The sequence below is a fragment of the Loxodonta africana genome, chromosome 6 (assembly GCF_030014295.1).
Source record: "Loxodonta africana isolate mLoxAfr1 chromosome 6, mLoxAfr1.hap2, whole genome shotgun sequence".
NCBI lineage: Eukaryota > Metazoa > Chordata > Mammalia > Proboscidea > Elephantidae > Loxodonta > Loxodonta africana.
In genome coordinates, this window is record NC_087347.1 from 28,105,338 (window position 1) to 28,176,981 (window position 71,644).

General features: G+C 43.2%; 2 protein-coding genes across 2 annotated transcripts in view; both read right to left on the reverse strand.

Annotated features, from left to right (window-relative positions):
* Positions 1-18,643: 18,643 nt before the first annotated feature.
* LOC100665573 (C-X-C chemokine receptor type 2) lies at positions 18,644-29,591 on the reverse strand. Its single transcript, XM_003406069.3, has 2 exons — positions 29,496-29,591; positions 18,644-27,583 (listed from the first exon to the last, which is right to left on the reverse strand). Exon 2 carries the CDS (start codon positions 27,556-27,558, stop codon positions 26,482-26,484), a length of 1,077 nt encoding a protein of 358 aa, XP_003406117.1. The 5' UTR covers positions 27,559-27,583; positions 29,496-29,591; the 3' UTR covers positions 18,644-26,481.
* A 17,300-nt stretch (positions 29,592-46,891) lies between these two features.
* Positions 46,892-71,644, reverse strand: part of RUFY4 (RUN and FYVE domain containing 4) — a 25,303-nt gene continuing 550 nt past the window's right edge. Inside the window, exons 2-10 of the mRNA XM_023541628.2 lie at positions 70,492-70,617; positions 69,844-69,950; positions 69,382-69,525; positions 68,724-68,793; positions 66,934-67,581; positions 66,141-66,247; positions 59,040-59,186; positions 48,321-48,431; positions 46,892-47,738 (exon numbers count right to left, since the gene is read on the reverse strand). Of these exons, the coding sequence (XP_023397396.1) occupies positions 47,636-47,738; positions 48,321-48,431; positions 59,040-59,186; positions 66,141-66,247; positions 66,934-67,581; positions 68,724-68,793; positions 69,382-69,525; positions 69,844-69,950; positions 70,492-70,617 (1,563 nt within the window). The 3' untranslated portion in view covers positions 46,892-47,635. The remainder of the gene's footprint in view (positions 47,739-48,320; positions 48,432-59,039; positions 59,187-66,140; positions 66,248-66,933; positions 67,582-68,723; positions 68,794-69,381; positions 69,526-69,843; positions 69,951-70,491; positions 70,618-71,644) is intronic.

Sequence of the window (71,644 nt, forward strand, 5' to 3'; positions counted from 1 at the left end):
TTTCCACCAATATTTTTAGTGCAGCTTGGACGTCTTCCTTCAGTACCATCAGTTCCTGATCATATGCTACCTCCTGAAATGGTCGAATGTTGACCAATTCTTTTTGGTATAGTGACTCTGTATTCCTTCCATTTTCCTTCATCATTCAAAAAATTGAACAACGCATAGAATCTTTAAATTCTTTCTTCAGTTCTTTCAGCTTGAGAAATGCCAGGTGTGTTTTCTTTTGGTTTTCTAACTTCAGATCTTTGCACGTTTCATTATAATACTTTGTCTTCTCAGGCCATCCTTTGAAATTTTCTGTTCAGCTCTTTTACTTCATCATTCTTCCTTTTGCTTTAGCTACTCGACACTCAAGAGCAAGTTTCAGAGTCTCTTCTGACATCCATTTTGGTCTTTTCTTTCCTTCCTGTCTTCTTTCTTCATGTATGATGTCCTTGATGTCATCCCACAACTTGTCTGGTCTTTGGTCATTAGCGTTCAATGCATCAAGTCTATTCTTGAGATGGTCTCTAAATTCAGGTGGGATATTCTCAAGGTGGTACTTTGGCTCTTGTGGATTTGTTCTAATTTTCTTCAGCTTCGGATTGAACTTGCATATGAGCAATTGATGGTCTATTCTGCAGTCGGCCCTGGCCTTGTTCTAACTTATGATACTAAGTTTTTCCATCGTCTCTTTCCACAGATGTAGTCAATCTGATTCTTGTGTATTCCATCTGGTGAGGTCCAGGTGTATAGTTGTCGTCGATGTTGTTAAAAAAAGGTATTTGCAACGAAGAAGTCATTGGTCTTGCAAAATTCTATAATGCTATCTCTGGAGTTGCTGCTATCACCAAGGCCATGCTCTCCAACTACTGATCCTTTTTCTATGTTTCCAACTTTCACATTCCAATCACCAGTAGTTATCTTGATGGTATGTTTGATCAATTTCAGACTGCAGAAGTTGGTAAAAATCTTCAATTCCTTAATCTTTGGCATTAGTGGCTAATGTGTAAACTTGAATAATAGTCGTATTAACTGGTCTTTGTAGAGATACAGTTGTTATCCTACCACTGACAGTATCGTACTTAAGGATAGAGCTTGAAATGTTTGACTATGAATGTGCTGCCATTCCTCTTCAATTTGTCATCCCGATTCAAAATGGCCAATACTAGTATATTTCAGATTACTAATACCCAGGATATCATTCTTCAAGCATTCCATTTCATTTTTGACAACTACAAATTTTCCTTAATTCGTACTTGATACATTCCACGTTCCGATTACTAATGGATGTTTGTGGCTGTTTCTTCTCATTATGAGTCATGCCACTTCAGTAAATGAAAATCCCAAAAGCTTTACTCCGTCCATGTCGTTAAGGTGACAGCTTTTCCCCAACAGTATTTTGAATGCCTTCTGACCTGAGGGGTTCATTTTCCAGCACTTTATCAGACAATGTTCTAGTGCTGTCCATAAGGTTTTAACTGGCTAATTTTTTTTTTTTTTTGGAAGTAGGTCTCCAAGTCCTTTTTCCTAGTCTGTCTTGGTCTGGAAGCTGTGCTGAAACCTGTCCACCATGGGTGGCATAGCTTTCAGCATCACAGCAACACAGAAGCCTCCATAGTGTGACAAACTAACAGACATGTGGTAGGTTAGTAGTTGAGTGTAAGCCGTTTGTGCCACCCAGGAACCTTGGAGGAAGTAGAAAATAAGAGAAGATGTGTAGCCTCACTAGTAGCCTGGGAAATGGGAATCAACAGTAAAATAACTTGGAAGTGTTTAAAGCACGGGAGGGATATGGTCAGAATTCTTTTCAAATGAGTGCGACATTGATCAGATATTTTAATGTTGTTAGTTGTTGTTGTTAGGTGCCGTCGAGTCGGTTCCGACTCATAGCGACCCTATGCACAACAGGACGAAACACTGCCCTGTCCTGCACCATCCTTACAATTGTTGTTATGCTTGAGCACATTGTTGCAGCCACTGTGTCAATCCACCTCGTTGAGGGTCTTCCTCTTTTCCGCTGACCGTGTACTCTGCCAAGCATGATGTCCTTCTGCAGGGACTGATCCCTCCTGACAACATGCCCAGAGTATGTAAGACGTAGTCTTGCCACCCTTGCCTCTAAGGAGCATTCTGGCTGTACTTCTTCCAAGACAGATTTGTTTGTTCTTTTGGCAGTCCATGGTATATTCAATATTCTTCACCAACGCCACAATTCAAAGGCGTCAACTTTTCTTTGGTCTTTCTTATTCATTGTCCAGCTTTCACATGCATATGATGTGACTGAAAATACCATGGCCTGGGTCAGTCGCACCTTAGTCTTCAGGGTGACGTCTTTGCTCTTCAACACTTTGAAGAGGTCCTTTGCAGCAGGTTTGCCCAATGCAATGCGTGTTTTGATTTCTTGACTGCTGCTTCCATGGGTGTTGATTGTGGATCCAAGTAAAATGAAATCCTTGACAACTTCAATCTTTTCTCCGTTTATCATGATGTTGCTCATTGGTCCAGTTGTGAGGATTTTTTCCATACTGAAGGCTGTGGTCTTTGATCTTCATTAGTAAGTGCTTCAAGTCCTCTTCACTTTCAGCAAGCAAGGTTGTGTCATCTGCATAATGCACGTTGTTAACGAGTCTTCCTCCAATCCTGATGCCCCGTTCTTCTTCATATAGTCCAGCTTCTCAGATTATTTGTTCAGCATACAGATTAAATAGGTATGGTGAAAGAATACAACCCTGGTGCACTCCTTTCCTGACTTTAAACCAATCCGTATCCCCTTGTTCTGTCTGAACAACTGCTTCTTGATCTATATAAAGGTTCCTCATGAGCACAATTAAGTATTCTGGAATTCCCATTCCTCGCAGTGTTATCCATAGTTTGTTATGATCCACACAGTCGAATGCCTTTGCATAGTCAATAAAACACAGGTAAACATCCTTCTGGTATTCTCGGCTTTCAGCCAGGATCCATCTGACATCACCAGTGATATCCCTGGTTCCATGTCCTCTTCTGAAACCGGCCTGAATTTCTGGCAGTTCCCTGTCGATACACTGCTGAATGATCTTCAGCAAAATTTTGCTTGCGTGTGATATTAATGATATTGTTCTGTAATTTCCACGTTCAGTTGGATCACCTTTCTTGGGAATAGGCATAAATATGGATCTCTTCCAGTCAATTGGCCAGGAAGCTGTCTTCCATATTTCTTGGCATAGACAAGTGAGCACCTCCAGCGCTGCATCTGTTTGTTTAAACATCTCAGTTGATATTCCATCAATTCCTGGAGCCTTGTTTTTCGCCAGGCCTTCAGAGCAGCTTGGACTTCTTTCAGTACCATCGGTTCCTGATCATATACCACCTCTTGAAATGGTTGAACATTGACTAATTCTTTTTGGTATAATGACTCTGTGTATTCCTTCCATCTTCTTTTGATGCTTCCTGTGTCGTTTAATATTTTCTCCATGGAATCCTTCACTATTGCAACTCGAGGCTTGAATTTTTTCTTCAGTTCTTTCAGCCTGAGAAACGCCAAGCGTGTTCTTCCCTTTTGGTTTTCCATCTCCAGCTGTTTGCACGTGTCATTATAATACTTTACTTTGTCTTCTCGAGAGGCCCTTTGAAATCTGTTCAGTTCTTTTACTTCATCAATTCTTCCTTTTGCTTTAGCTCCTCCACGCTCAAGAGCAAGTTTCAGAGTCTCCACTGACATCCATCTTGTTTTTTTTTTTTTCTTTCCTGTCTTTTCAGTGACCTCTTGCTTTCTTCACAGATGATGTCCTTGGTATCATTCCACAACTCGTCTAGTCTTTGGTCACTAGTGTTCAATGCGTCAAATCTATTCTTGATATGGTCTCTGAATTCAGGTGGGATTACTCAAGGTCATATTTTGGCTCTCGTGGACTTGCCCTGATTTTCTTCAGTTTCAGCTTGAACTTGCATATGAGCAATTGATGGTCTGTTCCACGGTCAGCCCCTGGCCTTGTTCCGACTGAAGATATTGAGCGTTTCCATCGCCTCTTTCCACAGATGTAGTCAATTTGATTTCTGTGTGTTCCATCTGGCGAGGTCCATGTGTGTAGTCGCTGTTTATGTTGGTGAAAGAAGGTATTTGCAATGAAGAAGTCATTGGTCTTGCAAAATTCTATCATTCGATCTCCGGCATTGTTTCTATCACCAAGGCCATATTTTCCAACTACTGGTCCTTCTTCTTTGTTTCCAAGTTTCGCGTTCCAATCACCAGTAATTATCAATGCATCTTGATTGCAGGTTTGATCAATTTCAGACTGCAGCAGCTGATAAAAATCTTCTATTTCTTCATCTTTGGCCCTAGTGGTTGGTGCGTAAATTTGAATAATAGTTGTATTAACTGGTCTTCCTTGTAGGTGTATGGATATTATCCTATCACTGACAGCATTGTACTTCACGATAGATCTTGAAATGTTCTTTTTGACGAGGAATGCAACACCATTCCTCTTCGAGTTGTCATTCCCAGCATAGTAGACTATATGATTGTCTGATTCAAAATGACCAATACCAGTCCATTTCAGGTCACTAATGCCTAGGATATTGATGTTTATGCATTCCATTTCATTTTTGACGATTTCCAATTTTCCTAGATTCATACTTCATACATTCCAGGTTCTGATTATTAATAGATATTTGCAGCTGTTTCTTCTCATTTTGAGTCATGCCACATCAGCAAATGAAGGTCCCAAAAGCTTTACTCCATCCATGTCATTAAGGTTGACTCTACTTTGAGGAGGCAGCTCTTCCCCAGACATCTTTTGAGTGCCTTCCAACCTGGGGGGCTCATCTTCCAGCACTATATCAGACAATGTTCCGCTGCTATTCATAAGGTTTTCACTGGCTAGTGCTTTTCAGAAGTAGACTGCTGGGTCTTTTTTCCTAGTCTCTCTTAGTCTGGAAGCTCAGCTGAAACCTGTCCTCCATGGGTGACCCTGCTGGTATCTGAATATCGGTGGCATAGCTTCCAGCATCACAGCAACACACAAGCCCCCACATTATGACAAACTGACAGACCGATATTTTAATGCAGCATGTAATTCTCTGGGTATGGCTAAAAACACGAATGGTTTGGATTTCAGGTTTTTTAAAATGCCAATATTTTGTTACTTTTCTCAGTTTCTTAGAGAAGAATTCTCCAGTTTCTACTCTGGGAGTTCTAAGCCTGGGCACCAGTGTTCTTAGAGCCAAGGAGAAGAGAGCTACTCGCTGTAGCCATTATAGGGTTTGACAGCACAAACCAGAGTCCCTGGGCAATGGGAACAGTTAACACGTTCAGCAGCTAACTGGAAGGTTGTTAGTTCGATCCACCAAGAGGCCCCGTTGAAGGAAGCCCTGGTGATCTAGTTCTGAAAAATCAGACATTGGAAACCCTAGGGAGCACTTTTCTACTCTGACACACTTGTGTTTGCCATGAGTCGAAAATGACTTGATAACTTTTTTTTTTAATAGCACAAACCGGTATGTCTCTTGCCTCCTCCCATAGTCACTTAGCTTTTAGTCAGGGATGGACAAACTGTGACCCATGGGCCAAACCCAGTTTACCATCTACATTTGCAAATAAAGTTGTATTGAAATATAGCCATGTTCATTGGGCTACTTATTGTCTATGCCTGTTTTCATGCAGAGTTGAGTAGTTGCAACAGAGATGTATGACCTGCAGAGTCTAAAATACTTACTCTTTGGCTCTTTACACAAAAAGTTTGTTGACCCCTTTCTAATGAGTCAGTTATCACTTAAATATCTATGCTGTGACTTCCATTAAAAAAAAATCTCTCATCTTCTGTTACTTTCTCTCACACTTTGTTTTTCTATCTCATGAAATTATTCTTTAAAAAAAATCCACTTAGGGTTCTTTTTAGTGAAATTTTTAGATGGAACAGGGGTAAACATGTTGTACAATCCTCCGTTTTTGACGTGAAGGCCTCTTGGATATTTTAAACACACTTATTTTAGAGTGATGTTCAGATTGCACTATTATTTTTAGTTCCTCAGGTGTGAATTCTCTCATTTATTATGTCAGATGTTTCTTGTAGTGGATGTTAGTGCTTCGTAATATTTGACTGTGAGCTCATCTTTTGAAGAGCTTTTTTTTTTTTTTTTAATGGGAGTTTCGTATGTGCCTTGGATCAAAAGGGAGTCTGCACATGGGCAGTGTCATAATTGTATTTACTGGCACCCTAGTGGGTTGCATGGTTCAGATCATTTTGTTGTTGTTATTTATTGATCTTGGATTTTTACACTATTCTAAAGGGCAGGTTTGGTCCTCATAGTTTGTTGCTCAGGCTTGGAATTCTGAACTGTCATTTAGTAGCCCTCTTTCTTCCATGGCCTAGAGCAAGCAGTTCATTTTGGGGTCCTGTCTCAGACCCAATAGGTGTTTTTTCTATCCCCATTCAAAGGTAGGCCAGCTCTCTCCTGTTTCCTGGCTTCTTTAAGAGAATCCAGTTGTAGCTCCTTGTTGTGTGTGGGGTCTACAACTCACCTTGATGTTACCACTCTATCTTTAAGTTGTATGACCAGTTCTAGTGCAGTCCCTGGGTGGTGCACATAGTTAATATATTCAGCTGCTAACGAAAAGACCAGAGGTTCAAATCCATCCAGAGGTACCTTAGATGAAAAGCCTGGGATCTACTTCCAAAAAAAAATTAGTTGTTGAAAACCCTATGGAACACAATTCTACTCTGATGCACATGGGGTCGCCGTGAGTTGGGGGTGGTGTCTTCTTGACAGCAACTGGTTTACCAGTTCTAGTATTTTTCTGAGTTCCTGCAGCTTCAACTTCTACTCCCTGACATGTCTACACATCTCTAAGTTCCCTCTGACCCTTAGAGATTTCTCTTTTTTTGCTTTTGATCTTGGATATTAAAAAAAAAAAAAAGTGTATATATATATATAACCAGTTCAGTCCACCATTATGACTGGAAGTAGCACGTAAAATGAAAAACAAAGTTTCCTTCCCAGTCTTTATTTCCTTGCCTTAGAGATAACCATTGTTAACATTTGCTACCAGCAAATTTTAAATGTCAATCTGGAGAATACATTGACCAGATTTCTAGTTAACTCACAGAGTGTACCTGTATGTTGTGTGCATGTGTGTGTGTGTATGTATTGGAGCTGAGTGCCCCCACATTATCCAAGAATTATCACCTTCTTCTTTTAGTCAAGTTCAGATCTGGAGGATGGAAGAAGTAAGATATAGAAGGCAGTGGGGAGGGGCCTCTGAAGAAATCTAGTCACTTTCTACATGCGAAAGAAATCGTATTGCCCAACAGAAGACTGAGGCCACATCCGTACCTCTTTTGGTTCGTATACTGTAAACAAGGCTGTCTTCCGGAAGGAGCTGGCTTTGCTCCAACTTCGAAAGTGTCAAAGGTGTCAGAAAGACTAAGCAAGTATAGGGCCAAGGACTATACAGGCTCCCCGTTTTGCCAACTTCCTTAAGCGTTTCTTTTAGCTGGGATCTTGGCCATACTCAGCATGTACTGCCCCTTGACACTGGCCAAGGTATTTTAGAAAACATGTTAAATAGGTAAGAATCAAATAACAAGTTAATTGATTATGTATCAAATGCCTGCTCTGCACCCAGCTTTGTGCTAGACCCTTAAATAAGAGCATGTACAATAGGAATGAATCTTAGTGGACAAAGGAAATTGTGAATGAAGGATATATGAGGAGTTCATGAAACTTCTTTTTTTCCCTTTTTACTTATTTTATTGTGCTTTAGGTTAAAGTTTACAGTTCAAGTTAATTTCTCATACAAAAATTTATACACATATTGTTATGTGACACTAGTTGCAATCCCTATAATGTAACAGCTTACAAAACTTCTTGTAGGATCAGGGTGACTGGAATAAATAGAACTACCTGGGGGTCTTAGTGTACCACAAGCTGAACCTAAAGATTGGAAAAATGGTCCTAATTAAATCAATTGAAAAAAGAAAGACTTAGTAGCTGTGTGGCTTTGAATATTCACTTAAACTTTCTTAACCTTAGTGTCCTCTTCCATGAAAAGAGGTTTGATTAGGTAACCTCCCTTCCAGTTCTAAAAAGAGGAGAGGCTCCAAATCTAAGAGTCTGCTGAGAAGTAAAAATAGGACCATAGCTCTGAGAGAGCTTGCTATGAAACTTCTATTTTTCCTAAGGCTGTGGTTATTAATAATTAACCCCAAACCAAGCCAAACCCATTGCTGTCGAGTCGATTTTGACTCAGAGCTATACTTCATAAAAGCCCAGTTCTTATTATGTGCTTTCCAGGCAACTGCTGACCAAGTCTGACTTGAGGAGCTCCTGGGAGGCCTTTCTCCCTCCCCGCTTCCTCCCCGGCACCTTCCTCCCTAGTGAGTCAGCAATTCATTCTTTTGTGGGTAGGCAGGCCCCTGGGAAAAAGGGCAAATGCCCTCTGGTTGGAGGACAACTTTTCTTTAAGTCATTAAGCTGGAAAGCTTAATGTTCGCTTTTTTTATCTTGGTAAAATATATATAACAAAGAATTTGGCATTTCAACCATTTTTATGTGTACAGTTTGGTGACAATAGTAACATTCCATGCATTGCACAATCATCACCACTATTTGTTTCCATTTTTTTTCATCACCCTTAACAGAAACTCAGTACTCGTTAAGCAATAATGCCACATCCTTCCTTCCCTTCCATTCACTCTTGGTAACTTTGGTTTCTCTACATTTATCTATTCTAGATATTTCATGTAAGTGGGATCATACAATATCTGTCCTTCCGACTTATTTCACTCAGCATATTTTCCAAGTTCATCCATGTTGTAACGTGTACCAGGACTTCAAGTGAAAACCAAACCCATTGCCTTCGAGTCTATTCTTACTCACAGCAAACCTATAGGGCAGAGTTGAACTGCCCCATAGGGTTTCCAAGGCTGTAAATCTTTACAGAAGCAGAATGCTACATCTTTCTCCTGTGGCCTGCTGAGTTTGAGCCACCAACCTTCTGGTTAGCAGCCGAGTGCTTTAAAGGACACTTGGTGGTGTAGTGGTTAAGTGCTTGGCTGCTAACCTCAAGGTTGTTGGTTTGAATCCACTAGCCGCTCTGCAGGAGAAAGATGTGGCAGTCTGCTTCCATAAAGATTTCAGCCTTGGCCAAATTTACTGATTTGACAGAAACTGGAGAAACCCCTAGAGTATGGCCCCTGGCCACCCTTTTAGCTCAGCAATGAAGTCACTTCTGAGGTTCATCCTTCATCCAAAGATTAGACAGACCCGTAAAACAAAATGAGACTAAAAGGGCACACCAGCCCAGGGGCAAGGACTAGAAGGCAGGAGGAGACAGGAAAGCTGGTAATAGGGAACCCAAGGTCAAGAAGGGGGATGTCGACACGTCATGGAGTTGTTAACCAATGTCATAAAACAATATGTGCACAGTTTAAAGAAAAGCTAGTTTGTTCTGTCAACTTTCATCTAAACTTCAATAAAAAAATTGTGTTAAAACATAAAGAACAACAACAACAAAAAGAGATCACAGCCTTGGGAACCTTATTGGCAGGGAAGTAACGAGGGTAACAAGTGTCCAGGGGCAATCTCTAAATTGCGCACCCCCCAAATTCAAAATGAATGAATGCCTTCCCCACCATTGTGTGGGTGCTACAGTCAAGTGCCTTTCATATTTGTGGCGCCTTGGAATGTCATTTTGTGCCTTGTCTGGTACCCCCTTGAACTTGCACCTGGGGGCAAATGTCCCTCTGCCCCACCCCTTGCTATGCCTTTGCCTATGGGGGCAGTTGTACTGTGTCCTGTAGGGTAACTATGAGTCAGAATCTACTCTATGGCATTTTTTTTATCACAACTTCATATCCTTTTATTGCTGAATAATGTTCCACTATAGGCATATACCACATTTTGTTTATTCATTCATCCTTTGATGGACACTTGGGTTACTGCCACCTTTTGGCTATTGTGAATAATGCTGCAATGAACATTGGTGTACAAGCATCTGTTTGAGTCCCTGCTTTCAATTCCTTTGAGTATACATCTGGGGGTGGAATTGCTGGGTCATATGGTAATCCTATGTTTAATTTTTTGAGGAGCCACCAAACTGTTTTCCACAGCTTCTGCACCATTTGATAATTCTACCAGCAATAGATGAGGGTTCTAATTTCTCCACATCCTTGCCAACACTTGTTATCTTCCGTTTTTTCTGACACAACAGGTTTGGGTTTTTTTTTTTTTTGGTTAGCCACCCTGGTGGGTATGAAGTGGTATCTCACTGTGGTTTTAATTTGCATTTCTGTAATGACTAATGAAGATTTGACTGAATCTTTCATGATGACTAATTGAAGACTTTTACCAACTTCTGCAGTCTAAAAAGGACTGAACATGCAATCAAGACGCATCGATAATTACTGGTGATTAGAATGTAAAAGCTGGAAACAAAAAAGAAGGATCGGTAGCTGGAAAATATGGCTTTGGTGATAGAAATAACGCCAGAGATCGCATGATAGAATTTTACAAGACCAATGACTTCTTCATTGCAAATACCTTTTTTCAATAACATAAATGATGACTGTACATGTGGACCTTGCCAGACGGAATACACAGGAATCAAATCGACTACATCTATGGAAAGAGACGATGGAAAAGCTGGATATCATCGGTCAGAACAAGGCCAGGGACTGACTGCATAACAGACCATCAATTGCTCATATGCAAGTTCAATCTGAAGCTGAAGAAAATTAGAAAAAGTCCACGAGAACCAAAGTACGACCTTGAGTATATCCCACCTGAACTTAGAGACCATCTCAAGAACAGATTGACACATTGAGCACTAATAACTGAAGACCAGATGAGTTGTGGAATGACATCAAGGACATCCTATATGAAGACAGCATGTGGTCATTAAAAAAGACAGGAAATAAAGAAAAGACCAAAATGGATGTCAGAAGAGACTCTGAAACTTGCTCTTGAAAGTAGAGTGGCTAAAGCAAAAGGAAGAAATGATGAATTAAAGAGCTGAACAGAAGATTTCAAAGGGTGACACAAGACGACAAAGTAAAGTATTACAATGACATGCGCAAAGCCAAGGACATAGAAAATCAAAAGGGAAGAACATGCCCAGCATTTCTCAAGCCGAAAGAGCTGAAGAAAAAATTCAAGCCTCAAGTTGCAATATTGAATTGTTCTACGGGGAAAGTATTAAACAACGCAGGAAGCATCAAAAGAAGATTGAAGGAATACAGAGTCACTATATCAAAAAGAACTGGTTGACATTCAACCATTTCAGGAGGCAGCATATGATCAGGAACTGATGGTACTGGAGGAAGAAGTCCAAGGTAAACTGAAGGCATTGTTGAAAAACAAGGCTCCAGGAATTGATGGAATACCAATTGAGATGCTTCGACAAACAGATGCAGTACTGGAAATGCTCACTTGTTTACGCCAAGAAATTTGGAAGACAGCTACCTGGCCATCTGACTGGAAGACATCCGTATTTATGCCTATTCTCCAGAAAGGTGATTCAACAGGATGAGGAAACTATTGAACAATATCATTAATTTCACACGCAGGTAAAATTTTCTGAAGATCATTCAAAAGGTGTTGCAGCAGTACATTGGCAAGGAACTGCCAGAAATTCAAGCTGGATTCAGAAGAGGACATGGGACAAGGGATATCATTACTGATGTCAGATGAATCCTGGATGAAAGCAGAGAATACCAGAAAGATGTTTACCTGTGTTTTGACTATGCAAAGGCATTCAACTGTGTGGATTGTAACAAATTATGGATAACATTGTGAAGAATGAGAGTTCCAGAACACTTAATTGTGCTCATGAGGAACCTTTATATAGATCAAGAGGCAGTTGTTCAGACAGAACAAGGGGATACGGATTGGTTTAAAGTCAGGAAAGGAGTGCATCAGGGTTGTATTCTTTCACCATACCTATTCAATCTGTATGCTGAATAAATAATCCGAGAAGCTGGACTATATGAAGAAGAACGGGGCATCAGGATTGGAGGAAGACTCGTTAACAACCTGTGTTATGCAGATGACACAACCTTGCTTGCTGAAAGTGAAGAGGACTTGAAGCACTTACTAATGAAGATCAAAGACCACAGCCTTCAGTATGGATTACACCTCAACATAAAGAAAACAAAATTCCTCACAACTGGACCAAAGAGCAACATCATGATAAACGGAGAAAAGATTGAGGTTGTCAAGGATTTCATTTTACTTGGATCCACAATCAACAGCCATGGAAGCAGCAGTCAAGGAATCAAAACATGCATTGCATGGGGCAAATCTGCTGCAAAAGACTCCTTTAAGGTGTTAAAAGGAGGAGATGTCACCTTGAAGGCTAAGGTGCGCCTGACCCAAGCCATGGTGTTTTTAATCGCCTTATATGCATGCGAAAGCTGCACAATGAATTAGGAAGACCGAAGAAGAGTTGACATCTTTAAATTATGGTGCTGGTGAAGAATATTGAATATACCATGGACCACCAAAAGAACAAACAAATCTGTCTTGGAAGAAGTACAAACAGAATACTCCTGAGCCAAGGTGGAAAATGCAGAACAGTATTTCAAATTCTCCTGGACTTCAGATTTCCTGGAGCCATGGAGGCTGGATGAACCCCTGAAATTATCGTGCTGAGATAATCTTTAAACCTTAAACCAAAAAGACCTAAGGTCTTCTTAAAACCAAGCAATGGTTTAGCTTAACTAGTAAAGCATGTCTGGTTTAAGCATTGTGCTCTTTAAGATCTACCTATATGGGATCAAACTGACAACAGCAACTGGAAAGATTAGATAAGAAACTGAGGGGGCAGTGAGTTTATGCTAATGAAGGAGCAACAACTCAGAAAAAGAGGATGAAAATGGTTGCACAACTTGAAGAACGTAATCAATGTCACCGAATTGTACATGTAGAAATTGTTGAATTGGTATATTTCGGCTGTGTATCTTCTCAACAACAACAAAAATAAAATAAATTATAAAAAATTAAAAATATTTGTGCATCAAAGGACTATATCAAAGGACTAATTTTTAAAAAATTAAAAATATTTGTGCAACAAAGTGAAGAGACAACCTATAGAATGGGAGAAAATATTTGGAAACCATACACCTGATAAGGATTTGATGTCCAGAATATATAAAGAACTCCCACAACTCTACAACAAAAAGACACACTAGTCAATTTAAAAAGGGCAAAGTGCTTGAATAGACATTTCGCCAAAGAAGATGTACAAATGGCCAGTAAGTGCATGAAAACTGCTCAGTGACATTAGTCATTAAAAACAATAAAAACTAAACCCATTGTCAGTGAATTGATTCTACTCACTGTGACGACATGTGTTTCAGAGTAGAACCATGCCCCATAGAGTTTTCAATGGCTATGATCTTTCAGATGTAGATTACCAGGCTTTTCTTCCAGGGCTCCTCTGGGTGGATTCCAACTACCAATCTTTCAGTTAGTAGCTGAGTGCTTAACTGTTTACACACCCAGGCTCCTTTTAAGAAAAAGGTCATGGATAAAATCTTTTATGAGTCCTACCATCAATCCCTTACATCCTCACCAACACTTGTTATTTCTATTTTGTTTTTATCTTAGCTATCCTACTGGGAAAAAAAGAAGAAAAAAACTGGGACTGGAAACCCTGGTGGCATAGTGGTTAAGTGCTATGGCTGCTAACCAAAAAGTTGGCAGTTTGAATCTACCAGCTGCTCCTTGGAAACTCTACGTGGCAGTTCTACTCTGTCCTATAGGGTCGCTATGAGTTAGAATAGACTCGACGGCAACAGTTTTGGTTTGGTTTTTGGTATCCTACTGGGAGTGAAATTGTATCTCATTGTGGTTTTGATTTACACCTCTCTGATGGCTAATGATGTTGAGCATCTTTTCATGTGTTTGGTGGTCATTTGAATGTCCTCTTTGGTAAAATGTCTGTTCAAGTCTTTTGCCCATTTATAATTGGGTTGTCTTTTTGTTGTTAAGTTGTTGAAGTTTTATATATATTTTGGTTATTGGATTCTTATCGAATATATTGTTTCTGTAGATAGTCTCCCAGTCAGTTGTTGTTATTTGCTGTTGAGTCGGTTCTGACTCATAGCGACCCTATGTTTAAGAGAACGAAACACTCCCCAGTCTTGCACCATCCTCAGTTGTTGCTATGTTTGAGCCCATTGTTGCAGCCACTTTATCAATTCTTCTCATTGAAGATCTTCCTCTTCTTTGATGACCCTCTACCTTACCAAGCATGATGTCCTTCTTCAAGGAGTTGTCCCCCCTGATAACATGTCCAAAGTATGTGAGAAGGTCTCACCATCTTTGCTTTTAAGGAGCATTCTGGCTGTACTTCTTCCCAATTGGTATCTTGTTTTTCACTTTTTTGGTAATGTCTTTTGAGGAACAAAAGTTTTTAGTTTTTATGTGGTTCCATTTATTTATTTTGTGTTTTGCTGTTTGTGCTTTTATATTATATTATACTATACTATGCTATGCTATGCTATACTATACTAATGCTAATGCTGTACTGTGCTATGCTATGCTATACTATATTATATATTAAAAGCTAGGCCCAACAGCATTGCCCCTGCTTTTTCTTCTAAGAATTTTATAGTTTTAGTTAGTGTTAGTTGATTTCTTGTTTATCTCCCCATTAACCATGAGATCCTTGAGGTAGACACTGAACCTGTTTACTCCTCTTTCTCTAGAGTCAGGTCTACAATGAGGATCAATTCAAATTTTAAATGAATGAATGGACCAGCCCATGAGCCTCCGCCCACCACATGTAGGTGTTTTTCTGGGCAGTATTTAGGCATATGACAGGAAAGGAAACAAATAGTATAGCTGACTAATTTGATGGCAGCATCTTCTCACTGTCCGTGAGTATCGGCCCTCAGGAGCCTTCATAATTTAGGACTCATTTTCTGCAAGTTTACAGGGGTATTTGCAATTTCCTAGATGAAAACTGCCAAATTTGACGTATTAGCTGGTGTCTAAGTACACACGTGGCAAAAGACAGAACAGATCAGGCTTTAGAACAGATTTTAAAAGTGTTACCATCTTTGTATGACAGGCAAGTTGATGGTGGCTATGTACACTTATTAAAAATCAAAGGTGTCACTTTGATGACTAAGGTGCTCCTGACCCAAGTCATGGTCTTTTTAATCACCTCATAGCATGTGAAAGCTGGACAATGAAAAAGGAAGATGAAGAATTGATGCACTTGAGTTATGTTGACAAAGATAGTGATTATACTGTGGATTACCAGAAAAACGAACAAATAAGTCTCAGAAGAAATTCAACCAGAATGCTTCTTAAAAGCAAGATGGCAGACTTCAGCTTGTTTACTTTGGACATGTCATCAGGAAAGACCAAATGCTAGAAAGAGCCATCATGGTTGGTAAAATAGAGGGTCAGCAAAAATGAGGGAAACTCTTATTGAGATGGACAGACATGATAGCCAAAACAATGGACCCAAATGTACCAAAGATCATGAAGATGGCACAGGACTGGGCAACGTTTTGTTCTGTTATACGTAAGGTTGCTATGAGTGGGAGCCAGCTCAACAGAACCTAACAACAACATGTACATTTTATATTAACATTATAGCTAGGAACTCATTTCAACTTTATGTGTAAATTGCTATGCATAAAGTTTAGCCCAAATTACAATGTCCATGAGGTTGAAACAAAATAAAAAATCTCAATAAATATGAATAGTTAATGTTTATTGTGGAGAGCTGGTGGCTAAACAGTTAAGTGCTCTGCTGCTAACCGAAAAGTTGGTGGTTCGAACCCACCCAGCAACTCCGCGGGAGAAAAACCTGGTGATCTGCTTCCGTAAAAGATTATAGCCAAGAAAACCCTTTGGGGAAGTTCTACTCCCGTTACATGGGGTTGCTATAAGTTGAAATCGACTTGACGGCACCCAGCAACTACAAACAATGATATTTATTGAGAGCTTACCATTTCTAGGCAGTAGGCTAAGTGTTCTATGTGTATTAACTAACACGCTTAATCCTAAAGTTACCCAATGAGGTGGATTCTATAACTAGCCCGTTTAACTGAGGAAACTGAAGTACAAGAGTTTAACTAGGGTTAGGATGTGCATGTAGGGTTGACCTATACCTTTAACTGCTCTGCTAAACCACCTCAAGGTATAATCTGGTACCATTCTTTCAATGTTTATCTGCTAATGGCTACTGTTTGAATTATGCTTTTTCAGCTAGGCTTTATTAGATTTGTTCTTTTAACATATCCTTTCTGTTTATGTTTTTGGGTAAAAAAAAATATCTCTCTGTGTAGATGTAGGGGACCTTTGCATTAAAGGCTCTCATAAGAAGCTCTCATCATGCTGAAGTTTCTCACTAACCCAGCTCCACCTGCTCCAAGTATTTACCTGCCTCATGTGATACAAGGGAATAGATGAAGGAGTAGCTTTAGGACTGCCCTGTAGGCCGTATTCTTGGGTTTCTTTGCCCTTGGATCTTCATCTATGGGAAGAAAAAGGTCATGGGTAAAATCTTTTATGAGTCCTACCATCAATCCCAGAAGAATTAGGTTCCCCAGCAACTTGACAGGAGGCTTCCTGGTATAGTGAAGAGAGTAATGAATTAGGGACCTGGAGACCCAGGCCCAGGGCTGCTTCTGCCACTTGTAGTACAAGACCTTCGGCAAGTGTCCAACCACTCTGGGCCTCAAGTTGTTCACCTGTCAAAAGGGGAGTCAGTGCCGAAGTGGATCTTCAAATACCTTCCAGGCAGGCATTCTAGATTTAGCTAAAGCAGCTCAGGGCCATCACTCACAAATGGGCAGATTTTACACTGCGCACCCCTAGGGCATACCAGTCACGTAGAGTTCAGTGTGACTAACACACTTATTGTGTGTATATATTCTAAGCTGAATTAGCAGAATCTTCCCATAAGCAGAGGACTTTAGTGCAAGCCTGACCCAAGTCCCTGGGGGTACTATAGCATTAAGACCCCCGAGTCTTGCAGAAGCTGCCTATGAGCCAGGCTTATGCATTTTTGGCACCTGTGTTAGGCACTTGGGCAAGTGTGAAACTGGGCAGGGATCAGCAGAGGTATCCAAAGTGCCATAGCCAGCAGTGCAGTCTAGCAGAGTGAATCGCTTAGCTTAGTGCTGGACAGCAAAGTAAATGTTGTTGTTGTGTTGTTATGTCCGTTGTGTACTGTTGAGTCGACTCCAACTCACAGAGACCCTATATGACAAAATACAACTGTATCATAGGGTTTCCTAGGTTGTAATCTTTACAGAAGCAGATTACCAGGTCTTTTCTTCCGTGGAGCAGCTATTGGGTTCGAACAGCCGACTTTTCCATTAGCAACAGAGCACTTAGCCATTATGCCGCAAGAGCTCCTCCTGGAAATGCTAGTTGATATTATTGCTGTAGTGGCATAGAGAAAAACAAACACAAACAAACAAAAGAAAACATGGGACAGACTACCTTGTGAGAATCAAAATTTGGCCCTGCCTCTGGGTTGACTTGGCTCAGAGCTAGCTTTGATGGGAAGCTGGCTCTGTTCATGGCTAGGGGAACATGTCTGATGTCAGACTTTGCAACGTTCTGTTGGGTAATCAGTGGTCCATGTGTCTTCTCCGGGAAGGTGCCTCCTGCGTGTTTCCGAAGCTGTTAGGGGAGGGGCCTTGAGTTGGGGCAGTGATTCTGTTTCTCCCAACTTCCTCTCCCCACCCCCACATCTCCTTCACCTCAGGCAGATGCAATGATCAGGAGGAGGCCCCAGTGTAAGGCCACCTTACTTTTAGACCAGGGCTACAGGCCAGCAGGAGTTGGGGGTCTTGGAGACTGGAAGGAAACATGGGGAGAGAGAGGAAGTTGGATACATACCTGTAAGGGAAAGACTCACCCTCACACACAATTCTAATTCCAAGAGAGTATTTCTCATCTCTAGTTTGGACAGTTCTACCAGCATTGCTTCCAGCTTCTGGGTCAGTGGGCTTTAAACCTGAGCCTTGATCAGAGTCATCTGGTGCTCCAGCTTCTTACAACCCAACCTTAGCCACTCAGATTCAGTAAGACTGGGACCCTCTCGCTTACCCTAACCTTAAGCTGGGGTGGTGAATTGTGTATCTTCCCTTTGTCCCTCCAGATTCACTTTCTGCCTTTTTCTACTGACCTCTGGGTCCTGGGATACTGACCCATATGGACTGTCTCAGAGAACTCCCTTCCCCTCTGATTTCTGAGTTCAGCCAGTGGGGACTCTGGTAGGAGATTGGGTTGAGCTCAGACAATGGGAACCCTGGTAGGAGATTGGTGGGCAGGAGGAGCTTAAAGCTAGGGCACTTAACTCTGTAGCTCTGTCCTGTTGGTTGCGGGTGGCGGGGGTGGGGGGGTGGGGGTGGTTGGTTACTCTCAGGAAGCCATTATCGTACAGCTTTCTTTCTGGGCTCCTTTAATGGCTCCCTCACTTTGCCCATTAGACCTCAGGATAGTAACAGCTCCCTGCCGTTACTGGCCTTAGGGTACGGCACCATTTCTCATTACTTGCCCTAAACCCTTTCCACACTTTTGTTAAAGTTCTTTTATTAAACTCTCGTTGAATTTAATAAAACCCTTCTTGCCCAGCTTCAACATGCCATCTGGTTTCTGCCAGTACCCTGATAGATTCAAGGGTTGTCTATAAATCTACATTTTAAGCAAGGAGCCCATTTTAAACAAGGAGCCCTTTAAGAACTGTTGGTGTACGGCCTTCCATGCTGCCTTAGTTCTTTTTGGTCTAATGTTGACAGGTCCCCTTACTGCTTAATTCATTTGAAACTAAGGTGCCTCTTTCAAAAAGCAACTTTACCAGGAAATAAAGGGAGAGGGGAGAAAGGAAACTGTTCAGTGGGAGGATATAAAGGCATAGAAATGGGCCTGTCCACAGATCCTAGCCTCCTCGTCTGTAAAGAAGCCTACAATCAGGCTTGTAGGCTCCTTCGATTTTGGAAAAATTCTGCCCCAACTAAAAAAATTGAAACAATGTAAAATTGTACAAATTTGTTATGAATATTACTCCACCATCTAATTTCTCTCATCATGATAATACCTATTAGCATCTTGGTAGATATCTTCCAAGACATTTTTCTAAACATTTACAAAGCTGCGAATATTACAATGTATTTCACACAAATGGGCAAAACATTTGCAACACATGTTGTTCTACTTTCTTTTATCATTCAACATTATTTCTTGAAGATCTTCCCATGTCCATTTGTATAGGTGTAATTTTTTTTAAAGACTGTTTAACAGCTTTATCAAGGTACAATTTACCTACCATGAAATTCACCTGTTTTAAGTATACAGTCCAATGATTTTTAGTAAATATACTGAGTTGTGCAGCCACCACCACAATCCAGATTTAGAATATTTGCATCATCCCTAAAAGAACCTTTGTTCCCATTCACAGCCCCAGAGAACCACCCATCTGGTTCCAGTCTCTATATAGTTCCATTTTCTGGACATTTCATATACACATAGAATCATACAATATGTGGTCATCTATGTCTGGCTTCTTCTACTTAGCATAATGTTTTTTGCCTCTTTTTTTTTTAACTGCTGCATCCAATGTGTTCCATGGTATGACTATACCATCATAATTTGTCTAACCGGTTCCGCATTCATGAATATTTAATTTGTCTCTAAGCTTTGACTTTTACCGATAATGCTGCAATGAATATCCTGTATATATTTGTTCACCTATATGGGAATTTCTGTAAGATAGATTTATAGCAGTGTAATTCCTGGATCAGAGGATGTGTGCATTACAGTAGATATGACCAACTTGTCTTCTCTGAAGGTTGTACCCATTTAATCTCCTACCAGTGTTGTTGCTGGTCCAGAGGAAGTCTGTAGAAGTCTGTTACGGGGGTGACCATAATCTTTCTCCTTCTATACTCCGTTGCCATCAAGTCGATTCTGACTCAAAGCAACCCTACAAGACAGAGCAGAATTGCCCCATAGGGCAGTTTCCTAGGCTGTAACCTTTATGGGAGCAGACTGCCATGTCTTTTCTCCTGTGGAGTGGCTGGTGGGTTTGAACCACTGACCTTTTGCTTAGCAGCCAGATGCTTAACCATTGTACCACCAGAGCTCCTTCCCCTACCAGTAGTGGATGATAATATCTTCTTCTAATGCGATGAATTCTGACTCCCAAACTATAGGATGAGAAAGCCTTCCTTCACTTGACTCCCTGCAATGCCTGCTCCAAATGACCAGAGTTGTCCCTTCATTCTTCTGACAAGTTTTCTCTTGGTTGATTGATTGATCAGTTATAATGATTAAAAGCATTTTTATTGTGAAATATAGCAATATCCTTCAGGTTATAGAAAGATTATATAAATGGCTTAACGAATAATAATACAACAAATCCCAGGTATATGTCATCTAGGTTAAGAAAGACAGTGTTCCTAAGTGCTCATCAAGAGATGAGTGGATAAACAAATTATGGTATATACACACAGTGGGATACTATACAATGATGAATCTATGAAACATCTCACAACATGGATGAATATGGAGGGTATTATGCTGAGCGAAATAAGTCAATCACAAAAGGACAAATATTGTATCAGACCAATATTATAAAATCTCAAGAAAAGGTTTACACACAGAAAACAAAACAAAACAAAAACAATATTTGGCAGTTACCAGGGGTGAGGAGGAGAAATCACTAATTAGATAGTGGACAAATGTTAACTTTGGTGAAGGGGAAGACAATACACAATATAGGGGAAGTCAGCAGAACTTGACCATGGCAAAGTCATAGAAGCTTCCTACACACATCCAAACACCTTGAGTGACTGAGTTACTGGGGCGGAGTGCTGGGGACCATGGTTTCAGGGGACATCTAGGCCAATTGGCATAACACAGTTCATAAAGAAAATGTTCTACATACTACTTTGGTGAGTAGCATCTGGGGTCTTCAAAGCTTATGATCAGTCATCTCAGATACATTTATTGGTCCCATCTTATCTGGAGCAAAGCGGAATGAAGAAAACCAAAGACACAAGGGAAATATCAGTCCAAAGGACTGATTGACTAAATGAACCTTAACTTCCACCAGCCTGAGCCCAGGAGAAGTAGATGGTGCCTGGCTACCACCACCAACCACTCTGACAGAGATCACGATAAAAGGTTCTGGACAGACCAGGAGAAAAATGTAGAACAAAATTCAAATGCAGAAAAAAGACCAGATTTACTGGTCTGACAGAGACTGGAGGAACCCCCGAGACTATGGCCCCTGGATATTCTGCTAACTCAGAACTGAAGCTACTCCCAAAGCCCATCTTTCAGCCAAAGATTAGACAGGCCTATAAAACAAACAATAACACAAATGAGGACGTGCTTCTTAGTTCAATCAAGTATATGAGACCAAAAGGGCAACACCTGCCCAAAAGCAAAGACAAGAAGGCAGGAAGGGACAGGAAACCTGGACGAATGGACACAGGGAACCTGGAGTGTAAAGGGGAAGGGGGAGAGTACTAACACGTTGTGGGGATTGCAACCAATATCACAAAACACTTTGTGTATAAATTTTTGAATGAGAAACTAATTTGCACCGTAAACTTTCACCTAAAGCACAATAAAATTAAAAATTAAAAGGAAAGAAAGAAAGGGAGCATTGTCAGTACTCTCAAAAGTCCTAATGTTCCTCCTTGATTGGAACCCCTTTCCTTTCCTTACTCTTGAATAAATGTTACCCAAACTTTTGTGGTAATCATTCCTTTGCTTTTCTTTAGAGTTTGCCCCATGTATGGAGGATTTGTATTGAGTCAACTTAGTTACGCTGGAATTATGTTTCCCAAAATTCCTGTCCTTGCCTAGTCCCAGGTTAGTGTGGGCCAGAAGAGACCTGGTGTGTGAGGTTGGAAGGTGGAGGTGAAGCAGCAGCCACATTCCTCCAACGCCCTGGAAGGTCTGCTGTCACATGCTGTCACTTATCTGTTGGCTCACCTGGTTGAGGTGGACAGCAGGTGGGGCTACAGCCACCCTAGCTCCTGAGCCAGGTGTGGCTTTTCCTTCATAATGCAGGGTGCCAGTTTCTCTTGCGGGCCATCCACACATTCAGCCTGGAGGCTTGGAGGCAGGTTTTAGTCCATTCTCATGGGTTCCAGCTTGTCCTTGCTCTTTTCCACTTCAAGTCCTTCTTTCCTTCCTGGCTGCTTATCCTCCAACCTCAGGTTCCAGCATCAGAAGCAAAGAGAATGGCCTGACAAAGACTATTTAATTTTGTTATCATTGGCATAAACAGTATGCCAGCCACTTTTTATACCTCTGGATCTCGGAGGTAAGGTGTTATTCCAGTTCTAATGCACTTAGCATCGATGTGGGTACCTTTTGAAATGTGTGAAGCTCAGCAGTGCCCCAAGCCTCAGCTGGTCCCCACCTCTCTCAGGATATTTGAGACACCAACACCACCAGCTCCAGGGCCAGATGAGTCTGGGCATTGATGAAGCAGACTGGTTGTACCTGTGTGACTGGGATGCTCTGAGAAGCACATATATATTTCCTCATTTACCTGTCAGGTCCCTGAAATGTCGCCATTTGAAGCAAAATATCTGGTAAAAAAATGAACTGAACTTGGAATTTTTTTTACAGCTCTACTGCTATACAGCCATGAAATTTTGGCCAAGTTGCTTTGCTCAGGACTCAGTTTCTCCACTAGTATATTAAAAGGATTGGTCCAGGGTTCTCTAGGTCCCTTCCAACTTTGCTATTGCATAGCAGCATTGTTCTCCACCCTGGATCTGCATGAGATGACTTTGAGAGTGACATATAAATCAGGAGTATCTTAATATCACCCAAGGGAGGCTGGAGGCTGTCTTGATTTAATGAACAAAGGGAACCCATCCTGCAGAGACTGGAGAGGGATTGTGGTGGTGAGAGAAGTCGTAAGCTGGGGGGAGACAGATAAAAACAGATAATAAAACAGAGAAAAAGAAGTAAATAAAGGAACACAGGAGTCCCTGGGTGGTGTACACGGTTAACATGTTTGGCTGCTAACCAAAAAGTTGATGGTCCGAGTCTACCTAGGGGCACCTCGGAAGACAGTCCTGGTGAGTTACTTTTGAATAATCAGCCCTTGAAACCCCTAGGGAGCAAAGCTGTACTCTGATACACATGGGGTCGCCGTAAGTCAGAATCAACAGCAGCTGGTTTTAGAGGAACACATCTTGGGAAGCAAGAGGGACCAGCTCAGAATGAGCAGACAAGTCTAGGCAGAAAGCAGCTAGACCCTGAGACTGGGGGACTTAGGCTGGGACACAGCAGAGACAAGAAAGAAATCCATGACTGACTCAAAGGCTGGCCCTAGATTTGAGTGGTTAAGAGCTCGGCTGCTAACTAAAAGGTCAGCAGTTCGAATCCACCAGCCACTCCTTGGAAACCCAATGGGGCAGTTCTACTCTGCCCTATAGGGTCAGTATGAGTCAGAATTGACTCGGTGGCGGTGGGTTTTGGTTTTTGGTGATGGTTTGGTTGGTAAATTATTTGTGCTTAGACTGTCCTTATGAGAGACAGCAAGCCAGAGACAGAGACAAATATTAACTGAGGTCACGTAAGTGAAATTCACTCTCTGCTTCATTTCTTCAGGGCTTATTGCATTCTCTTATTTTCCTTGGAGAACGCTGCTTCCTCCAGCCCTGGGTAGAAGAGGAAAGAACAGAGTCCTGGAACCAAGTGAAACTTAATTTGGCATCCTCCTTCAAAGAGTCATCTCAGGGAGCTGTCTGGCCTGTCTGCCTTGCCCAGGCAGAACATGCCTGGTCCCTCTGGCAACTCGGGTGTTTGGTAAATACATGTTCCCCTGCATTTTCCTCATGCTGAATCAGAAGCTGTTGGGAAGGCTCAGCCAGAGCAGTTGAATCATGCCTGATCCTGAGCTTAGCACAGTGCCTGGCACAGAGCAGGGGGCTATTGTCACTGAATTAATCCTGTTTGCTGAATGCAAAAGGAAAAGCTCTTTCCTGAGTTATGAGTGGTAGCTACCTGCCTTCTGGAGCCTTCTAGCTCAGAAGTTTGTCTTTACTCCCTGGAGAGGCCTCTTTTCATAGCCATGGCTGGGAAAATGGTTATCTCCTTGGTTTAATGGTTAGATAGTTTTAAAATGAAGAGGATTGAGACTTGGTAAATGTTTGGTAACTGTGAAGTTCCATTCACTTCAGTATCTTTCCTTAGGCTGGTCAGAGCTAGAGCCCCTCCTGACAAAGACTCCTTCGAGACAAGCCTCATGAGTGAGCCAGGGCAAGGCCTTCTGTGGTGGTCACTGCTATGTCCCAAACCCTGGGAATAATAAGCACTCAATAAATATTGACTCAAATTCTTTGTTTTCTCTGGGTGACATAAATCCTGTCCCCATTCTGTACTACCGCTGTCTTGTCAAACCCGGAATGATGGATGTGTTTGTATTTAGGGGAAAGAGAGGAGATACTGAAGGGAGACTCTAAGTAGGAGTTGCTGGTTGAACTTAGGAAAGCTCTCTGCCTTCCTGCTACCCAATCCCGCTGATTTGGTGAACTCGCTCAACCTTCTGCACCTTCTAAGATACTCCTGACTACTATTTGACCCAAGAACATGAGAAACGCTAGATAATCCCAGAACACATTTCCTTCCATGTGTTCACCAACAAGAGGCTTGGGCTGGAGATGAGGGGAGTGGTAAGGCTAGCCCTGCCTCCATTCCAATTCGTCTCTCTACGTACCCAATAAATAGCAAAGGGATTCACTTATTGTGAAGACCCTCATTTGGGACCTCTGCTCACCCTTGCCCAACCTCTCTGTAGCATTTTGGATGCTTTCGATTGCAAATAACAAAATACCCAACTAAAAGTGGTTTATATATGTATTAGTTTCCCAGGGATGCTGTAACAAAATATCACAAACTAGTATAACAACAGAAATTTATTGTCTCACAGTTCCAAAAGCTGGCAGTCCAAGATCAGGGTATCAGCTGTGTTGATTCCTTCTGAGACTTTGAGGGAGAATCTGTTCCATGCTTCTCTCTTAGCTTCTGGTAGCTCCAGGCTTTCCTTAGCTCCCAGCTGTAGCATCATGTGACATCCTTCCCTCTGTCTCTCTGTCTCTGTGTATCTTTTCCTCTTTTATAAGGACACCAATCATATAAGATTAGGACCCACCTTACTCCAGTATGACCTCATGTTAACAAAACTGGTAAAACCTTCAAAGGCCCTGTTTCCAAACAGGCTCACATTCACAGATACAAGGGTTAGGATTTCAACATATCTTTTGGGGGAACACAATTCAATCTATAACAGTACAAAAAAAAGACATTTAACTATCTCATTTAACAAGAAGTTGGAAGTAGGTGGTGCCAGGATTGGCTTAGTGATTCAAACTTGCCTTTTTGAATCCAAGTTCTTTTTATCCTTTGGTTCCACCCATCTAATGAGTTGGGCCTTTTGTCTCATTGTCACAAAGTAGCAGCCACGGGATCACACATCATATCCTAGAGCCACATTCAAAGACTGGGAGCAGGGATGTGGCCAAGGCAGTAAAAAAGCTCTCCTTAATCCAGGAAGATTCTAGGAGCCCCCTGACCCTAGCAGACTTCCCCTTAAGCAGTGGTGTACTGGAGCCAACTTGAGCCTGCTCATGAGATCAGATTATTACATTTTCAGCAATTTTGTGAGCTGGTTGATAAACACAGCCACCCTTGAAATCAGTCATGGTTGGAGTATTTACGTTATGGAAAGTGGCAAACGCTATAAATCAGGCTTGTTTTCCCTGGAGAGCAGTTTACCAGCACACTATTGCCCTTAAGTATTATCAGTCAGAGCTGGACTATATGGCCACTTTTTTTTTTTTTTTAATAAGGGAGCCATAGAAGTGATTGTCACTTTCAGCTTCTCTCAAAGGGAGGTAGGTTTTGCCAGCAAGGAAGAAAGGGGAGGAAAATGGTGGTTGGGGAAGCAACTAATGGTGTTTGCCGCTAATGGTTTCCAATGGTGGGAATTTCCTGCAATCACTTAAAAGAATGTCTTTAAAATATCTCAGAAAACAGAGTGCTATAGGCCCAGTGGTAGGATGGACCAAGTTCTAGCAATTGGCATAGTTTAGGGCATATTTCAAACAGATAGGACATCAAGCTTGGTAAAGTAGAGGGTCAGCGAAAAAGAGGAAGATCCTCAATGAGATGGATTGACACAGTGGCTGCAACAATGGCCTCAAGCGTAACAACGATTGTGGGGATGGCGCAGGACAGGGCAGTGTTTTGTTCTGTTGTATGTGGCTTTGCTATGATTCAGAACCAACTCAACGGCACCTAAAAACAACCGGCCATAGGGTGGGACACCACGAGCAGGTTTTCTGAACCCTACAGTGGAGGCCTGCTATGGATGCAGCCTCAGTTCCTTCCTGTGACCACCACTGGGGGCTGCCTTGACACAGAGACAGTGAACAGTCATTATATATGAGGCTTAGAATGGGATGATGAAAGGAAGAGAGGAAACCCGAGGGGCTAGAAGAGAGGCAGGAGGTCTTAGAGGGTAGTAGAAGTGTTCGCTGAAGAAGAGCCAACAAATGAAGGCCTGCCATCCTTGGCTAAGAAGTCCTTGCTGATCAGGCCATGGGTGGCCAGAATCCTGAGCAGTCCATGTCGAAACTTTTGGCCAATGAAAGCATAGATGAGGGGGTTGAGGCAGCTGTGGAGGAAGCCCAGTATCTCGGTGACATCCAGAGCCCAGCCAATGTCATTGCGGCGCTCACAGGTCTCCTTGATTACCCCAATCCTCATGAGGGTGTCTGTGACCAGAACCAGGTTGTAGGGCAGCCAGCAGAGCAGGAAGACAAGCACGACAGCAAAGATGATCCTCATGGCCTTGTGCTTCTGCCCCGTGTGGGCCTCAAACAGTGTGCGCAGGGTGAATCCATAGCAGAACACCATGACCAGCAGTGGCAGGATGAAGCCAAAGGTCTGGGGCAGAATCCGGAGCACGAGCCTCCAGTTTGCTGTATTGTTACCAATGTCCTCGTAGCAGACTGGGCTGGAATAGGGTGGGTAGATAGCCTTGCGGAAGAGGACAATGGGCAGGGCCAGAATCAGGGACAGTCCCCAGATGCCCAGGCATATGAACTTGACCAAATGGCGCTTCTGGATCAGTGTGCGTGTGGCATGGACAATGGCCAGGTAGCGATCCACGCTGATGCAGGCCAGCAGTAGGATACCACTGTAGAAGTTGACTTCCTTCAAGAGTGAGACCACCTTGCATAGGGTTGTGCCAAAAATCCAGCCGTTTTTCTTGGAGGCAGCCCAGATGGGCAGTGACAGGGCGAAGAGCAGGTCAGCCATGGCCAGGTTCAGCAGGTAGACATCCGTGACAGAGCAGCTGACCCGGTTGTATAAGATGACCAGCATCACCAGGGTGTTTCCCAGCAGGCTCAGCAGGAACACCAGGGCATAGATGGTGATCACAACATTCTTGTTGATTTCAAGGGATTCTGGCCGGCATGGGGCAGAATCTGATAGAATAGAGGGTATTCCAGTACTGTAACTGTAATTACTATCATCTCCAAAGAAATCTTCAAGGCTTAAATTATCGAAGTTAAATTCTTCCATTTTTGAGATAAACTTTAACCCTGGCCTGTAGAAGAGAGATGAAGGTTACTATACAATAAAGTCCCCTACAGGTTCTAGCCCTTTCCCTGCCCAAGAACCTGGGCTAATTTGCACTGGCTTGCACAGACGTAACTTTCACTTCATATGTGTGAATAGCAAGGGCTCTGAAGAATGAGACACATTTAGTGATAAACAGGACGTTTCACCAAAAGGAGCGTGCCTCTTTAAAACCAGAGGTTCTTAGGATTTTTCATGATATCACCATCGCCCAAAACATTGTTGAACCTCTCCTTTGGATAATCCCTACAGAGCAAGTTGTCCTGGGGCCCTTAGTGGTGCACATCTTTGGGTGCTGAGGCTGGATTTAATGTTTAGAAACATAAAATACCACTCAGCTCTCAATATCAAGGGTTATGGGGGTAATCTTTTGGGTTGTACCCCTAGGAAAAGATCAAGGTTTAACTGCGAGATGAACCTTTTGTCCTACTTTCTGAAAGTCATTTTACAAGATGTGCTCTGGAATACGGTTGGAGCGATGGCAGAATAGAGTTTCAGAATGCTTGAGCTAGAAGAAATGTCCATCAGTTAATACGGCCCGGAGCTTCTTTGTCAGGAAGGAGGCCTGTTCTGGGAGCGTTTGTGTACTTTAAAAAAATATAAGGAGGTGGCTGATTCTTCAGGTAGGTGAAAATGTAACCGGTTATCTTGGGAGCTTGGGGCACCCATATTCTGCCACATAGGGGCAAGCAGAAAAAGCCAGTGTGCCCCTAGAATAAGGCAGGGAGGCAACAGGAAGCAAAGATGACAGGTGGAAACAGTGTCTTTGTTCTTGGTGGCTTTCCAGTCCCGGTGGTGTTCCTACCTGTCCTGCCTGTGTGTGTCTTGATTCATCCCTGATCTCCCTCAATCATTACAAATAGTTCTTATTAGCCCCAATTGGCTGGTGAGAATACCGAGGCACAGGGAGGCTCAGCAACCAGCCTGCAGTCACCAAACCAATAAGTGGAGGAGCCAGGATTCAGACTAGGTGTCAATGGGTCCACATGGCATATCATTTTCAGTATTCAGCCCTACGTCTTAAAAAAAAATCACACCTTACGTAGATTATTAAGTCAACCTGTATATAGTTCACTCACATTATTTTAGGCCTTGTGCATTACTTTCTTTGGCTATTCCTTAGACCCAAAATTAAAGAGTCAGACCTTGCAGGAATGATAAACCAAACAGTCTCGAGCGATCTGATTTCTACTGACCACTCCATCATGTTCTCGGTGACCAAGCAAGAGCTTCCCTGATTAAACAAAACTGCCAGCCTCTTAGTGACACACAGTTGTTTAGATGAATTCTAATTTACTACATAAAAATACTATTGAACAGTGTACGTGAACTCTCTGTACTTTCTGTACAATTATTCTGTGAACCTAAAACTGCTCTAAAAATTAAAGTCTATCGAAAAACAAAACCATAGAACAGGGACATAGACAAAATCACAAATATTTAAGGCAATCTTTTTAACATGAAGAAAATATTCAGCCAGCCATTTCAACACAATCCCAGTATTCTCTACAAATATAATTCACAAAGATTTGCATTTAATATAAGGGAGGGGAAATTAGCAGTGCCTGACCCATCCTCAGATCCCCTAGCCAAAGCAGGGAGAGCTGGCTGAACCTGGGAAGGCTACAGGGTCAAGGGAAGGGGGTGGGCAGCAGTTGTCTAAGTTGTTGTTGGAGTAGGGTATAGGAAGAGGGGCAGACATTCTCCCTTTGGGGATAAGAAGACCTAAGGAGTGAGAATGAAGAGACTGAGGGGTGTGGATGGGGGGCCCACCAGGTGGGGTGATAGGTGCCTGGGATAAATACAGGCTGGGTGTCAAAGGAAACAGAAAACAGAGACAACCTGGGGCGTTAGGAGGTGGTGGGTTTTCCAAGACTTACCAAGATGCTGAGCTTTTCACCTGTATGACACCTCCAGGAGGGCAGATGTGGTCAATGAAAGGGTGGCGGTGCTGTGAAAACAGAGGAGAGGAAGTGAAGTGTTGAATTAGATTGCTCAACCGAGGGGTGGAGTTCTTGAGCGTGCAGTGTGGCTTTTGATAACTTTGAATAATTAGTTCCCAGGTCAATTCTTTAATAGATAGTGACTTTATGGACTCATAGAGTTCATATTGGGAGGGAACTGTGGGGTTTTCTAGCCAGTCCTCCCATTTCACTGATGAAGAAATTGAAGCCCAGGCAAAGGAAATGGTTGGCCCAGGACTACACAGATTTCTCTCATTTTTGTCTTGATCTTTGCAGCAGTTGTTCAGCTGACCTATCTGACACTTCCCACGCCAGCTGCCTTAGGCTTTGCAGTACCATTTTCTTTAAAAGCTGTCTTGACACAGTCTTGAGGCCCTGACTGGAAGCCAGTCCATTCCCCTTCCCGAGCAGCTAATGATGTCCATTCTCCAACCACTCCTCTTACCAGGTTCTCATACTCCTGGACCACTACACACCTGTTCTAATTGCCCCGGGGTCAGGTACCCAGCAACTAGGAACAGCCTGTATGCCCACTGAGCCTGCAGAATTATTCAAAATGTCCAGTCCCCAGGAAGCCTGGACAACCTAGCTAACCCCATCCTGCTGGCCATCATCGCTTAAGTCCTTTCCTACAACTCCAACTTGTAACCTTGTCCTCAGAGGCAACCCCTTGTGTGGCCCTGCCTCATGGCATGCTGTGCCTCCCCATCTCTGGGAACAGTGAGTATAATAAACCTCGTTACTTTCCGTGGCCTCTCTGACTTCTCTCTCCCACATTGCATGTGACTTACCATCCCACAAATCTGTTAGAGTGGGTTTCGCAGGTGCTTACCAGTCAGCAGCGCTATTGCTTTTTAACATCTTTCACATCTCAAGTTGGGGGACAACTTATTAAGGGAATGGAGATAGAACTTAGGCCTCTGGTGAGTCTGGTAGCTTTCCTGCCTGGACATATTGCCACTTGTCTTCCATATGCTCTTGAAGATTCCTCAGAGCCTCACAGACTCCTTCTCTATGTCACATCCCTGAGCGGGGGCCCGTTCCTGCCTCTCCTTGCCTTTCACCTCATTTCCCAAACATCTTCTTTGGCCAGGTCATTATTAAAACCCACTGCCGTCGAATCGATTCCGACTCATAGCGACCCTATAGGACAGAGTGGAACTGCCCCATAGAGTTTCCAAGGAGCGCCTGGCAGTTTCGAACTGCTGACGTTTTGGTTAGCACCCGTAGCACTTAAGGTCCCTTACTAGGGCGTTGCTATTCTTTCTTGGTTTACACACTGGGATTGGGTCTGAGGACCAGAACTGTGTAGTGGCCACCAGCCTTAGAGCAAAGAGCATCTAGTTAGAAAGGAAGTCCTCAGCCAAAGTCAAAATCCAACTCAAGTCCAAACACATTGTTGAAAACAGCGTTGGGTGATTCTAAGAATATATTTAATCACATTTGCTATTGATCATAAGTGAAAAGGAGCCCTGGTAGTGCAGTGGTTAAGCGCTCAGTTAGGCTGCTAACTGAAAGGTTGGAGGTTTGAGTCCACTAGCCGCTCTGTGGGAGAAAGATGTGGCAGTCTGCTTCCGTAAAGATTACAGCCTTGGAAACCCTATGAGGCAGTTCTACTCTGTCCTATAGGGTGGCTATGAGTTGGAATTGACTCCATAGCAACCAGTTTTGATTAACGAAAGGTAGAGCAGGTACATTACAGGTAGCGCACTAATTCACACTAATTCATTGCCCTGTCCCAGGCCCCTATCCCAGCTAACAAAGCCTCAGTCGCCTCCATTGTTCCTTACACTGTCCTCTTGCTTAACATACCCCAGGGCCCAGAAAGTCCTCAAAGCCTGTGGCAAACTCGCTTAAGATCCTACCCCAAGGAAAGAACCTTTGAGTCTAACTGTTTAGCAAAGGTTCTTCAGTGTTTGTCACCTCTCTCTTTCCCATGCTGGAGAAGAAAGCAACGACAGCTGGCTAGGTGATGGTCAAACCAGACAGAGGCTCATAACACATGAGAAGCAGTTGAGAGGAGTGGTTAAGAACTTTGCTAGCTGAGCAACTTTGGGCACGTTACTTTTCCTTTCTGAGTCTTAGCTTACTCATCAGTAAGATGGGGCCCATAACCTAACGCACTGGGTTGGGGTGAGGATAAAATTAGTGTTTAGCACACACATAAAGCACAGTGTTAACTTTTATTGTTGTGGTTACTATTATTCAAATAATTTATCAACTAATAACATGATGTTTCTCCCACTGCTTCTCCAATCGGACAAAAGTAGTTTGGCTGCATCTGTTTCCTTCTGTTCTTTTCCCTCTTTTCAAAGCTGACTTTGCTGTAGATCTTAATTTGATGTACTTTTACTTGGGTAACAATAGTCATATTAACTGTAGTGCTGAGTGCCTAAGTTCTAGCTTCTGGACAAGGTGCTTTCCAGAATTTGTATTATTTAATCTTCATGACAACCCTGTGAAATTGGCACTTTCTGGAAGTGGAAACTAAGATTCAGGAAAGTTAAGCAACTTACCTAGAGTGACAAAGCTGAACTGAGGTTTAACCTTTTTTTTTTCTGACCTCAAATCCTGTTTTCTGCCCACTGTAACAAGGGGGATGGGTCCCAGCCTCAGGTTCCTAAGCCCAGTTAGGTACAGTTCTGTTCCAGACAACCAAATACAAAGAGTATAGAAAGGGGAGCCCAGATTTAACACTTCTCAACCGGTCTATGTTATGGAGTGAATTGTGTCCCCCCAGAATGTGTTGTAAATCCTAACCTCTATGCCTGTGGTGGAGCCCTGGTGGCGCAGTGGTTAAGAGTTTGGCTGCTAACTAAAAAAGTCAGCAGTTCAAATCTACCAGCCACTCCTTGAAAACCCTGTGGGGCAGTTCTACTCATAGGGTCACTATAAGTCACAATTGGCTCAACAGGAATGGGTTTTATGCCTGTGGTTATAATCCCATTTGGGAATAGGTTTTCCTTTTTATGTTAATGAGGCAGGTTTAGCATAGGGTATGTCTTAAGTGTTAATTTCTTTTGGGGTATTAAGAGAGACTGGGGACTAGAGATGTCAAGCCACATGAAGACTGCCCAGGAGCAGAAGGTCAGAAGAGACAAGGACCTTCCTCCAGAGCCAACAGAGAGAGAAAGCCTTCCCCTAGGGCTGGCACTCAGAATTTGGACCTATAGCCTTCTAAACAGTGAGAAAATAAACGTCTGTTTGTTAAAGCCACTCACTTCTGGTATTCCTGTTATAGCAGTACTAGGTAATTAAGTCTACTTCTTGATTTTCTTTAAGTTGATTTCATTTCCACTGAACCCTCCACATGCATGCGGTTGGTGGGGTGATTAAGAAACTGGCTTCCAAACCTAGTTCTGCTATTAATGGTCAAGGTGAGCGTGAACGAGTTATTTCTCTCTGGGCCCTGGTATGATCCTCTGTGAAAAGATTGTTCAAGGTCTGTGCTCTCCAGTATGGTGGCCACTAACTGTATGTGGGAAACCCTGTTGGCGTAGTGGTTAAGAGTCACTTCTGCTAACCAAAACGTCAGCAGTTCAAATCTACCAGACGCTCCTTGGAAACCCAGTGGGACAATTCTACTCAGTCCTACAGGGTGGCTATGAGTAAGAACCTACTCGACGGCAACAGGTTTGGTTTGGTTTGAGCCGTATATGGCTATTCAAATTTAAATTATTCAAAATAAAATAAGAATTCAGTTCCTCAGTCATCCTAGCTATATTTCAGTGCTCAATAGCTACGTGTGTCTAGTGGCTACCATATTGGACAGTGCAGATAAAGAACATTTCAGTTATTGCAGAAGGTTCTGTGGGACAGCACTGTCTGGGCAAAGACTTAATTATCTTCAGCTGAAAGTTTCTGCAATTCATCACCCCAGCAACTAGGAGACTCAGAAAAAGAGGGGCTGAAATTTCCCAAGTACCTTCTATCAGAAATATGTCCCCAGCAATCCTAAGACTGAACAGGTCACCTACCTCCTGTTGCTGCTGTATCTGCTGTTGTTTTTGCAGTGGCCACTGACACCTCTGATGTGACTCACGGTGTGGAAGCTGTTAAGGCTGTTGGGCAGGAAAGAAAGTTTAGCACACTTTATGGGGAAACTTCTGATGCTGGGCTGCAGAGGGGAAACCCAAGAGGCCCACAAGGGAAGGTGTTCCCACAGAGGAGGTGTGCCCTGGGACTCTGTCTCCAGGCGAAGGTCCCATCTGCTCATTCAGGGATGAGTGCTTGAGATTTTCACGCCTTTCTGTCTAATGGCTACTGGAGGAGCCTGCTAGTCTGAAGGTGGAGGTTTGTCTAGTCTACCTTCTGTCTCTCAGCCTTTTGAACCTGCACCTCCTTCTTTACGAGGAAGGTGTAGGCAACCCCAGTCTCTTGCCAACAGACTTGCCTGAATGGGCATGCTGTTTCTTCCTTCTTTCCAGGGTCACTGTGAGAAGTGTTCCTCCTTTTGTTTCTGGGGAACACTGACATCTGGCTGTGGAACCTGCCTCTCACTTCCTTGAGAATTCTGCTTCCTACCTTCTCTGTCCCTCAACTGCTCTTCCCTTTCAGCCTCTGAACTGGCTTATGTCTTTCTCACCCTCCCTCTGTCCTAGGACCCCTTTAGCTATCACTGTACTGTGTCTTTCTCTTCACAGGCACAACTTGGAAAACTGGAAGAGGTGGGTGAGCGGGTAATAGGAGAAGAAAATGATCGAATGCATATTTTAGAAAGATCACTCTGCGGCCAGTTGGTCTCTACTTGTCCGGAGGGCAGATTGAAGGGGAAAGATTTGAGGCAGACACTCTTTACCAGTACTGGTTGCTGTTGAGCTGACTCCAACTCATGGCGACCCCAGGTGTGTCAAAGTAGAACTGCATTCTATAGAGTTTTCTTTTTTTTTTTCCATATAGTTTTCAAAGGCTGATTTTTCAGAAGTGGATTGTGTAGATCATCAGGCCTTTCTTCGGAGGGGCCTCTGGGTGGACTTGAACCTCCAACCTTTGGTTAGCAGTCAAGTGCATTAACTGTTTACAGCACCCAGGGACTCCAGAAACTATTTGTTTTTCTTGTTAGGTGCTGTTGAGTTGATCTTCGACTCGTAGCAACCCAAAGTAACAGAGTAGAACCACCCTATAGGATTTCCTAGGCTGTACACTTTACAGGGGCAGATCTCCAAGTCTCTTCTCCTCTGGAGCTGCTAGTGGGTTCAAACCACCAAAATTTTGGTTAGCAGCCAAACAATCATTGCCACCAGGGCTCCTTCCAGAAACTATTTAGGAGAATAATGTAATAATAATAGCTAACAGTGCTGTGTTAGTCATCTAGTGCTGCTGTAACAGAAGTATCACAAGTGGATGGCTTTAACAAAGAGAAGATTATTCTGTCATAGTCCACTAGGCTAGAAGTTGAAATTCAAGCGCCAGCTTCAGGGGAAGGCTTTTTGTCTCTGTCGGTTCTGGAGGGAGGTCCTTGTCATCAGTCTTCCCTTGGTCTGGGAGCATCTCAGTGCAGGAACCTCAGGTCCAAAGGACGCTCTGCTCCTGGCACTGCTTTCTTGGTGGTATGAGGCTCCCATGTCTCTCTGCTCACCTCTCTCTTTCATATCTCAAAAAAGACTGGCTTAAGACACTACCTAATCTTGTAGACCTCATCAATGTAACTGCCGCTAATCCATCTTATTACATCATAGTGATAGGATTTACAACATATAGGGAAATCACATCAGAAGATAAAGTGGTAGACAATCATAAAATCATACAAGGAAATTATGACCTAGTCAAGTGGACAGATATCTTTGGGGGACACAATTCAATCCATGACACATGCCAACATCATTTTAATTGTTTTATAAGTATAAACTCATTAAACCACATAACAGTCCTATGCAGTAGATCTTATTATCCCCATTTTACAGATGATAAAACTGGGACCCAGTGAGATTTAGTCACTTGCCCAAAGTCCATAGCTGTTAACTGACATAGCTGGGACCCTAACTCAGACAGCCTAGCTCCAGAATCCACCACTATTGCATGACTATTGCATTAGTGTAGGGGACAGAAAAAAAAGAGAGTAGCTGCTGAGCCTGCTTATATACAACCAGACACCTCATGGGATTTGTTTCCTTGGTTTGGAGATTTAGGATCATGGTTTCATGGGACATCCCAGTTAACTGGTCTAATAGCATGTTTAGTGCTTCTGTTCCACCTCCTAGTTCATTGCATAGTTCCTGGGGTCTTAAAAGCTTGCAAGTGGCCATCTATGACACAACAATTGGTTTCTATTTTCTGGAGCAACAGAGGAAGAAGGTGAGTCAGGAATAGGAGGAAATGGAATGCGTGGCTAATTGCCTCCATGAATAACTATCTTCTCTGCCATGAGACCAGAACTGGGTGGTGCCCGGCTATCCTTACTGAACATTTTGATCAAAAATTTTATAGAAGAATCCTAATCAAAAAAAGAAAAATGCAGAACATAATTTCAAATTCTCGTGGACTCCAGGTTTTCTTACACTATTGCCCTAAGAAAATCTTAAAACCTTAAACCAAAAATATTCCCTGAAGTCTTCTTAAAACCAAACAATAGTTTAGCTTAACTAATAAAAAAGGTCTGCCTTGAGCGTTATGCTCTTTTAAGAGTTATCTATATGGGATCAAATTGACAACAGCAACCTGGAAGATTAGACAGAAACCTTAGGGGACAGTGGGTTTATGTTACTAGGAGAGGAACAACTCAGAAAAGGAGGGTGAGAATGGCTGCACAACTCAAAGAATGTGATCAGTGTCACTGAATTGTACAGGTAGAAACTGTTGACTTGGTATGTGTTTTGCTGTGTATATTCTCAACCACAACAACAACAACAAGATAAACAAAATAAATTTTATTGTGGTAAAATATATAACAAAATTTACTATCTTAACCATTTTAAGTGTCCAATTCACAATGTTGCGCAGCCATCGCCACTATCTATTCCCAAAACTTTTTCATCACCTCAAACAGAAACTCCGTATCTCTCAAGCAATAGCTCCTCATTCTTTCTTCCTCCCAGCCCCGGTAACCACCAGTCTACTTTCTGACTCTATGAATATGCCTGTTCTAGATACTTTATATGAGTAGAATCATACGATATTTGTCATTTTGTGTCTAGCTTATTTCATTTAGCACGTTTTCAAGGTTCATTCATGTTGTAGCAAGTATTAGAACTCATTCTTTTGTTATGACTAAATAATATTCCATTGCATGGTTACACCACATTCTGTTTATCCATTCTTCTGTTGATGTTTGGGTTGTTTCTACTTTTTAGTTATTGTGAATGATGCTTCAACAAACATTGGTGTAACAAGTATCTGTTTGAGCCCCTGCTTTCAATTCTTTTGGGTATCGTATATACCTAGGAGTAGAATGGCTGGGTCATATAATAATTCTATGCTTAACTTTTTTGAGGATCTGCCACGCTGTTTTCCACTGTGGCTGAACCCTTTTACACTCTCACCGGCAATGCCCAGGGGTTCCAATTTCTCCACATCCTCATTAACACTTGCTATTAAGCAACACCATGATAAACAGAGGAAATATCGAAGTTGTCAAAGATTTCATTTTACTTGGATCCAAATCAATGCCCATGGAAGCACCAGTCAAGAAATCAAACAATGTATTGCATTGGGCAAATCTGCTGCAAAAGACCTCTCTTTAAAGTGTTAAGAAGCAAAGATGTCACTTTGAGGACTAAGGCCTGGCCTAAGGCATGGAATTTTCAATTGCTTCATATGCATGCAAAAGCTGGACAACGAATAAGGAAGACCGAAGAATTGATGCCTTCGAATTATGGTGTTGGCGAAGAATATTGAATATATCATGGACTGCCAAAAGAACAAACAAGTCTGTCTTGAAAGAAATATAGCTAGAGTGTATTGGAAGCAAGGACGGTGAGACTTTGTCTCACATACTTTGGACATGTTATCAGGAGGGAACAGTCCCTGGAGAAGGACACCATGCTTGGTAAAGTAGAGGGTCAGCAAAAATGAAGAAGGCCCTCAATGAGATGGATTGACACAGTGGCTGCAACAATGAGCTCAAGCATAACAATGATTGTGAGGATGGCACAAGAGTGGGCAGTGTTTCTTTCTTTTGTATATAGGGCTGCTATGATTCAGAACCGACTCGACGGCACCTAACAATAACATATCTTATTGGAGAAATGTCTGTTCAAATCCTTTGTCCATTTTTAAGTTGGGTTGTTTTTTTGTTGCTGTTGATTCGTAAGAGTTCTGTATATATTTTTGACATTAAACCCTTATCAGATAGGATTTGCAAATATTTTCTCCCATTCTGTAGATTATCTTTTCATTTACTTGTTAATGTCTTTGGATGCATAAAATTTTTTCATCTTGATGAATTCAAATTTTCTTTTGTTGCTTGTGCTTTTCATATTGTATCTAAGAATCTATGACGTGAAGGACATAGGACTTGAAGATTTACTCCTATGTTTTCTTCTAAGAGTTTTATGGCGTTAGCTTTTATATTTAGATTGTTAATCTCTTTTGAGCTAATTTTTGTATATGGTGAGAGGTGTTGTTGTTGTTAGGTGCCATCGAGTCAGTTCCGACTCATAGTGACCCTATGTACAACAGAACGAAACACTGCCAGTCCTGCGCCATCCTCACAATCGTTGTTATGCTTGAGCCCATTGTTGCAGCCATTGTGTCAATCCATCTTGTTGAGGGTCTTTCGCTTTTCCGAAGACCCTGTAGTTTACCAAGCCTTCTCCAGGGACTGATCTCTCCTGACAACATGTCTAAAGTTTGTAAGATGCAGTCTTGTCATCCTTGCTTCTAAGGAACTTTGTGGTTGTACTTCCAAAACAGATTTGTTCACTCTTTTGGCAGTCCACGATCTATTCGATATTCTGTGCCGACACCACAGTTCAAAGGTTTCAATTCTTCTTCTGTCTTTCTTATTCATTGTCCAGATTTCACATGCATATGATGTGATTGAAATACCATGGCCTGGGTCAGACGCACCTTAGTCTTCAAGGTGACATCTTTGCTCTTCAACACTTTAAAGAGGTCCTCTGCAGCAGGTTTGCCCAATGCAATGTGTCTTTTGATTTCTCGACTGCTGCTTCCATGGCTGTCGACTGTGGATCCAAGTAAAATGAGATCCTTGACAACTTCAATCTTTTATCCGTTTATCTGATGTTGCTTATTTGTCCAGTTGTGAGGATTTTTGTTTTCTTTATGCTGAGGTGTAATCCATACTGAAGGCTGTAGTCTTTGCTCTTCGTCAGTAAGTGCTTCAAGTCCTCTTTCTTTTCAGCAAGCAAGGTTGTGTCATCCGCATATCTCAGGTTGTTAATGAGTTTTCCTCCAATCCTGATGCCCCGTTCTTCTTCATATAGTCCAGCTTCTCAGACTATTTGCTCAGCATACAGATTGAACAGGTATGGTGAAAGGATACAACCCTGACATACACCTTCCCTGACTTTAAACCACTCAGTATCCCCTTGCTCTGTCCAAACAACTGCCTCTAAATCTGTGTACAGGTTCCTGATGAGTACAATTAAGTGCTCTGGAATTTCCATTCTTTGCAATGTTATCCATAATTTGTTATGATCCATACAGCCCAATGCCTTTGCATAGTCAATAAAACACAGGAGAACATCCTTTTGGTATTCTCTGCTTTCAGCCAGGATCCATCTGACATAAGCAATGATATCCCTGGTTCCACGTCCTCTTCTGAATCTGGCCTGAATTTCTGGCAGTTCCCTGTTGATAAACTGCTGCAGCCGCTTTTGGACGATCTTCAGCAAAATTTTGCTTGCACATAATATTAATGATATTGTTTTCTGCATTTGGCTGGATCACCTTTCCTGGGAATAGGCATGAATATGGATCTCTTCCAGTCGGTTGGCCAGGTAGCTGTCTTCCAAATTTCTTGGCATAGACGAGTGAGCACTTCCAGCACTGCATCCATTCACTGAAACATCCCAGTTGATATTCCATCAATTCCCGGAGCCTTGTTTTTCCCCAGTGCCTTCAGTGCAGCTTGGACTTCTTCCTTCAGTACCATCGGTTCTTGATCATATGCAACCTCTTGAAATGGTTGAACATCAACCAATTTTTTTTGGTATAATGACTCTGTGTATTCCTTCCATCTTCTTTTAATGCTTCCTGTGTCATTTAATATTTTCCCCATAGAATCCTTCAATTCGCAACTCAAGACTTGAATTTTTTCTTCAGCTCTTTGAGCTTGAGAAATGCCGAGTGTGTTCTTCCCTTTTGGTTTTCTATCTCCAGTTCTTTGCACATGTCATTATAATACTTTACGTTGTCTTCTCAAGCCACCCTTTGAAATCTTCTGTTTAGCTCTTTTACTTCATCATTTCTTCCTTTTGCTTTAGCTGCTTGACATTCAAGAGCAAGTTCCAGGGTCTCTTCTGACATCTATTTTGGTCTTTTGTTTCTTTCCTGTCTTTTTAATGACCTCCTCTTGCTTTCTTCATGTATGATGTCCTTGATGTCATTCCACAAGTCGTCTCATCTTCGGTTATTAGTGTTCAGTGGTTTGAATCTATTCTTGAGATGGTCTCCAAATTCAGGTGGGATATATTCAAGGTCATATTTTGGCTTTCCTGGACTTGTTCTAATTTTCTTCACTCTTTTGGCAGTTTCATCTTGAACCTGAATGTGAGCAATTGATGATCTGTTCCACGACTGGCCTCTGGCCTTGTTCTGACAGATGATATTGACCTTTTCTATCGTCTTTTTCCACAGACGCAGTCTATTTGATTCCTGTGTATTCCATCTGGTGAGGTCCATGTGTATAAAAAAGACAAACAAACCATTGCCATCAAGTTAATTCCCACTCACAGCGATCCTATAGGACAGAGTAGAACTGCCCCGTAGAGTTTCCAAGGAGCACCTGGTGGATTCAAACTGACGACCTTTCAGTTAGCAGCTGTAGCTCTTAACTACTATGCCCTCAGTATTTCCTCCATGTGTGTAGCTGCTGTTTATGTCGTCAAAAAAAGGTATTTGCAATGAAGAAGTCGTTGGTCTTGCAAAATTCTATCATGCGATCTCCGGCATCATTTTTATCACCAAGACCATATTTTCTGACTACCGATCCTTCTTGTTTGTTTCCAACTTTTGCATTCCAATCACCAGTAGTTATCAATGCATCCTGACTGCATGTTCAATCAATTTCACACTGCAGAAGCTGGTAAAAATCTTCAATTTCTTCATGTTTGGCCTTAGTGGTTGGTGCATAAATTTGAACAATAGTCATATTATCTGGTCTTCGTTGTAGGCATATGGGTATTATCCTACCACTCACAGCACTGTACTTCAGGATAGACCCTGAAATGTTCTTTTAGACGATGAATGCAACACCATTCCTCTTTAAGTTGTCATTCCCAGCATAGTAGACCATATGATTGTCTGATTCAAAATGGCCAATACCAGTGCATTTCAGCTTACTAATGCCTAGGTATGGATGTTTATGTGTTCCATTTCATTTTTGACGATTTCCCTCGTTGCTACCTTCTTTTGTCTATAGTTGATTTTTTTTATAATGAATCATTTATGTACCTTATTTTTATGCAAATAGTGCACACCTTTTATGTTTGTTTGCCAGCCGTGCTCTTCTTCAACCTTGTCCTCACTCATACCTCGTGGGGGAGGGTACAGCTGGCAAACAAACATAGAAGTTGTACATTATTTGTGTAAAAATAAGGTGTATTTCCTTTTGTGTATATTTTTTAGATATTTTCTTTGTAATGGCACAGCGAGTAAAGCACACAGTTGCTAACTGAAAGGCTGATGGTTCAAACCCACCAGCTGCTGTGGGGGAAAAATGTGGCAGGCTGTTTCTATAAAGATTTACAGCCTTGGAAACCCTGTGGGGCAGTTCTACTCTGTCCTATAGGGTCACTATGTGTCGGAATCGACTCAATGGCAATGGGTTTGGTTTTTTTGATTGATGTTCTCATTTTGTTTAAATATCATTTTCTTGACTTCCTTTAGTTCTTTGTGGTTTCCTTTAGCTCTTTGAGTATATTTAATACAGTTTTTTTTGTTGTTGTTGTTGTGGTAAATAGCTACGTAACAAAATATTTGCCTCTAAATAGTCTTTCCACGTTCAGGTCAGTGACATCAATTATGTTCATTATGTTGTTCAACCATCACCTTATCCTTTCCCAAATTTTTCCATCACCCTTAACAGAAGCGCCGTGTCTCCTTAATACAGTTGTTTTAAAGACTTTATTTAGTAAGTCTATTGTCTGGTTTCCTCAGGGACAGCTTCTTTCACTTTATTTTGCTTTTTTGAATGGCCATCCAGTTTCTTTGTATGCCTTGTGATTTTTATGTTGATAATTGAACATTTGAGTATTATAATGTGGTGGTAGCTCTGGAAATCAAATTCTCCTTTTCCCCCAGGGTTTGCTTTTTTTTTTTTTTTTGATCGCTGAAGGCCATAGTAATCCATTTGTTTAGTGGCTTTTCCTCTCTATTATTGTAGACTACCTTCCTGGATGTGTATGGCCACTGAAGTCTCTGTGCTTCAGCTTATGTTCAGCAAATGGTTTTAATAAAGAATAAAACACACTTCTCCTAGTCTTTGCAGATTGGCTCTGTGCCAGGGCTGTCCTTCAACACTTAGCCAGGCTTGCACTAAACCTAGGGACCAGCCGAAGGTGAGAGCATACATAGGCTTTTCTCAGCTGTTTTCTAGCATGTCTCTTGCCCTGGGCATGTTTGTGGTTTTCTAAATTCTCCCATATATATGCATGCTGTTGAATGTCCTGATTTCCCAAAGAAACTCTCCCCAGGTTCTCTTCTCAGTTCTTTGGTATCTATTCTAAGTCTTAATCTCACTCTTTAGCCTTCGGTGGCTACAGGTGGTTAAAGTGTTTGGAATGTAGCTATAGTTTTTCAGCCCGGTGTGAGCTTTGAGATAGGCAAAAGAGAGACCGGCCTTGAGTCAGTCCTTCAGGCAGCCCCCAGATAGGTCAGAACAGGCACACACAATAATTTGAATATAGTCTGCTTTGTTTCTTCCAGAGCCAGGGACCAGGATTCCTCTCTGGAAATGCGGGATGTTTGACTTTAAAACTGCCATTGAGCTGGGGAAGGGGTGAGACATCGGTGAGTAGAAAACATCACAAAGCCTTTCCTGAAGTAGTCTTTTTCTTAATTCAGAGTTAACTTGGTTGCTGTAAACTTTTGACTGGTTTCCAGAGTTCTGATGAAATTCTGCCAGATTCTGCTTGTTTCTTGGGGTTTCTGAGAAGGGAAGGAGGCACTGAGCTTCTGACTCCATTGTCTTGCCACAAGCCCGCCTGTGGAGTAACTGGAACTCTTACTCATTGCTGGTGGGTGTATAAAAGGTACAACCTCTTTGGAAAATAGTTTGGCAGGTTCTTAAAAGTTAAGCATACACCTACCATATGGCCTAGCCATTTCATTCCTGCAGATTAAACTAACAAGGAAAAATATATGTCTATACAGAGATTGGAAACCCTGGTGGCGTAGTGGTTGAGTGTTAAGGCTGCCAACCTAAGGGTTGGCAGTTTAAATCTGCCAGGCGCTTCTTGGAAACTCTATGGGGCAATTCTACTCTGTCCTATAGGGTTGCTATGAGTCAGAATCGACTCGATGGCAATGGGTTTTTTTATACAGAGATTTGTCCACAAATATTCCTAGGAGCTTCATTTGTAATAGCCAAAATTCAGAAACAACCCACATGTCCAGCAACAGATGACTATATAAACAAAGTGCAATATATCTGTAAAATGGATACTATTCAGCAATAAAAGAGAGCCATTGATATATGCAACAACATGAACGAATCTTAAAATAATTATGCTGAGTGAAAGAAGGCAGATAACAAAAAGTACAATACTTTATATAAAGTTTATATAAAATTCTAATAAATGCAAACTAATTTATAATGACAGAAAGTAGATCAGTGGTTGCTTGGGATTGAGGGGAAAGAAAAGAGGGAGATAGTACAAACGGGCATGAGGAAACTTCAGGGCTGGTGTTATTGTTGTTAGGTGCAGTCGACTGGGTTCTGACTCATAGCGACCGTATGTACCACAGAATGAAACATTGCCCCATCCTGCGCCATCCTTACAATTGTTGTTATGCTCGAGCCCATTGTTGCAGCTACTGTGTCAATCCATCTTGTTGAGGGTGTCCTCTTTTCCACTGACCCAATGCTTTACCAAGCATGATGTCCTTCTGCAGGGACTGATCCCTCCTGACAACATGTCCAAAGTATATAAGATGCAGTCTTGCCATCCTTGCTTCTAAGGAGCATTCTGGTTGTACTTCTTCCAAGACAGATTTGTTCATTCTTTTGGCAGTCTACAGTATATTCAATTCAAAGGTGTCAATTCTTCTTTGGTCTTCCTTATTCATTGTCCAGCTTTCACATGTAGACAATGTGGCTGAAAATACCACAGCTTGGGTCAGGCGCACCTTAGTCCTTAAGGTCATCCTTGCTTTTCAAGACCTTAAAGAGGTCTTTTGCACCAGATTTGCCCAATGCAATGTGTCTTTTGATTTCTTGACTGCTGCTTCCATGGGTGTTGATTGTGGATCCAAGTAAAAGGAAATCCTTGACAACTTCAATCTTTTCTCCATTTATCATGATGTGGCTTATTGGTCCAGTTGTGAGGAATTTTTTTTCTTTATGTTGAGGTGTAATCCATACCGAAGGCTGTGATCTTTGATCTTCATCAAAGTGCTTCAAGTCCTCTTCACTTTCAGCAAGTAAGGTTGTGTCATCTGCATAATGCAGGTTGTTAATGAGTCTTCCTCCAATCCTGATGCCCTGTTCCTCTTCATATAGTCCAGCTTCTGGTATTATTTGCTCAGCATACAGATTGAATAGGTATGGTGAAAGAATGCAACCCTGACGCATGCCTTTCCTGACTTTAAACCACTCAATATTCCCTTGTTCTGTCTGAACCACTGCCTCTTGATTTATGTACAGGTTCCTCATGAGCACCGTTCTTCACAATGTTATCCATAGTTTGTTATGATCCACACAGTCGAATGGCTTTACATAGTCAATAAAACACAGGTAAACATCCTTCTGGTACTCTCTGCTTTCAGCCAGGATCCATCTGACATCACCAGTGATATCCCAGGTTTCACGTTCTCTAAACTGAATCTGGCCTGAATTTCTGGCAGTTCCCTGTGGATATACTGCTGCAGCCATTTTTGAATGATCTTCAGCAGAATTTTGCTTGCGTGTGATATTAATGATATTGTTCAATAATTTCCCCATTTTGGTTGGATCACCTTTCTTAGGAATAGGCATAAATATGGATCTCTTTCAGTTGGTTGGTCAGGTAGCTGTCTTCCAAATTTCTTGGCATAGACGAGTGAGCACTTCCAGCACTACATCCATTTGTTAAAACATCTCAATTGATATTCCGTCAGTTCCTGGAGCCTTGTTTTTCTCCAATGCCTTCAGTGCAGCCTGGACTTCGTCCTTCAGTACTGTTGGTTCTTGGTCATATGCTATCTCTCAAAATGGTTGAACATCGACTAATTCTTTTTGGTATAATGACTCTGTGTATTCCTTCTATCTCCTTTTTAATGTTTCCTGCTTCATTTAATATTTTCTGTATAGAATCCTTCAATATGGCAACTTGAGGCTTGAATTTTTTCTTCAGTTCTTTCAGCTTGAGAAATGCCGAGTGTGTTCTTCCCTTTTGGTTTTCTTTGCACATTTATTCATTATCATACTTTACTTTGTCTTCTTGAGCTGCCCTTTGAAATCTTCTGTTCAGTTCTTTTACTTTGTCATTTCTTCCTTTTGCTTTGGCTGCTCGATGTTTGAGAGCAAGTTTCAGAGTCTCCTTTGACATCCATCTTGGTCTTTTCTTTCTTTCCTGTCTTTTCAATGACCTCTTGCTTTCTTCATGTATGATGTCCTTGATGTCATTCAACTTGTCTGGTCTTCTGTTATTAGTGTTGAACGCATCAAACCTATTCTTGAGATGGTCTCTAAATTCAGGTGGGTTATACTTAAGGTCATATTTTGGCTCTCGTGAACATGCTCTGATTTTCTTCAGTTTCAACTTGAACTTGCACATGAGCTGTTGATGGTCTGTTCCACAGTCGGCCCCTGGCCTTGTTCTGACTAATGATATTGAGCTTTTCCATCATCTCTTTCCACAGATGTAGTTGATTTGATTCCTGTGTATTCCATCTGATGAGGTCCATGTGTATAAAAAAAATGTGTATAGCTGCCGCTTATGTTGGTGAAAAAGGTATTTGCAATGAAGAAATTGTTGGTCTTGCAAAATTCTATCCTTTGATTTCTGTCATCGTTTCTATCACCAAGGCCATATTTTCCAACTACTGATCCTTCTTCTTTGTTTCCAACTTCTGCATTTCAATCACCAGGAATTATCAATGCATCCTGATTGCATGTTCCATCAATTTCAGACTGCAGAAGCTGATAAAAATCTTCATTTTCTTCACGTTTGTCCTAAGTGGTTGGTGTGTAAATTTGAATAACAGTTGTATTAACTGGTCTTTCTTGTAGGTGTATGGATATTATCCTACCGCTGACAGTGTTGTACTTCAGGATAGATCTTGAAATGTTCTTTTTGGTGATGAGTGCAACACCATTCCTCTTCAAGTTGTCATTCCCAGCACAGCAGACTATAAGATTGTCTGATTCAAAATGGCTGATACCAGTCCATTTCAGCTCACTAATACCTAGGATATGGATGTTTATGCGTTCCATTTCATTTTTGATGATTTCCACTTTTCCTACTTTCATACTTTGTACATTCCAGGTTCCGATTATTAATGGATGTTTGCAGCTGTTTCTTCTCATTTTGAGTTGTGCCACATCAGCAAATGAAGGTCCTGAAAGCTTGACTCCATCCACATCGTTAAGGTCGACTCTAAGGAAGCAGCTCTTCCCCAGTCGTCTTTTGAGTGTCTTCCAACCTGGAAGGTTCATCTTCTGGTGCTATATCAGACAATGTTCCACTGCTATTCGTAAGGTTTTCATTGGCTAATTCTTTTCAGAAGTAGACTGCCAGGTCCTTTTTCCTAGTCTGTCTTAGTCTGGAAACTCAGCTGAAACCTGTCCGTCAAAGGTGACCCTACTGGTATCTGAGTATTGGTAGCATAGCTTCCAGCATCACAGCATCACAGCAACACACAAGCCCCCACAGTACGACAAACATGGGGTCATAGCTGATGGATATATTTACTATTTTGAATTTGGTGATGATTTTATAACCAGTCACCATCGAATTGTTTCCAACTCATGGCAACCTCATGTGTGTCAGAATAGAACTGTGCTCCATAGAGTTTGCAGTGGCTGATTTTTCAGAAGCCAACCACAAGGCCTTTCTCCTGAGGTGCCTCTGGGTGGACTTGAACCTCTAATCTTTCAGTTAGCAACCAAGCATATTAACCATTCTTACCACCCAGAGACTCCTGATGGTTTTATGGGTATATATTAAAATAAAAACTCAACAAATTGCACAATTTGTGTGAAATTTATTATATGTCAGTAGTACCTCAACAAAGCTGTTAAAAAACAAAAGAAAAGTAGGTACCAAAATTGAGATTTCTGGCAAGAAACTACTGAAGAACCCAGGACCATGCAGGCTTTGCTTCTTGTGAATCCTAAAGGGTGGGCACCACAGTTGAGTGAGAGAGGGAGTGTGAAGGAGAAGAGCTAAGGCCACTGGGGTCTTACAGTCATGGATTTGCTGAGCTGGAAGAGACTTTAGAGAGGATGAAGCCCGACTCCCTCATGTTAGAGAAAAAGCCCTCAGAGCTGAGGTATTTGCCAAAGTTGCAGAGCTCATCTGTGATAGTTGCAGGGCTGGACCCTATCTCCTAACTCCCTGACCTGTGCTCCTTCCATCCCCCACACCACAGTCTGTCCAGATAAACACTGTCTGCCTTAGATCACCAACTTCTAGAAGGCAGGACTAGACAGATAAGAGGTCTAGGAAAGGCCGAGGGAAGAGAACAGATCGGGTGGGGGCAACAGGGGAAGGCCATTCCTGGGTAGGTCTTGGTCAAATGACCTGGGAGTCTTCTCTCTGGGCACAGGGTTGGCAGCAACGCTCTCTCTTTTTGTAATCTGTGGAGCAGGCGTGGCAAACCAGACCTCCGCAGAGCCTGGGGCAGAGACAAAGAGGACAGGGGAAGCCTCTGTAGCCTGGCCCAGGGTAGCACGTGGGCATGTGGGGTGCAGTCAGGGAGTATGAGCATCTCCAAGATATCTGCCTGTTTCTCTTTTCCTAGTGGAGAAAAGCCCTTGGTCTGTTTCAGAAGGGCTTCCCTTTCCTGAAGGATCTCCTGATTCCCCAACCCCTCCAGAGTCCTCTAACTCCAATGGTAGGTTCTCCTGACGGCTCACTTTTGTTTCTTTTGCTGCTTGTCCTGTCACCTTGTTTGCAGAGGAGGTGAGGGGGCTGCTTCCCCTGCATAAGAAGTCTCTTCCCAGAGGGGAAGCCCATTAGTGAGTCTACTCCTTGAAGGGTTGCACAATCCCATATTCCAAAACCCCATTGCATTGTTCTTGCTCATATCTCTGCTTAGTGTTGGAAGCCACAAGGAGTAAAATGATGGATCAGTTTTAAGAGGCCTTTTATAAACACCCAGTTCCTGCGTCTCCCACTTCCCTAGAGTGGGAAGGGGGCTGTGGCTGGTGGAAACTGGGCTGTCTCAGAGGATGGATTCTGTGCCTGTCCCACATACCTGCATGGATACCGCCGAGACAGCCGGCCAAAGATCTTGCCGCAGCTGACACAGCATCCAGAGGCCACAGAAGAGAGATGCTGGACCTTCTGCCACAGGTTGTCCTTCTCTCTGATGGAGGAATGGAGGTGGGCACACACACACACACAAAGGTAGACATATGGAAATAGACATAGATGGAGAGATGGGGGGACAGAAAGAGCAACATGGAGAGAAAAAAAGGGGAAGAGAGAGATGAAGAGGGTGACAGAGAAAGTCACACAGTGATACACAAAAAGAGATGAGGGACAGAGATGGAGACAAGGAAAGAGACAGGAAGACAGACAGAGAAATGGAGAGTGAGACAGAGAGTCACTCAGAGAGAGAGAAATATAGAAATAAGAGAGTTGGAGAAGGAGACAGAGAAAGACCCAGAAAAGCAGATGGAGAGATACATGTAAAGGGAAAGAGGAAGACACAGAGAGGACAGACACAGACAGAGAGGAACAGAGACACAGATAGGAGGGAGAGACAAATATAGAGAAAGATGAAGAGACAGAGAAAGAAGCATAGGAACAGAGAGAAATGAACACACACACAGATAAATTAGTCTCTCTAGGATTTCAGGAAGACAGTGACATCAAGCTCCCTCTCAACCAACGTAACCATGACCCATTATGTAAGAACCTGTCCACATCCCACCTTCTTCAGGGAGTGCTTCCTGATCATAGAAGCCCCCAAGAGTACTTGCTCTAGATCCCTATAGTACATAATGCCTATTATCTTTGATTTGGCACTTAGTAAAGACTTTCTTGTATTTACGAATATTTATGCCCTTGCAAAACTGTCTTCACTTTTTTAAAATATATTTTCATTTATTCTTTTTTCTACACATTTGTCTGTAGATTTTTTACATACTTGTGATCATACTCAATGTATAATTTTAATTTTATGCTTCGCTCAAATAAAATAACATCGTCCAAAGTAATTATAGATTTTCCAAATGAATAGACTATAATTTGCTTAACTCTTTCCCTATTGTTGGTAACTTAAATGATTTCAAAAATGTTTTTACAAACTGTTTTTTCTCTTATTAATCATATGATATTGCTTTTAAACAATGCTAGAAAGAAAAGGAAATGGCCGAGTTGGAGGGTGAAAGAGAGTTAGCTCTGTTGGAACAGGAGATGATGGAGAGGCTCAAAGCAGAGGAGCTCATGTTTCAGCAGGTGAGACAAGTAAGATGAGTTCACAGGTGTCTGTGGAATTAGGGCTTTCAGCCTTGTGTGATACACTGGAACTTTGAAAGACTACCTGTCCCTGGTTACTTGCTTAGCTGTGGCTCTCTAATGCCTTTACCTTTATGTACATGTGTGCTTTCTTTCTTTAAATAATTTTTATTGTGCTTTAAGTGAAAGTTTACAAATCAAGTCAGTTTGTCACATATAAGCTTATATACACCTTACTACACACTCCCATTCACTCTCCCCCTAATGAGTCAGCCCGCTCCCTTTCTCCAGTCTCTCCTTTCGTGACCATTTTGTCAGTTTCTAACCCTCTCTACCCTCCCATCTCCCCTCCAGACAGGAGATGCCAGTACAGTCTCAAGTGTCCACCTGATACAAGTAGCTCACTCTTCATCAGCATCTCTCTCCAGCCCATTGTTCAGTCCCTTCCATGACTGATGAGCAGTCTTCGGGAATGGTTCCTGTCCTGGACCAACAGAAGGTTTGGGGACCATGACCGCTGGGATTCTTCTAGTCTCAGTCAGACCATTAAATCTGGTCTTTTTATGAGAATTTGGGGTCTGCATCCCACTGTTCTCCTGCTCCCTCAGGAGTTCTCTGTTGTGTTCCCTGTCAGGGGAGTCATCGGGTGTGGCCGGCCACCATCTAGTTCTTCTGGTCTCAGGATGATGTAAGTCTCTAGTTCATGTGGCCCTTTCTGTCTCGGGCTCATAGTTATCATGTGACCTTGGTGTTCTTCATTCTCCTTTGATCCAGATGGGTTGAGACCAATTGATGCATCTTAGATGGCTGCTTGTTAGCATTTAAGACCCCAGACACCACACTTCAAAGTGGGATGCAGAAGTTTTTCATAATAGAGTTTATTATGTCAATTGACTTAGAAGTCCCCTTAAGCCATAGTCCCCAAACCCCGCCCTTGCCCCGCTGACCTTAGAAGCATTCAGTTTATCCCGGAAACTTATTTGCTTTTTGTCCAGTCCAGTTGAGCTGACCTTCCCTGTAATGAGTATTGTCCTTCCCTTCACCTACAGTAGTTCTCATCTACTAACTTAATCAGTAAATAACCCTCTCCCACCCTCCCTCCCTCCCCCCTCGTAACCACAAAAGAATGTGTTCTTCTCAGTTTATACTATTTCTCAAGAACTTATAATTTTTTTTTATAATAGTTGTCTTATACAATATTTGTCCTTTTGCATCTGACTAATTTCACTCAGCATAATACCTTCGAGGTTCCTCCATGTTATGAAATGTTTCACAGATTCATCACTGTTCTTTATTGATGCATAGTATTCCATTGTGTGAATGTACCATAATGTATTTAACCATTCGTCTATTGATGGACACCTTGGTTGCTTCCAGCTTTTTGCTATTGTAAACAGTGCTGCAATAAACATGGGTGTGCATATATCTGTTCGTGTAAAGGCTCTTATTCCTCTAGGGTATATTCTGAGGAGTGGGATTTCTGGGTTGTATGGTAGTTCTATTTCTAACTTTTTAAGAAAACGCCAGATAGATTTCCAAAGTGGCCGTACCATTTTACATTCCCACCAGCAGTATCTTCACTTTTTTTAAGGGTGCTTAGGGATATAGAGTAAATTTATTTAAAAAATTTTATCAAAATAATACATGCACATGGTTTAAAAATCAATTAGTGCAGAAGGGTTTATATCAAAAGGCACTACACACTCTCTCCATCCTTCCCATTTCTCAGTGCAAGACTGCTCTTTACGTCCTTTAGATTTTTCTTCTTGATATTACTTCCATATCTAAGTAATATGCTTGTAATCCTTCTTGATTTATCAGTAGAGAACATTTTTTATAGATTTCTTTGATATCAAAGGATTTAACTTATTTTATATATAAAAAAAAATTTTTTTTTTTTTTGTTACCATGCTCACTACCTCCTCTTTCTTTCTTCCAGTGTAGGTATATGTCTATTTTTGGTTCCTCTGCAATTTCCCATAATGTGCTTACATATTTAGTTCTCATTCTATTCTCTGCGGCCAGGATCCTTTGGCTCTTACTGTGTAATATGATGATACCAGCATCCCTTCTCTTCAGTTTGCCTTCTTCTCCTACTTCCTAACTTGTCATCTATTTTGGCAGTGTCCAGTATGGTAACCACATGTAGCTATTTAAATTTAAATTAAGTAAAATTAAAACTTTATCTCCTCAGTAGCACCAGCCACATTTCAAGTACTCAGTATCTACATGTTACTAGTAGCTACCGTATTGAACAACACAATTACAAAACATTTCCATCTTCACAGAATGTTCCATTGGATTCCATCCTGTTGCTCTTGTTGTTAGGTGCTGCGGAGTGGGTTTCGACTCATAGCAACTGTATGTACAACAGAATGAAACACTGCCTGGTCCTGTGCCATTCTTATAATCATTGTTATGCTTGAGCCCATTGTTGCAGCCACCAAGTCAATCCATCTCATTGAGGGTCTCCCTCTTTTTTGCTGACCCTCTACTTTACCAAGCATGATGTCCTTCTCCAGGGACTGTTCGCTCCTGATAACATGTCCAAAGTATGTGAGACAAAGTCTTGCCATCCAAGCATCTAAGGAGCACTCTGGCTGTACTTCTTCCAAGACAGATTTGTTTGTTCTTTTGGCAGTCCATGGTATATTCAATATTCTTTGCCAATATCGTAATTCAAATACATCAATTCTTCTTCAGTCTTCCTTATTCATTGTCCAGCTTTCCCATGCATTTGAGGCGATTGAAACACCATGGCTTGAGTCAAGCGCATCTTAGTCCTTAAAGTGACATCTTTGCTTTTTAACACTTTAAAGAGGTCTTTTGCAGAAGATTTGTCTGATGCAATGTGTTGTTTGATTTCTTGACTGTTGCTTCCATGGGTGTTGATTGTGGATCCAAGTAAAATGAAATCCTTGACAACTTCAATCTTTTCTCCATTTATCATGATGTGGCTTATTGGTCCAGTTGTGAGGATTTTTGTTTTCTTTATGTTGAGGTGTAATCCATACTGAAGGCTGTAGTCTTTGATCTTCATCAATAAGTGCTTCAAGTCCTCTTCACTTTCAGCAGGCAAGGTTGTGTCATCTGCATAACGCAGATTTTTAATGAGTCTTCTTCCTATCCTGATGCTCCATTATTCTTCATATAGTTCATTTTCTGTACATTATATATTTTTTGAATTTTTGTTGTGTTTTAAGTGAAAGTTTACAAATCAAGTCAGTCTCTCATACAAAAGTTTATGTACACCTTGCTATATACTCCTAATTGCTCTACCCCTAATGAGACAGCCCGCTCCTTCCCTCCACTCTCTCTTTTCGTGTCCATTCCACCAGCTTCTGACCCCCTCTGTCCTCTCATCTCCCCTCCAGATAGGAGATGCCCACATACTCCCATGTGTCTACTTGATCCAAGAAGCTCATAATTCACCAGCATCTTTTTCTATCCCATTGTCCAGTCCAGTCCCTGTCTGAAGAGTTGGCTTTGGGAATTGTTCCTGTCTTGGGCTAACAGAAGGTCTGGGGACCATGACCACTGGGGTCCTTTTAGTCTTAGTCAGACCTTTAAGTCGGGTCTTTTTACGAGAATTTGGGATCTGCATCCCACTGCTCTCCTGCTCCCTCAGGGGTTCTCTGTTGTGTTCCTTGTCAGGGCAGTCATCAGTTGTAGCGAGGTACCACCTAGTTCTTCTGGTCTCAGGATAATGTAGTTTCTGGTTTATGTGGCCCTTTTTATCTCTTGGGCTCATTAACTTGTGTTCTTGGTGTTCTTCATTCTCCTTTGATCAGGTGGGTTGAGACCAATTGATGCATCTTAGATGGCCACTTCATAGCGTTTAAGACCCTAGACGCCACTCTCCAAAGTGGGATGCAGAATGTTTTCTTAATAGATTTTATTACACCAATTGACTTAGATGTCCCCTGAAACCATGGTCCCCAAACTCCCACCCCTGCTATGCTGGCCTTCAAAGCATTCAGTTTATTCAGGAAACTTCTTTGCTTTTGGTTTAGTCCAGTTGTGCTGACCTCTCCCGTATTGTGTGTTGTCTTTCTCTTCACCTAAAGTAGTTCTTATCTACTATCTAATTAGTGAAAACCCTTCTCCCTCTCTCCCTCCCTCCCCCCTCTCATAACCAGCAAAGAATATTTTAATCTCTGTTTAAACTATTTTTTGAGTTCTTATAATAGTGTTCTCATACAATATTTGTCCTTTTGCAACTAATTCCACTCAGCATAATGCCTTCCAGATTTCTCCATGTTATGAAATGTTTCATAGATTCATCACCGTTCTTTATTGATGTGTAGTATTCTGCCGTGTGAATGTACCATAATTTATTTATCCATTCATCCGTTGATGGGCAACTGGGTTGCTTCCACCTTTTTGCTATTGTAAACAGTGCTTCGATGAACATGGGTGTGCATACATTTGTTCGTGTAAAGGCTCTTATTTCTCTAGGATACATTCCAAGGAGTGGGATTGCTAGATTGTATGGTAGTTTTATTTCTAGCTTCTTAAGGAAGCGCCAAATTGATTTCCAAAGTGGTTGTACCATTTTACATTCCCGCCAGCAGTGTATAAGTGTTCCAGTCTCTCCACAACCTCTCCAACATTTATTATTTTGGGTTTTTTGGATTAATGCCAGCCTTGTTGGAGTGAGATGGAATCTCATTGTAGTTTTGATTTGCATTTCTCTCATGGCTAATGATCGTGAGCATTTCTTCATGTATCTGTTAGCTACCTGAATGTCTGCTTTAGTAAAGTGTCTGTTCATATCTTTTGCCCATGTTTTAATTGGGTTATTTGTCTTTTCATGGTTGAATTTTTGCAGTATCAGGTAGATTTTAGAGATCAGACCCTGATCAGAAATGTCATAGCTAAAAACTTTTTCCCAGTGTATAAGTAATCTTTTTACTCTTTTGGTGAAGTCTTTGGATGAGCATAGGTGTTTGATTTTTAGGAGCTCCCACTTACCTACTTTTTCTTATGCATTATTAGTAATGTTTTGTATACTTCTTATGCCATGTATTAGGGCTCCTAACATTGTCCCTATTTTTTCTTCCATGATCTTTATCATTTTAGATTTTATATTTAGGTCTTTGATCCATTTTGAGTTCGTTTTTGTGCATGGTGTGAGGTGTGGGTCTTGTTTCATTTTTTTGCAGATGGATATCCAGTTATGCCAGCACCATTTGTTAAAAAGACTGTCTTTTCCCCATTTAACTGATTTGGGACCTTTGTCAAATATTAACTGCTCATATGTAGATGTGTGTATGTCTGGATTCTCAATTCTGTTCCATTGGTCTATGTATCTGTTGTTGTACCAGTACCAGGCTGTTTTGACTACTGTGGTGGTAAAATAGGTTCTAAAATCAGGTAGAGTGAGGCCTCCCACTTTGTTCTTCTTTTTTCAGTAATGCTTTACTTATCCAGGGCCTCTTTCCCTTCCATATGAAGTTGGTGATTTGTTTCTCCATCTCATTAAAGAATGTCGTTGGAATTTGGATCGGCATTGCATTGAATCTATAGATCACTTTTGGTTTTACAATGTTAAGTCTTCCTATCCATGAGCAAGGTATGTTTTTCCACTTATGTAGGTCTCTTCTGGTTTCTTGCAGAAGTGTTTTGTAGTTTTCTCTGTATAAGTATCTTCTTGGGGGCTCCTGTAAATAGTATTGATTTGGTGATTTCCTCTTCGATATTCTTTTTGTTGGTGTAGAGGAATCCAACTGATTTTTTTGTGTGTATTTTTACCTTGTATCCTGATACTCTGCTGAACTCTTCCATTAATCTCAGCAGTTTACTTGAGGATTCCTTAGGGTTTTCTGTGTATAAGATCATGGTCATCTGCAAATAGAGATACTTTTACTTCTTCCTTGCCAATCTAGATGGCCTTTATTTCTTTATCTAGCCTAATTGCTCTGGCTAGGACCTCCAGCACAATGTTGAATAAGAGTGGTGATAAAGGGCATCCTGGTCTGGTTCCCAATCTCAAGGGGAACTTTATATTATTAAGGTTGGTAATATTTACATTCTGTTCATAATTACAGTTATCTTCTGTGCTTTGCCTTTAGGCTGATTCTAACATTAAAAAAAATTGATGAATAGTATTTACACGATTAAACAATATGTACACATATTGCTTCCTGAAAAGCTGAGATGTATTCTATAATCACATGTTCCTTCTTGTTTTTCTAGGAGTGTCTAATTGCATTTCTGTGTCCTTGCATTACTTGCCTTTAACATAGCCTAATGTTTTTCCCTCCAAACTCTGCATCATATCAAGCATTCTATTGATACTTCTTCCCAGAGACCCTCTTCCTGGGTCCTTGATAATTCTGCTACGATCTGGACTGGCTGTTCCCTGGGCCTGATGCCCACTTGTCATCTTGGGAATTCCCTTTTCTTTCTCCTAAGCCACTTCTTCTTTTTGGCTTACTTCCTTGTTTTTCTGGAGCACATCCTCAATTAACTTCCTAAGAAAGGCTGTGTGGGAGGTGAGTTTCCTGAGACCTGATTATGAGTTAGAATTGATTCGATGGCAATGGGTTTGGTTTTTTGTTTGGTCTGTTTGGAAAATATTTTTCCTCCATTGTCTTTCCTGTTTGATTCATAATTTGTCTGGACATGGAATTCTAGGGCAAAAGTCAGTTTTTCTCAGAACTTGAAAGTATTACACCATTGACTACTGACATTCATTGGATTCTCCTTCTTTTATCAGTGAGCTTTCCTTTCCAGTAGACAATTTCAGGATATTCTCCCACTCTTCGTTATACTGAAATTTCACAATGATGTATTTAGGTGTGGATTTTTTCTTTCTTTCTTTTTTATTGTGCTAGCCACTCAGTGAAATCTTTAAAACTGAAGATTTGAGCTGAAAAATTATCTAATAATTTTTTATTTGACAATTTCTTCCATTTTATTCTCTTCTTTTTTGGCTTGTGTCAGTTGGAGAGGATATTAGAACTCCCGGATTGATTCTTTGTGTCTATAATGATTTCCTTCATATCTTTCATCTCCCTCTGGTTTTTGTTCTACTTTCTGAGAATCTACCCATCTTTCTCTCCCAATCCTTCCAGAGAATTAAAGAAAATTCAGCGATTGTGTTTTTTATTTCAAAGAACTTTTCTCATCCTTTGATGGTTGCTTTTTATAGCATCATGTTTCAAGGGTGCTATCTCATTTTGAATCTCTCCATCTTTTTGGGAATATTAGTAATTTTGTTTTGTTGTTTAAGTTCTTTTTATTTCTTGGATTATCTTTATTTTCCCATGGTTCTTTGTTTGCTTATTTATCTTTGTTTCTCCCCTTTGTGTTCTAGACTTCCCTAAAATGTCTAAGGATCCTTGGTTGCTACTTCATGTTTAAGAAAGAGGCAATAAATGCAGAGTGGAAGCTCTGTACAGTGGACAGGATGGTTGAGTAGTGGTTTTCCTTTAGGGTGTCTGGGCAGGGAGATACCTGTTATACAAGGCTCCTGAACGTCAAAACACACTGGTCTCTTCTTTGGGGCTTCTAACCTTCTTTAGAGTAGGATCTTCTGCTATTTTGTCTGGAAGATAGATCTCTGGCTGCTGGGTGTTCTGCAGGTGGGGAGTCGGGGAGTCAGGCAGAGAGAAGGGGATGCTGACAGCCCTTTATAGCGATTTTATCAGTCAATTTTCCTGATTTCTGCCCATCTCACTCCCGCCCTCTGTGTAACTGGCATCTCTGAGTCCTGAAGTTCTGCATGGCTGATGGGCTCTGCCTCTCTTCATGCCTATTTCTAACTTGGCCTTAATCAATATCCACTACTCCATCTACCTTCCAGTGTCTGGAAATTTGCTGAAATCTCCCACCTGTGGTTGGCTCCTCCATCTTTCTTTCCATTATACGTTTTATTCTTTTACTATTATTTTAGTGAGATTTCAGGATGGAGATCATGCAACATGTGGTCAATCCACCATCTTGATCCAGGAGTCAAACTTTGTGGCTTTTTTTTTTTTTTTTTTGCTTAGGTCACATCTTCCACAAAACTTCTACCAGTGACATTGTGTTGTGCAGTTTGTGTTTCCTGCCTGAGGACCTCTGTGAGTACTTTCTTTAGCACCAGAAAAGATGTTTGTCTCTCCTGATGAACTGGTATATTTCCTTGGAATGGAGAGCGAGATTTGGTTAACTCTCTTGTGTTTCCCTTTTTCATCTTGCCACCAAGCTGCTCAGAGCTGAATTCTAACCCTAATCCTGATCCTAACAATTCTGAAGTCTTCTTCCACTATAGCTTCCATTTAATCTTCTATTTTTCTTTAACAATCCCATTATATATGCCTTTTATTTTTAGCTGCTTTAAGTTATTTTGTGAGGAAGATAGCTAACTTTTTGTATCTCCCTACCTCCTAACTGACAGTTTTCTGGAGGAGATCATTTCTTAAATTCTTTGTCCTTTTCAAGTTGATCTCTTCTTTTTCTCACCTTTAGCACCACTTAGATTTTATGTAAGAGGATTTAGTCCTTCAACAACCTTCCAATTCTAAAGGAACCTGAGTCCAGCGGTCTCCTACTTCCTGAACTATATGTATGTGAATTATTTCCTCACTGGGCTGGAGGGAGGGGAGCAGAAATCATGCTTTACATATCTCCCCATCCCTCAGTGAACTCAGGTTTGGGATTGATCCTGATGAGCCTGGTCCCTGGAACTTAGGACACCTGACCCAGAACAGGATGACAGCATGGAGGCAAATATAGGGCGTGCAGTTACCTCTCTTAGTTAACCCCTGTGTCTTCTTCCTCTTTCTTCTCCCAATTTCCATGGGTTCCTTTCCTTTCTAGTCTTAGTAGGTGTATGTATTTGTGTGGGTGGGGTGGAGAGGGCATGTGTGTTAGAGTCAGAACATTCTATGCAATTTATATGCTATGTGTCTTTGGTGACCAAATCAGCCTCTTGTACCCTTGGTTTTCTCATCTGTAAAATGAGGATAACAGCAGGGGGTGGTTAAAAGAAGGAAATCAGGTAGCATATATAAAAGAACCCTGCTTGGTAATTGTTGTTGTGTGTCATCCAGTCGATTCCGACTCATAGGGACCCCCATGTGACAAAGTAGAACTGTCCCATAGGGTTTTCTAGGCTGTAGACTTTTATGGATGATCCCTGGTGGCACAGTGGTTAAGAACTTGGCTGCTAACCAAAAGGTTAGCAGTTTAAATCTACCAGCTGCCTCTTGGAAATACTATGGGGCAGTTCTATTCTATATGGTCTCTGTGAGTAGCAATCAACTTGACGGCAAGGGGTTTGGTTTTTTTGTTTTTTGTTTTTTAACCTTTACAGAAGGAGATTGCCAGGTCTTTTCTCTCACGGAGCCTCTGGGTGGGTTTGAACCACCAACCTCTGGATCACCAGCCAAGCATTTAACTATTGAGCCAGTAGGGTTCCTTTGGTAATTGCCAGTTGAGTAGAATTTCCATGTCCCAGTCTCCACATTCCATACCATCCTCCCTTTCCCCTAATCCCACCCTCTGCTGTCCCTACCCTTACTGGATCAGTTCCAGCACCCGCTTCTTCATAGCCTTGACCAGGTCCCGCTGCCCTCCAAGCTCCTTCTGGTACATGGCATCTCTCCTCTCAGCCTCCTGTTGCTTCTGCTCTAGCTCTGCCTGCAGCTGGGCCCTCTCTTCTTGGCACCTGAGAACAGAAGGAAGACTAAGGACTGAGGGAAAAGAGGCCTGGGTCTGCCTTCTTGACTGAGCCAGGCTGGGCCAAAGCCCTGGGAGAAGCTTGTGGTACGCATCCGGCTGCTGTACACACACACACACACACACACGCATGCACATGCAACCCAAACTGAGCACTGTGTATGGCCTGACACCTCTGGGTTTAACTCCTCACCAACTGTTCAGAGAAATGAAATCGGGGCTTAGTCTTGCCTGTTCCTTTAAAGGGAATAAACCAACACTTCCATTTTAAAATCTAATTTTCTTGAAGGGATGTTTACAACCACAGCAGCTCTCTGAGGAAAGGTAGACTTCTGGAAACCCAGGCAGGGGGATGATGCCCAATGGAAAATAATTGTGGTACGGTGGGGAGGCAGGATTTGGGGAGAGCTTTTGCTTTTAAATATTTTTTAAGATTATGCTACATTGTCTTTTCAATTAAAATAGTAATATTAAAAATATGGCTTTGCTATGTTGGCATCTCCTGCCTGGAGGGGAGATGAGAGGGTAGAAGGGGTTAGAAGCTGGCGAAATGGACATGAAAAGAGAGGGTGGAGGGAGGGAGTGGGCTGTCTCATCAGGCGGAGAGCAATTGGGAGTATGTAGCAAGGTGTATATAAGTTTTTGTGTGAGAGGCTGACTTGATTTGTGAACTTTCACTTAAAGCACAATAAAAATTAAATCAAAAAAAAAAAAAAAAAAGAAAGGCTTTGCCTTTTGTCTTTAGTGGCTTCCTAGAAGGTTCCAAGAAATCTACTAGGCTAAAAAAAATCCTGACCCAGGTCCCAGTGTCTTACTCCATTGCTCACAGACGAAGGTGTTGTGGTGGTGGGTATGCATTAGTGCGCACTCCACGACCTCAGGATGTGTTTGTGGGTACGTGTGTATGTGTATGTGTGTACACGCACCCTGTGCTTGAGTGTGTTTGAGGGGAAGAGGCTTAACAATAAATTGAATTATTAATTTTTTAAACACTGCCACGTAGCATGCTGGAGGCAAGAAAGTTGGGTGTGTCAAGAAATCAAACCAACAACAGAGAGCCACTGAAATTCCAGCAGGGTGAGTCACTGGTGCTCAGACATTGGATGCAAGGCCATGCTTTGACTTTTAATAGACATTCTAGTCTTCAGCGTCCCTATTTCTTAGCAGCTGACTTTAATTTTCCTAAGCCAGCTTACTTTCTTAATAATCCTGGGCCCCTGGTGTGACCGCTGCAGGCGTTAATGTGATTGCTATGGTGTGTGTGTGCCTTTGTGGTGGGAGGGAACACTTATTAAGCGCCCGTTGTTGTTGTTATTGTAAGGTATCTGGGTGGTGCAAAAGATTTGCACTTTGACCACTAACTGAAAAGTTGGTGGTTTGAGCCCACCCACCAGCACCATGGAAGACAAGGCCTGGCCATCTGCTGTTGTAAAGATTGCAGCCAAGAACCCCCAGTGGAACTGAGTTCTATTCTGTAACACGTGGGTTCATTATGAGTCAGAATTGACTCGACAGCAACAGGTTTGGTGTTCGTTCGTTTGTTTGTGTTTTTGGTTGTTGTTGTTGCTGTTGAGTCGACTCCAATTCATGGCAACCTTATATATAACAGAATGAAACATTGACTGGTCCTGAACCACGTTCAAGATCATTGGTACCTTGAGTCCATTGTTGTGGCTATATTAAACACCTAAAATCCATTGCCAACAGGTTGATTCTGACTCGTAGGAACCCTGTAGGACAGAGTAGAACTGCCTCATAGGGTTTTCAAGGAGTGGTTGGTGAATTTGAACTGCCAACCTTTTGGTTAGCAGCTGAGCTCTTAACCACTGTGCCACCAGGGCTCCTTATTAAGCACCTATTGGGTGCCAATTGCTGTTGTGAGTGCCAGGAACAGAGCAGTGCCTAAGGCAGACAAAGTCCCTGTCCCGGTGGAGTTTACAGTGTGGTCAGGACCAATAAAACAGTTAAACTAAGTTTTATGACAGAAATAAATGAGGGCTGAGACAGAGAAAGAGAGAGTGCTCAGGCAAGACTTCTAAGACAAGGTAATATTTAAGCAGACCTAAAGGATGGGAAGAAGATGTAGAGTTGGTGAAGGGCATATGCAAAGGCCTGTAAGTTGGAAAGAACTTGGTTTTAGAGAAACCAAAAGAAGGCTAGTGAAGCTGGGGTACACTGCACAGTGAAGAGAGAGGCAGGAGATGAACTAGGGAGTAGGCAGGGCCTGATCTGCCCCAGGAGGAGTGGGCTTTAATCTCAGTGCAAGGAGAAGCCATGGAAGTATTTTAGGCATGGGGTGACAGACTTGCCTAGTGCAGGAGGGGACACGGAAGGCATTAAAGTTTATTGAGCAGCTACTATGTGCCAGGTGCTGAGCTTTGTGCTTTATGGCCTTGTTTCATATAACTTTCACAGTAAGGCAGGAGACAAGATGAGGAATAGGCAGGGCCAGATCTGCCGCAGGAGAAGCGAGATAGGTAATATGATCCTCACTTTACATGGCAGAAAATGCAGCCTCAGAGAAGGCATGACACTTGCCCAAAGTCACACAGCATGATGACTGGGAGGAGCAGGAATTTGAATGCAGACCTGTCTAGCTCTAAACTCTTTCTGCCTCCTCACACCCTCGTCCACATGGGCCCTAATCACCAGTGATTTGGAGCAGCAGGTAGGAGAGAGGGATGGGCCCTTATGAGCCCTTGGCAATACCACAAAGAAGCTCAGTGCTGCCGTCCACAGGGCAGAGAGATTGTGATGTTGGCCTAACTCCCCAGCTGAGGACCTCTTCTGTTTACCCCGTCCTGCTGTCCTTTGCTTCAGTCTTACCCAAGGGGAGAGGAAGCCCACTCGCTTCGAAAGACAAAAGACGGCCTCACAGAGCACCAGCCGGAAGGAGGAACCTTACAGATCCAACCGTCTCCTTTTGCAATTCAGGAACCTGAGGCCCAGAGAGGAGTGGTCACTTTCCCACGGCCCCACAATCACAAAGTCAGGATTAGAACCCTGTCTCTCAGTTCCAAATCTATTTTCACAGTCCCCGGCTGGTCTCCTATGGGACCTGCTGCTGCCTGGGGGGTCTGCTGCACTCCTCTCAGTGTCTAACTTGGGGCTCTGCACATGTGAGCTTCCACCCCTGCCCACCCTCAGTCTGTTCAGCCAGAGTGATCCTTTTGAACACCTAAGTCAGACCATGAGACCCCTTTGCTCAAAACCTCCCAAAGCAGTTGTTGCCAAGTCAGCTCCCACTCAGGGTGAGCCCATGTGTGTCAGAGTAGAGCTGTGCTCCACATGGTTTTCATTGACTGATTTTTCAGAAGCAGATCACCAAGGCTTTCTTCTCAGGTGCCTCTGGGTAGACTCAAACCTCTGACCTTTTGCAGCCATGCATGTTAATCGTTTGCACCACCTAAGGAGTGTACAAACCCCCCTAGTGTCCTCTTACAGCATATAAAAGAATTCCAAATTTCTTGCTCTGGCCCTCAGAGAGGGCTTCCCAACCCCAAATCCAAACTAATATCCTGTCTGTCTCTGTTTGCTTTCCTGCCTTTTTCTCCAAGCGCCCGTGCTAGGTTGAAGAGTGTCCCGTTCCCTGCCCCCCTCCCCCAGAATTCGTGTCCTGGAACATGTGAATGTGACCTTATGTGGAAATTGGGTCTTTGCAAATGTATTCAATTAAGATGAGGTCACACTGGGCTAGAAAAAGTGGCCCCTAAATCCGATATGACTGGTGTCTTTATAAGAGGGAAATTTGGACACAGAGACACAGAGGCCATGGGAAGACAGAGGCACAGATTGGAGTGATACGTCTGCAAGCCAAAGAACGCCAAGGATTGCTGGTGACCACCAGAAGCTAGAAGAAGCAAGGAAGGATCCTCTCCTAGCGCCTTTGGAAGGAGCACGGCCCTGCTGATGCCTTGATTTTGGGCTTCTAGTCTCCAGAACTGTGAAAGAATAAATTTCTGTTGTTTGAAGCCACCCTGTTTATAGTACTTTGTTAAGGCAGCCCTAGGGCATGAACATACTACCTGACGTTTTATTTCTGTTTATTTATTTCTTGTCTCCCTGGTCTTCATGAACAGACATTGCCTGTTTGGTTCACTATTGCACCCTTCCTGCCCTCGCTTACCTGGCACATCGTAGAGGCACACTAAATATTGATGAGGAATGAATGGGCCCCTTGGCACTTCTATCCTCTGGTCATGAGACGCCTGTCACCAGCTTGATGCACATGCTCTCTTTTCCCAGGAGTACAGTGTTTGCCCACAGCTCTGGCTCCCAGGAGTCAGGGGAGCACGCTCTCTCTCCAGCCTGAGGAACTTGTGTACCCACTCCCAAGTGCACCCCCAGCCCAGACAGCTCTCCTGATCTCCGCACTCCACTGTTGTCCAATGGTTTTATTTAGATGTCTAACAAGAGGCCTCAAACCCAACATATTCAAAACGAAACTCCTAGAAGTTCTCCACAAACCTTGCCCACAAAGCCCCACCACAGTCTTCTCCATCTCCCTTAATGGTGATTCTATCTTTCCAGTTGTTGAGACAAAAAAACTTGGAATCATTCATGACTTCTGTCTTTCTCTCAGACCCCACATCTAATACCTCAGGAAGCCCTACTCTCAAAATATATCCCGAATCCAGCTGCTTCTCCCTACCTCCATGGCTACCAGCCCTGTCTGAGGCACCATTGGCTCCCGCCTGCACAACAGCAGTGGCCTCCCCGCTGGCCTCCCCGCTCCACCCTTGCTTTTAAAACAAGTCAGTACAGAAAAGGCAAATACATAGAAACAGAAAGTAGATTAACAGTTGCCTAGAGCTGGGGTGGTTAGGGAGAAATGGGGAGTGACTGCTAATGGGTACAGGATTTCTTTTGTCAGGTGATGAAATTGATCCGAAAGTGATTGTGGCCACCCTGTTTGTGGTACTTCGTTAGGGCAGCCCTAGGATATGAATACATAACTGGATACACAACTCTGTGAATACACTAAAAACCGCTGAATTGTTACAAAAAAGGAAACAAACATTTTTGACACACACACAAGTCAGATCATGTCCCTCCTCTGCTTAGAACCCTCAATGGCTCCCATCTCACTTGAGTCAAAGCCAAAGTCTTCTGGGTGACCTACCAGGCTCTCCCTAACCTCGCCCCCTTTCCCTACACCCTCTCCCTCTTTCACTCCTCTGGGCCTACAACAGCCTCCCCGATGTACCTAGAACCTGCCAGGCCCATGCCCATCTCAGAGCCATTGCTCTTGCTGTTTCCTCTTCCATCATATAACCAAATGGCGACTCTTCTAATACATATCCAGCACTCTTCCATTATGTATTCAAATGGCTTGCTCCTCACTACCTTCAACTCTGCACTCAAATATTATCATTTCAGGGAAGCCTTCTCTGGTCATGCCACTTTAAAATATCACTTCCCATTCCCTTTCTCTGCTTGATTTTTTTCTTCTTAGAACTTCTTACAATCTAACATTCGATATATTTTACTTATGGTATTTATCACAAGCTCCAGGAAGGCAGGAATTTGCCTGCTTTGTCCACGAATGTATTTCCAGCACATGGAACAGACCTGGCACAGAGTGGGCACTCAGAGTGTGCGTGGAATGATTGATCAATGGAATGACAGACGGCAGGACAGTTCTCTGTGAGGCAGTGGCTACCCCAGCCTCAGGGAGCAGCCAAGGGCCTCCCAGCTACAGTCTCCAGCCTGTCTGATCTTCACAGAAGAGGATTAGACAGTAGGCAAGGGCCCATCTTCATTCAGGGCCTGAATCATTGGAATCTTTGCTAAACAATCCACCCAGCCCAGCAGCGTGTATGGTGGGAGGAGCCCCAGGAGAATTTTTGGGTTCATTTCTGGGCTCCTGGGCCTCTCACCTGTTAAGCAGACAGTCAATAGACTAACCTATGATTCAGTCTGAATCGCAGCTACCCAGCTCTGGGTCAGTCCTGTGGGAGGGAGATAGAGACAGAGGCAGGAGGGCAGGCTGAGCACAGAGACCTAGGGAGAAACACAGAGACTGAGGGAGAGGCACAGAGACTGAGTTAGATGAAGGAAGATCTTTGCATGGCAGAGAGATTTAAAAATAAATTATGAAAGAAACTAAGACACTGAAAGGCTGAGGGGGAGAGGTTGAGACAAAGATATAAATCCCTGAGATGAAGGTGAAGATGCTGATGTGGGAGACACTGAGGGAGAGAGAGAGAGAGACTGAAATATGGGAGCTCAAAATATTGGCTGAGGGGTGGTGTTGAAGCACTGGTTCTGGATAGTCAACTGCTAGGGTTTGAATCTCAGCTCCTCCCCTAACTTGCTGACTTTGGGTGAATTGTGTAGCATCTTTGAGCCTCAGTTTCCTCATCTATAAATGAAGTTACTTATAGAACCTACCTCAGAAAGCTATTATGCAGAAGCACCTAGAACAGTGCCAGGGACACAGTAAGTGCTCAGTAAATGATAGTTATGATAATGACTATGATTATTAGGACGGTGGAAGAGAGGTTGTGCAACAGGGCGTGAGAAAATGAGAGGAAAAGAGGGAGACAAAAAGACAGCGGTGGCGGGAGGAGAGTGGTGGGGACCAGGAGGCAGAGTGGATTGAAAAGGGAGAGGAAGGGCCCAGAAGAGACAGCAGAAGAAGGTAAGGGTGAGGGTGGGCAGGGCAGGGGGGGTGGATCTCTCCTGGGGGCTACTGGGAGGAGCCAGTAAGGGAAGGCAGTGGCAAAGGGGAGGGGAGCATGGGAGCCCCTTAAGAGCAGGAACAATGCCCTGCATCCCTCAGCGTCCAAAGTGGCGCCCAGCCCAGGGTCTGGCACACAGGAGGTGCTCCAAAGATGCTCTTGGACTTGACCATGATTGAGACCAAGAGCTAGGGAGTGCCTCCAACCCATCTGGTCTCCTGGCTCTCTTGCCTATTCTTGCTGGCGGATACCAAGGTTACCTGCTGAGCTGCTTCTGCAAGGCCTTCGTCTCCCAGTCCTGTTCCCTCAGCAGCTGTTCCTGGTGCTGGGCCTGCTCCTTGGCCTTCCAGAGTTGATGTCTGAGGCTCTGGAGGGGAGGGAGGAGCAGAGGGGATAGGGAAGCTGAAGAAATAGGGCAAAGACTCCAGGCCAGGGACCAACTTAAAGAATATCCTCATGTGACCCCAGCCACATGAGACCAGCCCTTGGGTGGAGGGCAGGACCTGGCTCAGTTCTAGGCCCTGCCCCTGGGAGAGCCTGGGGCACCATTTCTTCCTTCAGTGGAAGGAGGTAACAAAGCTCAAGGACCTGAAAGTAATCTGGCCAGGGAGGAGGCTGAGGGAAGTCTCAATAACAGTCTGGGGTAACCTCCAGGAGAAGCATCTACAAGAGCAGCTAGGTGAGGTCTGCAACAGCGGAACGTAGGTATTGAGAAGAAACCTGCCGGTAAGGAGAGGTATAAGACTCTAGAGCACATGATTGCTCCAATGAGCTGTTGCAAAGGGCTCTCAAACCCAAATCCCTCCAGGGGCTAGGCAGGGAGTATCAATGCGTAAGGCAGGCCTGGCATGAAGCAATAGGGAGAGGTGGAGACTGTGGTGAACTGAAGAGTGTATGGCTTTCAAAAGGCATCCCTCAATCATAATAATCTTGAGTGGGTCAATAAAAACAGATCTGTGGGCTGAAATGGCCCCCAGCCAGACATTGGAGACCCCCATCTATAGGCCAGATTAGAGAGCGGGAATAGACAGGCCGGGAGCCAATGGCTCTCACCTTGACCAGATCCTGCAGGAATGCCTCTGCTTGCTCTTCTCTCCCAGCCACGCTGGTCATTCCTGTTTGCTCTTGTGGTTTCTCTGTGGTGGAGCCTTCCCCATTTCCCAGACCCTGAAGGACCCAGGGTTCCCCCAGGATGCTTGACACCTCTGACTCCTTCCTTTTCCCCAGCATTGCTTCCTCTATTGCCCATCTAGGGCTGGAGTTCAGCAGTCGCTGGACGTGACCCCATTCTGCTTCCCCTTCATGAGTTTCCGCTATTGATTTCTGACCTTCTGCTCCTGGAAGTCCCCCTCTGCCCTCAGCCTCCGTCCCTATGATCTCTTTCAGAGCCCACTTGGCCCTCTCTCCCTGTCTCTGGATGCTGGGTGTTGAGTTCTGCAGGCAGATCCCAGGCTTTGGGGCTCCCTCACTTTGGTCTTGCTGAAGTTCCCCCTCCTCTGGTCCCCATATACTCCGGGGGTCTCCAAGGATCCTAGGATCTTCTCTCTTCTTTTCCAAAAAGGGAGGAAGATGCCTGTGTGGCTGGGATCCAGGGAGACCTGCCAAGCCATCTTCCCTGGGTGCATCTCCCAGACAGCTGGCTTGGCTGAGGCGTGGCTCCTCCCGATGGATGTCTTGGGGGCCTCCACAAGCAGCTGAGATCTGCAGAGAAGGCGCCAAACCCATCACCCTGTGGAGCACCAATTCAGTGACCTGGGGCATAGAAGAGGCCACAGCTCCAATCCAATGGGCTTGCTAAATACATGGATGCCCAGGCCCTCCCCTGGAAAGTCTGATTCAGCAGAACTGGGGCAAGGCCTAGGAATCTGAATCTTCACAAACACATCGGATGATCCAAGATCCACACTTTGATCTGGGGAGGGCACAGAGGCGCTTCTCAAGGCCCTTTCGTCCACTCCTCTAGCCCTCAGCCTTCCGCTGTCACCTGTCACCTCCGGCTTCTGCACTCATCTCCTTTCCCTGAAGATCTTCCCACCCATCTTTGTTGATCTCACTTCCTGAACTTGACTTCTTTGTGCCTTAGTATTCTATCTGCAAAGTGGGAATAATAATACCTTTCATGGTGAAAATTTAAATAGATGGAGACTCAGCTGAGTCATCGCTTTCAAGAAGTCTTCTCTGTCCTCCCATGTTCCCTGCACGTGCATTTATCACTACGCTTAGTGCATTATATTACAATGGGCGTGTTTAGGTATCTGTCTCCTTGAACAGAACTTGAACTCCATGAGGTTGGAGATAGAGGACTAATAGTGTCCGTACCTGGTGCCTGGAAGCTGATGGGGGTACCATACGTGCTTGTGGAATGTTAACAACGATGCTCTGTGCTGCACATGGGTTGTCTCAATCCATCCTCACAATTGCCGTATAAGGCGGGACAAGTAACTTGCCCAAGGACTGTGGTTAGTAAGGGGTGGAGCTGGGATTTGAAGTGGCAGTCTGCCTCTTAATCGTCCCCTGAACTGAAATGAATGTTTGCAAATTGTCTAGCGCAGGGGAAGCCACAGAGGTTGGTTCCCTCATTCATTTCCTGCAAGCGCTCTCCTTTGTGCCTCCTCCTCCCCTGGGCCCCCATGGTCCCTGCTAGTGTCCCCTTTCTCTCCTAATATTCCCACCACCTTAGCAGCATAATGCCTCTCTTCCCCTATGGCTTCCCAGCTCCCAGGTCCACACATTGGCCTCTCTTTTTGTCTGTCCAGGTGAGTCAGGGCTGAGTTACTTCTCAACCTAGGGGTCCCAATAGAGATGGACAAGAGGCAGCTCAGAGTGCAGTGGGGCAGAGGCACCTCCTTTGGGGAAACTTTGGTCCCTCTGGGTCTTCTTCCCTGCGTTTGCTTGGAGTTGGAGCAGCGTGACCTGAAATGAAAGGGTCAGGGGGAACCGTGTGATGTGTCTAGAGGTGGAATTGGTTCTCAGACGTAGGATAGCCCATTCATCTACCATGTATTCATTCTAGTACTCTTCCTGCCCTCCCACCCGTACTAATCCCACTCTCTATCCATCCATACATGCCACCCTCCCCCATTCATCCATACATTCCACCCCAACATCCCCCCTCCATCCATCCATACATTTCACCCTCCTCCATTCATTGCTACATTCCACACCAACAACCCACCCTCCATTCATTCATCCATACATTTCACCCTCCTCCATTCATCCCTACATTCCACCCCAACATCCCAACCCATTCATCCTTCCAGCTGTCCACCCCAACTACTCAGCAAATCTTCAGTGAATGCATACTCTGTGGAGCATCACGGGATAGCATGAGAGTACACTGGGAAAACAGAAGGCTAGGGAAGTGGAGGACTAAGGGGCCAGTGAGGGAGAAGGGAAAGAGAAGAGGATAGGGCTGGAGGCTGAGCATTTGGGGCTTGCTTGGGAGGGTGATGGTGATGGGGTCAGGCATTGAAAAGAAGCCTCCCTCCACACTGCACTTACTCTGAGAACATGGGCCAGGCTGCATCCAGGTCTGGCCGCTGCAGATCCAAGTCGAAGGCCACCCCATTGAGAGCATAGAGAGAGTCCAGGATATCTTCCTGGAGTTCAGGGCATACCAGAGGGCTCCGGGGGCCATACCATTCCCTGTGGTAACAGTCATCAGCACTCTTGGCCTTTGACTCTAGAACAGTCACCACTCGCAACCCCAAAGAATTGGCCTCCGCTGTACACCATAATGGGACTGTACCCCAGGGAGGGTGGTGGCCCTTTGGGACCAGAACTATGATTCACCCCCTGCCCCCACCTTTTCTTCCTTGACTTTTCATTTTGGAATCTCCCTTTCACTGTCCTTGATAGTAAACCATCCACCTGGGGGCTAAGGAGGGATCTTTCAAGATGAAGGGAAAATGGGCTCATAGGTATTAGTGGGAGGATGTCAGCAAGAACTTCCAGCAGCCCCACCTGGTGAGCTCTGGGTTCAGAAGGCAGAGCTGCAGGGACTCGGCCAGCTGTCCACGGGCTAGGCAGAAGCGGATGAAGGCGCGCCCTTTCCCCAACGGGGTCTTCAACTGCAGAGTCCACAGGAGACAGAATAGGGAGGTGGCATTAGGCCTGGGTGGTGTAAATGGTTAATACACTCGGCTGCTAATGGAAAGGTTGGGGGTTTGAATCCATCCAGAGGCACCTTGGAAGAAAGGCCTGGTGATCTACTTCTGAAAAACCAGCCATTGAAAACCACATGGAGCACCATTCTACTCTGACACACGTGGGGTCACCATGAGTTAGAGTTGGCTTGATGGCAACTGGTTTTTATTAGGATGGAGGAAGCTCAGCCAGCTCAGACAGAGAGAAGATAGGAAGTAGTGGTTGACGAGGGAGGGCATATTGGGACTTGAAGGCTGCTGGGGGAAGGAGGTGGCTGGAGGGATGCTGGGGGCAGGGCTGATGAGAGATGAGGCTCAGGCGAGGGGGGCGATGGGGGTCAGTGGTAGGAGAGTTGGATGAGAAAGGCCCCTCAGACAGGCCCGTGTCCCCCCAGCCATCCTTGCCAAGGGCTTGCTGGCAGGGCGCCCTCGTGCTCCCTGAAGCCAGCCTTTCTGCCCTGGATACCTTGTCCTGTGAGTGGACGAAACGGGCCGGCTCCATGTCCCTCCGCTGCTGCCACAGGGCAGTGCTGAGGAAGTCCCAGTAATCCTTCCGAGGCCTCCGAAAGCTCTTCTGCTCCTTCTGGTCAAACTGGGGCCAAGCACAAGAGAGAAAAGCATAAAAATGCTTTCTCCTTGAACCCCCTGTTGGTCCAGCATATCCACCTGCCCACTCTCTCCCTCCATGGCAGGACACATGGCAGAGGAAAAGGGCTCATGTAGACAGACCCGGCTTCATACTGGCTGTGTGACCAGGAGCTAGCTGCTTGACCTCTCTGAGCCTCAGAGTTCTCATTCACTTAAAAATACTTACTGAGCACTTACTATGTGCCAGGCCCTGTTCTAAGCTCTGGGGAAATACAGCAATGAACAAACTGGCCTTATGGAGCTTGCATCTTGGTAGGGAAGATGGACTTTGACAGTCTGAAGCAGTAGAACATATAGTATGTTAGACAGTAACAATTGCTAAAAAAAAAACTGCTAAGGAGAAAAAATAAACCAGGGAAAGGTAAGAGAATGTGTGGTGTATGGGGGGCCTGTGTGTGCATATGGAGTGTGTGTTATGTGTGTGTGAGGGTGTGGGGTATGTGTGTGTGTGTACATTGACAATTTAGATTAGGGTGGCCAGAGAAAGCCTCATTGAGGAGGTGCTATTCGAGTCCAGACCTGAAGGTGCTAAGAAACTGTGGTATGCTGTGCACATTTCTGGAGGAAGAGCCTTCCAGGCAGAGGCAAGGGCAGGTGCAAAGGCCCTGAGGTGGGAGTGTACCTGTGCACTCTGGGAAGGCCAAGGAGGCCAGTGTGACTGGAGTGAGTACATGAATGACAGCCGGGCAGGAGATGAAGTCAGAGAAGTAGGAAAGATGTTTGTGGTTAGGGGTGGGGAGGGCAGGTAGTCAGGTACCCTAAAGGGTTAGAGTGAGATTAAATGAGGTGGAATGTGTAAAGGCCTTAGCCTGGCACGTAGTAAGTGCTCAATAAAAGCTAGTGCTAGTTATGACTGGGGCTCTGAGCAGCAGCAGAAGGGCCGGCGCCAGCACATGCAGGCCTCTGAAGCTTGTCTTCAGAGCGGAGTGGCTGCCCTCAGTCCCTGGCCCTGCCTCACCTGGCCTTGTCCG

Coding starts and splice junctions, on each gene's coding strand:
- LOC100665573 (XM_003406069.3), bottom strand. CDS start 27,558: ATGGAAGAATTTAACTTCGATAATTTAAGCCTTGAAGATTTCTTTGGA.